The sequence below is a fragment of the Varanus komodoensis genome, unplaced genomic scaffold (genome assembly GCF_004798865.1).
Source record: "Varanus komodoensis strain SLA01 unplaced genomic scaffold, ASM479886v1 scaffold15, whole genome shotgun sequence".
Taxonomy (NCBI): Eukaryota; Metazoa; Chordata; class Lepidosauria; order Squamata; family Varanidae; genus Varanus; species Varanus komodoensis.
Genome location: NW_025335440.1, coordinates 9,322,261 through 9,393,157, shown reverse-complemented (window position 1 = coordinate 9,393,157; position 70,897 = coordinate 9,322,261). Strand labels below are relative to the sequence as shown.

Here is a 70,897-nt window from a genome sequence, read left to right as displayed (position 1 = left end):
TATTTCAGCAGGGCTAAAATAATGAGCAAGAGAGACTTCCAAAATCTGGAACCACTGCCTTTATGAACTTTACCTTTCAGAATGTTTAAACAATCAAGTTACATTCTACTGTTTTATCCTTCCTTAAATCACATCTACTTGGTGGACACCAACACTAATACTGTGGAATTCTGTCCCAAGAGTACCCCCTGATCCCATTTCTTAAATGCACCTGGAAAATGCACCTGGAGAGCCAGTGTGGTGTAGCGGTTAAGAGCATGGGACTGGGACTCAGAGGATCTGGGTTCGAGTCCCTGCTCGGCCATGGAGCCAGCTGGGTGACTCTGGGCCAGTCACAGACTCTCAGCCCAACCTACCTCACAGGGTTGTTGTTGTGGGGATAAGATGGAGGAGGAGATGTAAGCTGCCTTGAGCCCTTGGTAGGAAAAAGGCAGGATATAAATCCAAAAAAAATAAAAATAAAAATAACTGTATTCCCAGAAATTCCTTTATAACTCATCTGAGGGTAAACCCAGCATGTTTATTTTGATGTTTGCACTGTCCTGTTGTTGCCATTTGGATTTTATTCACTATACTTCATCATTTTAATTGTTGGCCATGTTGTGAAAGCATTACTGATTTAAAAATTAAAAAGCGAAAAGTTTAAATGTGAAAAATTAAAGTTTCCAACTATGGAAACAGAGAAGCCCAGTGAATCAGTCAGTGAGAAATCTTTTGTAAAGTTGCTTGGCATGTTTGGGTGACCAATAACTCTAATACGAGAGTTCATTTGGCACGATCAGTTTTTCTGCTGTGGGGACAAAAGGGCTGCATCCCTCCAGTCCAGTATGATATGATTAATGATCTCGGTAAAAGAAGGTAGATTCTGATCTTTTAATTGAAGTGAGTTTCTTCTTTATCCCCCACCCAGGATCTCCTTGCAGAAGGGCTATCAAGATGGAGACACCAGCCTAACACACGCTCAGATGCTCGAAATTAATGAGGGCAAAGTCACGGTGCTCCTCTAATTCGCAGAAGTGACACTGAAGCTGTGAATAATGAGCTTCCGTCTGACGAGGACCCTCTCCAAGGATCCCCGTGTAGACACATCCCATTAAGAACTCACTCCATCAAAGTTCCCTAGAGAAGCCACTCCGGTGCATCTTTCAGAAGGATGCCGTTGCAGGGGCGGAAGGTAGCTTATGATAGATGCTTGATGTGGTGTGCAAAGCTAACCGCGGAGGGACTGATTGGAAAAACACACTGCCAGCCATGGAAGCTACTCACTTCGGATCCAAGCAAGTGCTCAAAAGAGACCCCGAAAACAGAGATTTGTGTGACTCGTTTATCAAACCTGCACCCCATTTTCCTCTGCACGGATCCCAGGGGGTTACCCATGTTCCTCACGAGATCTTTTTCCAGGCAACTTCTCCTTGCGTTTTCTGCAGGAGCAGAAATAAGCAGACTCATGGAGGCCACAGAACTCAACAGCAAACAAAGGAAATGGGATAGAACTAGTGTTGTTTCCCATCTGCTACAAACACAATTTGCTGGATTAATAGTACAGCTGCAACCATTTTGGGTTGCAATCCTGTACAATCCTTCCTTGGAATAAGCTCCATTGAATTCAGTGGTGCTTCCTTCTGAAAACACATGCATAGAATTGCATGGTTAGTTATACAGCCTAAGGCCGCAGTCCTGGACTCAGGTGCCTGGAAGTAACACCCATCACAGCTCAGTAGGGCTTATTCCTCCGTGGAGATCTATAGGACTGTCCTGGCCATTGCTCCAGCGGCCAATATTTTTAACCTTTGTGTCCAAATGGATCGCCCCACTTCGGTGTGAGTAAAAGAATAACACAAAAATGGTAAGTTTTTCATGGAAGAGTTGCAAATTCAGTCAAAGCAATTCATCCAGTTCTAGGCAGGATTGAACCAGTGGTGCCTTGTTTCGCACAGGGGTAAGAACAATTCTAACCCAAGAGGATGCAGGGGATCTCTCTCTCTCCCTCTCTCCCTCCCTCCCTCTCTCTCTCTCTCTCTCTGTTTGTCCTTTAATTCTATGGGAATGCAGATGTGGTCACATACTATCAAATGCCTGGGAGGATAAGGAGGGGGGACAAGGGATGAGATTTGAGGGTACAGGTAGCCAGGTGTCTTGCTTTGTGGACAGCAGTCCTCTGCTTGATCGTATCCTCTAGCTAAAAGTTCTTCCAGTCAAAGTCCCATTTAAATATAAAGATGGGGGCCTTTCATCACGTTCGCATTTACTGAGCGCACACACACTCCAGGCTGGTCTTCCCAGCTACGGCACGATGTCATGTTTTGCTGTTTAAATTGCAGTTATTATTTCTCAATTTGCAGCTCTACATAGCAATACATTTGCATCTATGCATATAATCACTTAGATATTTTTAACACACGATAAGTGAGATAGGGTTCCATAAAAACGAATGAATAAATTAGCATATATAAATTGCAGTCCTCTGCAAATTGGGATCCTTGTTTGTCGTCTTTTTTGGTGTTTTATTTCCTCTTACTTTTTTAATGTTTTGGCAACATGTAAGTGATCACCCTAGGCAAGATATGGTAGGCCTTGCTGAAAGAAAGAAAGAAAGAAAGAAAGAAAGAAAGAAAGAAAGAAAGAAAGAAAGAGGGAAGGAAGGAAGGAAGGAAGGAAGGAAGGAAGGAAGGAAGGAAGGAAGGAAGGAAGGAAGGCAGGCAGGCAGGCAGGCAGGCAGGCAGGCAGGCAGGCAGGCAGAGAGAACAAAGTCCACTTCTTTATGGAAAATGATGCCTTAAAAACTGGCCAGTTTTCCAAATGCTGCTGTTTTTCAAGGAGGACTTCCATGGAAACTCCAAAAGTAAACAGACGCACACAGTATGAAATCGCTGCCTTCTGCAGCAAGGGTATTGTCCCTGTCACTCGGCCAGAGTGGTGCGTTACGGCCAAGTGCAAACAGCCACGGCACTCTTGGCACTCTCCGATTTTGCAAGCAGCTGGAAGTGCTTAAAAGGAGTGGCCCGCCCAGAAGGTGGCGCCTCACCCCGGTGCAGGCGCAGGGGTGCAGGTAGCGCTTGGGAGGGTGGAGGGCACCTCGGGGGAAGCAAGCCTTTCACCTCTCAGGCTCCCTCCCAGTCTGCCTCCAAACCAGGAATCCACCCAGCTGCGGCCCGGCACAGATTGCTAAATGCCAGCACCTCTCTCTGGAGGGCACATCCCCACAGGGCCGACACAGAGCGGAGTGAAAGCGGCGCCACCAGAAAGCAAGGGAAGAACACCGACTTCACTGGGTACCAGTACAGCCCTCTCCTTCTCCATCACCATCTTTAGGGAGAAGAATTAACCTGGCTTGGCGGGGACAGAAGAATCACCTTAATCATCCCCAACCCAACAGGCCAGTGAGGACTAGCCATCATCAGCCACACCGATTTAGAAAGCAAAACTGGAAGCCTGGGGAGGGGGATGGAATGGCCTCATGCAGGGGGGGCATAGCTGATGGGCTGGCATCCAAAGTGGAGCAGTTTTTAAAGTGAGCTTTGCAGGAAAACATGTACTCATCTTTGCACACATTTCTCCTAATACAAGCCTTCTGGAACACACAGTTTTGCCCAATACATAGATTTCATGAAAGCAATTTTCTGAATAGACTACATTAAAAATATTATCACAAATAAACACAGGTAATGAAGCTGCAGCTGATAAAACCAGAGTGGGGACCCTGGCCGTGGAAACGTCCCCTCCTGTCCAGGAGGGCCCTGTAGAAGTTAGAGAAGTCCCTGTGCCTCTCCTGGCTGGCTCTCCTGCAGGGAAATGTGTCCATGCTCTTACCTGCATCTCCAGTCACCTCTCTCCCACCAAACAACCTTTCTCAGGTTAGAAGAGATGGCTATTAAACCTTCCAATCTGATCAGAAACCAGTCAGGCCCATGAATGTGCAACCTGCATCTGGGAGATTCCAACTTTTTACCTGACTTCAGCATCCCTCAACCAGGCACGCTCCAGCTGTGCTTGGCTACAACTCCCATCATCCCCAGCCAACATGGCAAAAGAGCCCCTCTGCTCCCTGGGGGTGGTAAGAGCTGTGGCCCAAGCATATCTTGAGCATCCCGTTTGGAGAAGGCTGCGCAACTTCCATCGACCCTCAGCATCCATCACTGTGTGGCCAGCCAGGTGCCTTTCAGACAAGGCCCAAAGGGGAAGTATTTCCTCTGTGGCTTGGCCAAACTGCTCTGCACCCCTGAAGTTCAAATTAGTTAAATTAGTTGATATGCATTCAAAGGCAGTCTGGTGTAGCGGTTAGGCTGCTGGACTGGGACTCAGCATTGCAGGCTCCAGTCCCCATTCATTCCTGAAGCTCACTGGGAGACTTTGGACCAGTCGCTGACCCCCTCCCCAGAGAACATGGTTCCTCCATGGAGGCAGCAATTCAATTGCCGGTACTGATCCAATACAGAAGCCGGAGAATCGCACTAGGTCTGAGCCAAGAAACCCGGAAAGAAAAAGGCTGGAGAAAAAATCCTAAATGGGCCCACAAGCCATGCCCAAGCTGTGACCTGGGAATGGTAGAGAGGACAGAATCCACATTCCTCACACCTTTTCTGCAGGAGGAGCTACTGAGGAACTAATAGTGAAACAGCTGGAGGAACGTAAGCATGTAGTCCCATTGCAGGGAAAGGCTTGCAGCTCCGAGGATGCCCAGCCAGAATGGCTTGCTGGACCGTCCTGCGGGTTGTAGGCCCCCTTCCTTACGTAAGCATGCAAAAGTCGACATCTCAAGGGGGAGATGGGCCAGCCGGAACGGGGCAGCCACACGGAGCTGCCTCTCGCCCCAGAGGTGCTCCCTGCTGCAGCGGGTGGGGGCGCCCGATCCGCTCCCCCATCCTCCCTGCCGCGTTGCAAGACGTGAGCCTCGTTTGTGCGGGGGGCACTCCGTGACAGCCATCCCAGCGGTCCAGGAGAGGAGCCCCATTCCTCCCGTGGTGCCTCCTGGGACACGGCCAGCAGCCACGAGCCGGGGCATGGAGGAAGCACAACAGCCTCATCATCTTCACAGCGATCCGCCGTGGTGATTGTCCACGACTGGTTGACGCGGCATGCAAACTTTGACCCATGCCCACCAGTTTCAGAGCGGGCTTCCTCTTCCCCATGCCACCACACATAACAAATGCGCTTATTTATTTGTTTGGTGTATTTTTAGTCTGCCTAATACCTGGGGTCCTCCGGCTGTTGTGCATTCTTCTCTGAACATCTCTCGAGAACGATGTCGATTGGAAGGCACGCAAGTAGCCTTGGTGCACTGCACAGAAGGGGGGTGCAGCAGAAACTGTTGTGAATTTCCACGCTCACCCATATGGCAGGCAGTCCCTGCCAAAATCCCCTCTCCTGTGCAACTGCTAGAAATGCACCAGCCCTATCCTCTTGTCAATCTGATCTGCCTGAGGAGAGACGAGGGAAGAGATGTGTGGAGCAAGAACAAGCAGAAACCCCTCTCCAGCCCTCCAGGGATTCAACCAGGGCTGTGACAAGGCTGGGGAGACGCCTCCCCCTGTGGCAAAAAGGTCAAGGTTGGAGAACTTTGGAAGGAAGTCCTCGTTGTTGTCTGCTCCCCAGTGAGCGCTCCATGAGCAGTGAGAATATCCGGGGGGACGAAGACTAGCTGGGATGGATTTCTTTCCAAGAATGGAGCTGCTGTTCAGGCCAGGGTTGGCCCAATGTATTTTGCTGCCTGGGGCAAGAAGCAAGATGGTTTGTAGCATAATGCGCATGCATTGGCTGGGGCAGCATCTTCTCATGCACGTGGAAGCAAGAGGGCACCCAGTCCAATGCCCTTCAGCACTGGATGCTTCACCAGGGCTGGCGCCAGGAGTAGGCATGGCCGGGTGCATGCCAAGGGCCCACATCCCAGCAGGGTCCTCCTGACAAAAGTTCCTCACCGCAGACTGGCCCCACCTCTCCATCCCTGCAACCTGCTTCTGCTGCTGCTCCTCAGTGGCAGTGAGGAAGAGGAGGCACGGTCGGTGTCCACTTGCCTACCGGATCTGTGCCCATCTAGCAGAAGCAATGGGAAAACAGGTCGAGGAGCAGTGACAGCTGGTGACAATGGCGGAGAGATCATAGACTCACTAAGAGAGGGGGGCGCACTGCAAGTCCTCAACATCCTGGATCCAACATCACCCCTCGTGCTGCCTTTTGCTCTGCCGCCTGCAGGGTCCTCCACCTCTGGCCAGCCCCCAACATCTCCCTACTTCTGCCCACCTGAAAACAGCTGCTCCTCCACGGACAAGCACCTTCCCCGCAACACCTCCCTTAACAGGAGGCAGGTCCCCTTTCCAAGCTCACAGAGGGGTCACCAGCTCAGCTGATCCTTCTGGGCTATTAACCAACAACCTGCCCGAGAAAGGAAGCATCCTTCTGCTGCAGCAACATTGTGATGTAGGCGTTATCCCAGTGCACAGTTGCCTGAAGCCACCGGCAGTTGGGTGAGGGAAAAGGTCAGGAGTTGCTACGGTGAGAACTTAGATGCTGGCTGGGTGCCTCGTGTGCCTGTAATAGACACGGTTCTGGAATCGACTTCCCTGCACTTCTGGCAACAGGCGTTCCCAAGAGTGGTGCTGGATTGCGGACCAGAAGCCAAACTGCAAGCGAAGAACTCCGAGATGCAGGTAACAGGCATGGATCGGGTTCTTTGGGCCCCCGGCTGCATCAGCCATCCTGGGGGAGGAGGGCTCTGCTTTTAGCAGCAAGGGAACCAGCATGGGGGGGGGGGGCGCTGAACTCCCCCCTGCTGAATTGTGTCCCAACAGACCAGAGGTGCAGAGCCCCTTTCAGTCTGAGGGCCAAATCGGATTTCAGAAAAGATCTCAAGGGCCACATCCCAATGGCAGGCAGGCAGGCAGGGCCAAAAACACATTAAAAAGCATGTTTTTGTTTGAAACCTTTGCTACTGCTAATTAGACCTTAGGAGGGGCATTTTGACCCTACAGTAAAGTCAGGTGGGAATTCAGAAAAGCCTGGAAACCGCGGAGGGATTCCTGCCCATAGGAAAGGGGGTCCAGCCAGGAAGAGGAGCTGCTCCTTATGGGGACCTCCAACGGGCCAAATCTGGCCCCTGAACCTGAGGTTGTGCATCCCTGTTGTAGGTGCTTCTGCGGGGGCATTTCCCCCAATATCAGTGTGACATCAAGCACCAGGATCCTGACTGCAAGAAGGGAAAATGCAAGAGGTCAGGGTCTGTTGTGCTTTATGCCTTCTTGGGGCAAGCTTGGATGTTGAATAGACCACTCCTCCGAGATCCCACGAGAGCCAAACCCTCTTGCAGTCAGCATTCCTTATCTATTGTCCCAGTCTTATAATCTCCCTCGGAAGAGAGGAAGCAGGCTGAAAAATGAGAGGGCAGCTCCTTCTCGTGGCCTTTCTCAAGAATGCAGCCGCCTCCTCCAGTCGTTTAAGCCCCCACAAATCAGGGCTTGTGATCCATGCACCAGCGAAGCTTGTAGTCCCTGCGCCGGTGTGTGTTAACACAAATGCAGGCCAGGGACTAACAGGAGCAGCTTTGTGACTTGGCAACTGTAATGCAACGCACACCAAATACCAGCACTGCCTCTCCAATGGGCAGGTTTTCCCTCTCCTCCTGGGTTGCACCCAGTTTCCATGGAGGAAGAAAAATATGCATGCTTATTTGAAGAAAGCCCCTGGACCTGGTGGAATTTCTCCTGAGTCAACTTGCACTGGAGAAAAATGTAAATGCTTAGCTGTGTGTGCCAGTCCTGTTTTGATGTGGCCAGGAAGTGACTCTTTGCTTAATTTGCTCCCGAAATTCGCACAAGGAGCACGTTTCCTGGATCACATGGCCTCTCATTATCCATCCTCATTAGTGGCTTCCTGATGTGACATGGGCACTGAATCTTTCTGTGATTCTGCTGGATAAATTGTCCTTTTCTTCCTGGGCATTGTCTCAGCGCCTCTTCCTTTTATTGTGATTGCCTGTTCCCCATTCCCCCTTTTATGCTGACCGTGCACATGCTGAAAGCTATTCACCCTCGACATCCTATTAATTTTGTCCGCTAATTTCTTTGAGCAGAAATAATGGCACAGTTTCCTCCACACACGGTTTCCTCCTTGACTGCATGCATGGGCATCGTGATCCCAGAATTAACCCATGAAACAGCAAAATCTAAATATTTTGATTCCACCCAGAAGAATCTCCACCAGTATCACAGGACCTACTTCCAGGTGAGTATGTGCAAGATTGCAGCCGTAATCGTACAAAAGAGAGAGAGGTGAAAATTCAGAAACATCCAGTAGCAAAAATGCAGAAAAGGTTATGCTGGGGGAAATAATATTCACACACTAGGAGAACTGCTTGCAAAAACGGTTTCAAGAAAAGTTGCCTGATGCAAAAGCCTGGCCCTCTTCTTGAGGTCCGAGAATCAGAGGTGGGCTAGGGATGCAAGAATGCCTGTCCAGCTCAGTTTCCGTTTACCAAAATTTACAGATTTCTTCCAAGGCTGAATGGAAAGAATTTCACATTTTGAGAACTGAACAGGTTGTGAACATAAGCATTCCATTGGCCAACATGGCTAAGAGCACAGCTTGGTGGGGCTGCCCATAGACTTCCAAACTTCAGTCTTTGAACCCTCGGCTGGTACAGAAAGTAGCACACCAGCTGCAAGGGTGTCAGGAGGACACAAAGCTTCAAAGGCCTTTCTGAGCTCGCAGGATAGGCTCCATCTTTTCCTCTAGTTCACCAGACAGTTTCCACTGGCTGACGGATTGTGCCGAAGTGTCAGGATCTGAGGTGGCTTCAGGGCTCCATCTTCTGGCCAAAGGCCAGAATAACAGCCCTAGTAGTTGCAGGATTGGACCCGCAGCCTACTGCAGCAACCAGGGCCCTTACGAGCATCACCCAGGAGCCCTGAGGAAAGAGCTATATAGGACCCAGTTCTTCCCTCAGCAATGAGGGTCTCCTGGCTTGTTTTGGTGCTTCCTGCTGCTACAGGAAACCTTGGCCGTGGACTTGCACTCTGTCCCTACTCTTGTTCCTGACCCTGCTGCAAGTCTTTGGCTGCTGTCCCTACTCTGAGCCTTGCTTCTCCTCCCGCTTGGGCTGCAAATGTACCCTCTCCTTCAGGGGACCTTCTGGCTCTTGACTCCTTGTTTGTGCTTATCTGCTACTGGCTTGGAATCCAGATTGGACTTTGGTTAGTACTGGGGATTAAGGTGTCTGGATCCTGGTGATCAGAAGTTTAACTGGTCACCACGGCTTGGACTCTGACACTAAGAACCATTAATAGAAGTGTCGCCATCAGAGGGTGGCCTTCTAATTGAGGACATCCTGGCCTGGCCCACGGACCGTCCATAAAGGAACTGTCATAAAGGGGGTCATCCGCACTGAGCACCTGCAAGCTAGGCAAGCACAGTCACAGTCTTCTTGGGCACCACTCAATCATCCCTTTATTGCCATGATTTATATACCACTCTTAATCCAATGAAATATCCAAGAAGGGACCGATAAAAAGGGGAGAGAGAAAATAAGCACATATCATTGACAAACGGAATCAAAACCTCGCAACAATAAAGCTGCAGCTAGTTAGACAGGGAAAGCTTGTTTCAATTAAAAAATAAATATTCATGCTGGTCCCTGCCTCACAGCAAGAGGCAGGGAGTTCCACAGGGGAGTGGGAGCTGTGCAGAGTGTGATGTAAAGCAGGGCTGTTGAACTTCCTTCAGCTTGTAGGCTGAATTTCTTGTCTCCAGGGGTGCATTCCGGAAGTGGGCAGGTAAAAGGAGCATGGCCGTAATACCAAAGAAACCAGCATGTTTCAGTCTACATTTCTAATTGCTAATCCAGAGACATTTCAGCTGTTTTGAATGGGGGACAATTCTACCAGAATTGGGAATCCATCAAATGTTCAGTGCTCAAGCAAAAGAGGAATGTTCCCCAGGTTAAAAGACAGCAGTTATGCATAGCTTTCAATCCAAAAATAAAAATGCATGTGTGCAAATGTTATGCAAATTTATGTCTTCTTTTTTTGGTAACACAATTCCCCTTGTTAAGCATAAGCATCTTGCTCTGTCTGATCCAAACTGTGGGGAATGCAGAGAGAGAGAGAGAGAGAGAGAGAGAAAGGTGGGGGAGGAGAAATCCAACAGCAAGGCCAAAAGAGAAGGAAAGGGGCCGGACATGGATATGCCCGTGTGGCTACACGGATCAGCCTTTCCATTCTGCACCTGCCAATTGGCTTAAAAAAACCGGATCACTCTCCCGGCGGGGGAGAGAAGAGGCAAAGGAAATGCCCCCAGCAGCCATCTCTCAGCCACGCCAGCAGGTTGCAAAGCCAAACGCAGCAGCCAGTCAAGGCCCCCCCACGCTGCCTCAGCCCTTCCCCGGATGTTTGGTCCCGGGAGGGAGAAACGGAGGCTTCACACCTGGTCCTCTGTGCAGCGCTGGGAGGCACCAATCTACGCGTGGCTGAGTCAAGCGGCGCTTCCCCCGAAGGCAGCCAGCCTGTTCCCCTGCACCCCACTGTGCACACCCCCTGCTATGCTGAGGAACCTGCTTGCCCAGGGAAGGAAGCAGCAACCTGTGGGATGGAGATGCACCTGCAAAGGTGAGGAGCACTTGGAGATGAGGGGGGCTTCTTGTGGGAAGAGGGATGCGGGAAAGCCCAGAGTCCGGCCTCGCCACCACAAGTCCAGTGGGAGCCTGAGGCAAGCGCTCGTCTCCAGAAATGTAGCTCAGCCTGAAGGCAACATGTCTCAGCACGCTGGAGAAGACCCACCAAGCGGGACCTCTGTGTCTCCTCCGACTGCTATCTAGAGCACCTTCAGGGCCTCTCCCTCCTTCTGGCTCTTTGATGTTGAGCCAAACATGGACTGGACACCTCTTCAAATAGAGAACATTTCACTGCCAGCTCTCTGGAGTACGGACCTGTGGAACAGAGCCCCTGAGCAGGGGACCTATTGCAGGTATCTTGCTGAGCAGCCGACTCGCTCACGAGGCTTCCCAGATCAAGGAAGTGATTGTCAAAGGACAAAGTTAAGGTTCAGCATTCAACTTCACGCTCACTAGTACAACCTGGACACCAAAGGCCTTCCTTCTTCTTTTTCCCAAACAAAGGATATTTCTGGGTGATGAATCTTCAATCAGAGGATTCTTGCCCTTGGTCTAGGCTGCCCTTGGTTGACATATTAACTTTGCCCATTTGTGCTGAGAAGCATTCAGAATCACAGAAAGCATAGACTGGAAAGTTACACACACCACTGAAGCATGGCTCTCTCCCCTTCCAAGGCACCGTGCCCTCTTCCCAAGCTCTAACTTTTAAATTTTAATACGCCAGCTGCCAGACTTTGCCCACTGGTTTCCCACACACGAAGCAGGCAGAAAAGTGTGCCGTCTCTGCATTCAGGAGCCTTTAGGAAATTTATTTTTTGGCTGAGAAATAAACTTGATAAATAAGTACTGTGGCTTGTTAAACAATATTATTTTTATTAAAAACATCACTGTGTATGTTTACTTGCTTCTTCTTTATATTTCCACTCCACCTTTTAGGGAAAAGCCGCCCCAAGGTAGTTCTGGGTCATATTTGCATGCCAGCTTCCTCCAAGGAACTCTGTGACATCCTGAAGTTTGTTCCATGTTAACTTTGCAAGAGCCCACAAGGGAGGGAAGCTAGGCAGAGAAAGTGACTTGGCCTGTCGTGCCCAAAGGGATTTGTCTCCAACCTTCTGAAGTCAGCCTCCACCAGAGCCAAAGGGAAGGAAAGTACAGGAAACCGTCAGTTGTCATTTGCTTTCCCAGATCTTTAGCAGGTAATATGCAAATATCTACACATGCCTGCTGCTTATCACTAGGCAGAAACGGCAGCTTTAACTTTTTCTTGCTCTCACTTTAGCCTACTGAAAAGCAACCTGGAAGGATTCCCTGGCCTGACATTTAGCCTTGAGCATTAGGAATAGCATCAGAGACGGTTGACATCCTGATCCAGTCCAGGAGCCAAATTGAATGTTGAATTTTGTCCTCCTCCAGTCCTTATATCTGAGACTCGCGACTGATTTCCACATGCACGAAGAGCACTGCAAAGGCTCCTCACTTGGTACCATTCAGAGGAGCACCTGAATTGTTTTCACTGAAAAGCGCTGCAGTTCTGTGGGAGCAGCCAAATGCACTAGGCACGGCTCTTCCCAGAATCAAGACAACAACGCTGCACCTACCTGCCAGGTTGCAGGTACAGGTGTGGCTCCTCTCAGAAAAATAACAATGGAAGCTCTCATGCAGCACCAAGCTGGTTGAATACACCGATATTCAATCCCAGACTTTAAGAGCAAAGAACCTCTCTGTTCATTTTCTCCCACCTTCAAGTAGTTTTAACCTCCAGTTCTTCTGGTCCCCAATATGCAAAACCTGGCGAATGGGGGTAAATTCTTATCAATGCCAAAGTGAAGCAAAATTCTCACCTCTCCCTGAGAGCAATCCAGAACTGCATGAGGTTTTCCAAATGGGTCTGTCGTACAATGTTTTGCATTACCACATGTTTTGTTTTCAGCCCTTTTCGTCATAATCCCTAGCAAAGGGCTTGCTGCCAGTCCTCACTCCCAGTTCCAAGCTCTTTTCTTTGGGAATCCAGAATCTGGGACCAAATTCATAGAATCATGTAGTTGGAAGAGGACTAGAAGGTCATCGGTCCAACCCCCTGCTCAGTGCTGGACTCAAGAACTTGGAAGTCTAGTTGATACCCTTCATGCTACAGCCTTGGTCCCAAATTTGGAAACTCAACATGCACAGGCAGTTTTATACATGCCTGGATCACATATAATCCCCAGGCAGGCGGTGATGGTGGGGGGTCATTCATGTGCAAAAGCCCATTTGCCTGGAGAGTGAAGTTCAAAGTGAGACATGGTTAAACATTGTAGGACTGGCATGTGTTTAGCTTTGCTTTTTGGAAGTAGAGCAAGTCCTCTTGTTTGTCCTCTGATGCCTTTTCAGTTCCCAGAGAAAACGGTCTTACCCAAGATGGACAGAGATGGGTCAGGCCCCAAAGCGGTTCTTTCTCGAAGCAATATGAGCAGAATTTCCCAGCGCAGATCTATGGAGAATCCTGTCTTCTTCCAAGCATGCCTACCTCCAGAGAAGGATATGCATTTTCTCCCAGCCAGCTTTGACTCTGGAAGAGCCTGCCCCTCACCAAGCTTGGTGGAATTCCTTCCCCAGACTTCTGCCTCTGGTCTTTGCAGGAAGAGCCAAGACAAGCCCTGCACGGTGGAAGCCCTCCATCACGCAAACCCTAGGCCCAGGGCTCCAACACATCCCCCTGTTTCGTCGTTCACACGTAACAGGAAGAGAGAACAAAGGCCAGGGGACACCTGTTTGCTCAAGAATGGTCCCAGCAAGAAGGTGAGTGTCGTTTTCCATTCCAAAGTCCCTGGACAGCAAGAAGAGCTCTGGGTGGGCAGGACAGAGAGCTCAAAACGTTTTGGTCTTCAGATCGCAGGAGTCCCCACCAGCATGTCCAGTAATCAGGACCAGAACAACTGGCAATCTGCTTTCTGCAAGAAAAGTTCCGCACACAGAAGGTCCCTGGTTTGATCCTTTGGCTGGAGGGTGCCAGGCTGGGGAAAGACGGTCAGTAAGGTGGGTTCCTACAGACCTGGTGGGCAGAGGTAGCAGAGGTGGAGAGAACGAGGCCGTTGCCCCGATGGGCAACCAGCACCTTCCCTTGAACGTCAGCGGTAGCATCCAGAAAAAAATAGGGGGCCTAGAGTGTGGCAACTTGCATTCTGGGAGGGCAACCTTGTTTCATGTGTTACTTTTCCAAAAGGGATAACGGCATATTATTTCTCAGGCAAGCCCTGTTCACTTCGACAGGGTTCGATTTCAAAAGAGCATGCAGAGGCGGACTGCAGACCCGCTTGAGTCTCAGTCTGAGATTCAGCTAATCCTGGGAACGCCATGCTAATCCTGGGAACGCCATGGGCAACACTCTCCGTGTTGGTTGTTCTCCGATCCTCATTTTTCCAGCCCAGTCCACCCTTCCCTCAGAGGCTGTTTGCTTGCTTGCTTGTTCCCGTGTTTGTTTTAGCTTTCACATATAAATTCTTTGGCACTCTCCTGCCCATTTCTCACAATGCCATCATCCTTGCGTTAGGAAGCAAGCTTCCTCATGTAATTCGTTTTTAACATTATTTGCGGCAATACAGGCACTTCTTGCATGCATTTCTCCCTAGTAAGTTTTTGCCAGCGATGCAAACAATTCCTTTGTATGCATTGTTTCTTCTGTTTTTAATTGGAGATCTACACTGAAAAATTTGGGAAACTATCAGTTTTGAAGGATAACTGAGTTCCAGCTCATGTGCTGGTTCACAAGTGTGGCTGCTGGTCTGTTGGCACCAAGATGCAACCCAAATAAATTCTCCGCAGGCAGCTCTGCCGCAGCAGGGAGTCGAGGCTCAGCCAGCCTTGAGATGTGCAGATAAACTCTCTCCTAGGCAGTGCAATTCTTGTGTGCAAGGAGCACTAACACGGCTCAGCCGGCCCCAGCCGTGACCCAAATCACTCTTTCCCACAAGCAAGGGAGCTGCGAAGATTCCCAACGGCTGTTCTTAATCATTCTGCAGCTCTTCCCGATGGCCTAGAAATGACAATTAGCTGCATTTGCTCAGTTTCCTCTATAATATTTCAGCAACTGAGCTGGATCGCTGTGCATGCATCTCTCCCCCTCTCCCCATCTCAAGTGCGAACAACTGAAAAAGAGAGAGCCGTCTGGTCTGGAGAGCATCCTATGAGCTTTATCTTGACAACAGATAACAGGGAAGAAATGGGCTTTCTAAAGCCACAGGGCCTGGGGGAAAGCAGTTAAGAGACATAAAGCGGGAGACAGGAGGGAACTGCAAACCAAACAGGATGTTCTGCACAGGAAAGCTCTCTGGAAGCAAAGTGGGGCCACTCACACGTAACCTCAAAAGAAGAAATGCCCCATGCCCCCCCCCCGCCCGCAACCTCTGGATTGGCCCCAGTCCTGGCTGGGGATAAGGGGAGCTGCCATCAAAAACATCTCGGGGAGGACCAAGGTGTGGGGAGATTGCTCTCACCACTCCCTCACACTGCCTCTTTACATACTCCCATAAGCAGAGAGCAAGTCCCTGCCCCTGTGTGACTACAGTTCAAGGGCCAAAACATAGATGAGAGAGAGAGAAGAAAGGTGCTGGATAGGGGACATGCCGGGTTTGGGCAGGGCTGGTTTTCTGCAACAAAATGGCGACTCGGGGTGTGGATGTTACCACACATCCGCGCTCTCCCACACAAGGTCCTGGTGGCCCTTTCGGCGGTGCTCCCCTGCTGCGAAAGTGCGCAGAGCCCGGAGGTGCATGGAGGCATCTCCGTTGTCGGGGCAGTTCCGGCACTTAAGTCAGAGTGCTCTGCAACGAGCAAACCAGGCCAGATGTTTGAAAGGCTGCCCAGAAAGAGGTGTTGTCCTGTGAAAACCAGGGTCCCAAATCACAAACTGTCCCATTTTAATCCCGTTTTGGCCTGTCCAAAGTGCTTTCGACACATTCACAGCCTAATCCTATTCCTGTCCTATCCTTTCAGCCGTGCTACAATTATCCTCCCCACTCAGGTGGGCAGGGGGTGTCATACCTGACTCCGCAGTGCCTTGCAAGGTGGTGGCCCCACCATGAGGCAAAGTGACACAGCCAGTCCAACTCTCTCACCACTAGGCCATGTTGCTGCTTTTGTGGCTAATCTAGGCTGCCTCATCTGGTCTCCTCCTTCCAAAGTGCTGTTGCAAAAAGCCCCCCCCCCCCCCGGGGTAGGGAATGGCTGCCAGGCCAGGCTGTGCTCACGAGGAGGCGCTGTGGCCGCACTGGGGCCTTTGTTTGAGCAGAGCGCCAGGAAGAGCCGAGCGGAACGTGGAGGCGGGCGGTGTGGGGCTGGGGGAAGGCCCTGGGCGTGCCATGGGACCCGAGCCCACCCTCTGCAGTTGCCACAGGGGCAGTCGCTTGACCCCTGTGGGGGTAAGAGATGGCAGCCCACCTACTCATCTTGGGCATGTGGAACGGAGCAGGGTGGAGGCGCTGCCATCTGGGGGTGTCCCTTGCCCTGCTCCCCAGACAGGAAAAGGCCTCAGGTCAGCGCTCGCCCTCTTCACTGCCTCTGTGGCTCAAGCTTACCCCTCTGGTGGTGGTGTCCTTTCGTCACCTGCAGGAGGCCCAGCTCGCAAGGAGACACGCCGCAGCTCCTTCTGGCACGTTCGGTTCAGGGTGCGCTGCAAGGAAGGTCGACAACCGTGAGTCCCCCTTTCTGTTTTGGCCCCGTGGGTGGCCTGTCCCGCCGCCCCCCCCCGATCAAGCCAGAATGTGCCCTGGAAGCAAAACTGGAGACATTCAGACTTTCATCATGAGAAGAAAGACTTGCCGGAGAAGACCATCATGCTGGGGAAGTCAAAGGCAGAAGGCGAAGAGGAAGACCAAATGAGAGATGGATGGACTCCATACAGGAAGAGATGGATGGACTCCCAGCCTTGACTTTGGAAGGCCTGAGCAGGGCTGTCGTGGGTATGACATTTCGGAGGGCTTCCAGTTGGAGGGTCGCCATAACCTGGAGACAACATGATGGCACAAGGCAACCACAAACAGATCCGTAGTTAGCCTCCCCTTTCTTCCTGCCCTTGACGTTTACCAGCACGATTGTCTTCTCCAGAGTCCTGCTTCTCATGATGCATCTGAAGCACAACAGCCACAGCTTCAGCTCCTGCTGCTGGCCAGCAGCTGCCCTTCGGGAGTTTCTCTGTTGCCATGAGAGATCTCCTTTCTCTTCTGCCGATGTGACCTGAGAAGGGAGGATGCCGCTTACTCTGGTGACCCTCGTGACTCCACTTTGCCCATCCCCCCTCGGATGACCTTGGTAGGTTGTTGAAAACAACCACAAAATGCCCACCGGACTTTCAATGCCAGAGTCAAATTTCACACTCAGTATGCAAAATTTGTATTTCAGATGTGGAATTTCTCTTTCAGCAATGGGGCTTCTGAAACAATCCTACACTCTCAGCTGTGTTTTGCATGACACACAGAGCGGGGTAAAAGTATTCAGACATGCTTGTGGCATTTTCTAAAAGATTTCTACACTTCCCAGATGCCAAAGCCGCCTGGGCATTTTGCAATATTCCTATGCAATTGTATTCTTCTGTGCTATTCTCCTTCCTTTTCATTTCTCTTCTGTTACATTGTTCAGAGCTTTCAAACTCAACGTAAGTATAGTGTGTGAAGAGTATGGCAGTTATGCATACTTGCTAGGCCAGATAACAGGACTTCCAGAATAACCCCAAGTTCTAGGACTCTTAATATATATTATTAGAGGATATTAGAAGAGTCATCACTAACAGAAAGTCTTAGGATGCCCTCTGGTGGTTAAAAAGCGCCACTTCCATTTTCCACTCTTCGATAATTGTTTAGCTGTATCAGACTAAAAATGCTGGGCACACATGACCAACGTAAACTCAAACTGGAACACACTTGGATATTAAAATCCGTACTTTCCCCTGAAAACCTGAAATCCCAGATGGGGGTGGTAGCAGTTCTCTTCACTATGTCTAAAAATATCATCCTTATTATCTTTTCATGGGGGCTCCAAAGCCCTGGTGACCCAGACTCTAATTAAGCTTGATTGGATTGCTTGGTTGCATTTATCCAGAGCTTCACATCACTTCCAATCAATTGGTCACAGTTATCAGGGCTGACTGAATGTTGAAATTATAAGCAAGCATGGAAAACCTGAGGGATTTGCATTGGCTGGGGGAATTGCATCGTTCGCTTTTTAAAAAGCAAATCCTTTGCTTGCACTTAACTGTGCGGTGACATCCAAGTGCACTTAGTTAAGTGTGTCTCGCACCTGAGCACTATGCCTGGACTGAAGCAGCCCGTACCAGAGGATGCAAATTAAATCTGGAAGTCCTCTTGGGGCACAATCCTGTGAGCTCCTGGTGTTATTGGGAGAGCCAGAGGTTTATTCCGCAACCTCAGCGCTGGGGTTCCAAGGGCACCCACCCCACCCACCCCAACACCTGCCTCTGCAAGGATACAACTGGCCCCAGAAGGTGGAAAGGGGGGTTTGGGGCTGTGGGAGGAGGGGAGGCTGCGGCATCTCCCTGCACTGAGGTTGGGGGCTTACATGGGCCAGGACTGGGCAGCACTCTCAGCTCTACTTACTGGCTTCCCCATTTTACATGGAATCCTCCCACCCACCCCAAAATAACCAATGTCCCCATGATTATGACTGCATTGCAATTATACACTGCATTCCTATCCTGTGTTTTTGTTTTTCTTCTTGAGAGGACACCAAGATAGCTTACATGGCTCCCTTTGATCCTCACAACAACAACTCTGCAAGGTAGGTTGGGCTGAGGGTGGGCAACTGGCCCAAAGTCACCCAGTGAGCTCCAAGGCCCAGTGGGGACTAGAAGCCTGATCCGCTAGTTTAACCCTCGAATCCCTATGTCACACTGACTCTCTGTGAAGTTAGTTGGTGAAGCCAGTCTCCAGGTTCTTTCTCTGTGGTTCAACCAAAGCGGGGCCTCCTCGGTGGTGGTACCACTGCTCTGGAAACTTGTCCAGGGAAGTCCATCTGTGATGCAGATCAGGCAAGAGGCAAACTTTTTTTTCTATTTTCAGGCACCATTTTCTTGGCTATTCAAGTAACATTTAGCTATTTTGAGTTATTTGGGGACCATTTACGCAGAAACATGATGCACAAATTGAGATATTGACCACACATATTGCCATGGCATTCCCTTCAGACCTTCCCCTATCGTTGCTTCGTGTCTGAAGCAAGAGGAAATGAGCACAGAGGCATCACTAATCCATCACCAATCCATTCAGTTTATATTTCCCATGCATATTATTAATAATTATATTTTTACACTGCCCAGTAACTGAAACTCTCTGGGCAGTTCACAACAGAGGATAAATACAATACAAAAAAAAAACAATAAAATCATCATAAAATAAAGTGCAGATTTTTAATGCCAAATTTAAAAAGCTACAATAGCTTTCACAAATGGAGTTGCAAGACCTCTTCAGCAATGCCCCAGGAATGCCCAGTTATAATGTAAAACTAATCAAATGCCCTGTAATGGAGGACAGTCTTAATGTGCAACCAAAAAGATATCAAAATTGGCTCCATGTTGGCTTTAAAGTGGGGTGCCACTGAAAAGCCCCTTCTCTTTGATGCCCCAACTAAGCCTCCCTTGGAGGTGCCACTCAGAGGAAGGCCAAGATCTTCATTGTCACGTCCAGGTGGTTCGGAGCTGGGGGAGGCATCCTGTCAGGTGTTGTGGTTGCAAGCCATGCGTGACTTTATAGGTTACAATCAGCACCATGACGTGGCCTTGGAAGCACATGGGCGGGCAGTGCAAGTGAGCCAGAACAGGGGTGGTATGTGCAGGACTTCTGGTCCCTGTTAATAGTCTGGCTGCCGCATTCGGCAAAAGCTGCCGCTTCCAAACAGTCTTCAAGGGCTGCCCCATGTACCATGCATTGCAGTAGTCTAGTTCAGGAATCGCCAGAGCATAGAGTGCTGAAAGCAGGCTAGCTCTGTCCCGAAAGGGGCACAGTTGAGTGATCAGCCACACTCAAAGGCACTCTGAGTCACTGAGGCCAGTTGGGCCTCAAGTGACGAAGATGGATCAAGGAGCACTCCCAGGCTACAAACCTGCTCCTTCGAGGGGCATGTGACCCCAGAACAGGTGGAATTCCCTCAGTGCAGTCAGAAGACCCACCACTAACAGCATCTTGGGCTTGTCTGGCTTAAGCGTGCTTGCTAGCCATTAACGAGCCCATTATCCAGCCAGACACCAGCTTAGCCCATCTGCAGCCTCACCTGCCTGAAGACGAAAAAGAGATACCGCTGGTGTCATCCGCACACTGATGGGAATGCATTCCAAAGCACTGATGACCCGCTGTTGAGAAAGCAGCATTTCCCAGACCACTGGATCCTGTTCCGGATGACGCCCGTCAACGGAAGCAGTGATTCCTGGCCCAGAGATGCTCCAGAGAAGTTGGTCACCCCTGTGTCACAAGCACTGTAGTGTCATTATTCTGTGTTACCTGGCAAAGTGCCTGTGACATACTTTCTGCCTTATTCTGTAGAGAGGAGAATGTTTTTTTCCATTCCCATTTTATGCACCAAATTTATACCACCCCCACCCATTCCAAAGCACAGTTAAAAGTTAATGTCCATACAGTTCAAAGCTTTGCATGTGCACACACCCAAAATGTATAGACAAATGTATGTATTACAGAAAAGTGTATGCAGGAAGACTTTATCAGGGAAAATTGCCTGGAGAAATGCATAAAATTTGAAAAATACTTACAACATGAGTAGGGATGCGAAGATCAGTCTGGAATCTGCCTTTTGAGAAAGGTGCATAGAAACTTAGAAACAGGGCGAGTCAGAAGGGGTCTCCAGGGCCATCTAGTATGACCCCTGGCTCCAGCCAGCTCCACTCACGACATGCCTACCACGTGTATGAAATATGTATGAATTTTAAGATGAGTTTTAAGAAAAAAATAAAGTAGAAACAGGACTGTAAATGTAGGAAAAATGAGAAACTTGGCAGAATTGAGCTGGACAGATTTCGCCCTCCCTATGATTTTGAATGACCTACATTACCAACCCTGCCCTCTTCCATTGGATTTCTTTGCATTTTGTTTTATTTTATTTTATTTTATTTTATTTTATTTTATAACTCTTCAGAGGCACTGCACTGCCTATTTCCAGCAATATGACATGACTTTCCCTCATGGGAAAGTACCTGCCTCAACCTCTTCCATTTGCAGGTTAAGATGCTCCTATTTATTTGCTTTTCGGCGCCAGGATAAGACCTTTTTATTTAAAACTTATTTCAATGGTTAATTTATTTATTTAACTAGGTTTTTTTTTTTTTAGCTGAGAATGCACTGAGGTTTTATTGAGGTTTTATGGTATTGGGGGGTTTATTGTATTGGGGGTTTTAATGTATGGTTGACTTTTTTGATGTTGTGAGCCGCCCCGAGGCTTATTGTGATGGGGCGGCATAGAAATGTTTTAAATAAATAAATCTTGAAACTCCGGGATTCCCGGGCCGTGTGGCAGCCCTTGCGAAATTAAACAGGGCTCATGGTCAGCAGTGCTAGAACCTTGAATGAAGAAGGGAACCACTAAAATTCACCCCTTCTGTTTGCTTGTTCCTTTTCCAAAGCTAAAGTGTTGCTTTCTTCCCCATTCACTTTTTTATGTCAATGGGCTGAAATTTGGCTTCGGCTCGCTCGAGCCGTAGGCAGGGATCTTTTTCAAAATACGTATTCGGCCTCCTGCAAGGCAGATGACGTGCCGTCAGCGGATGACGGCGGTGTCATCATGACACAACAACTCTTGAGTGTGACTCAGGGGAGCGTTCCCAATCCCTGAATGGTTTTTTGGAAATCGAGCACCTTCCCTTCCAGAGAGAGGTCACTGACTGAGCACGTCTTCTTGGCATGGCAAGCTTGCTCTGCGTCTCAGAAATTCCCTCTCCCAGTCAAGGTTACGAGGAATTGTGATTGACTCAGCCTGATGGAATAGCAAGTTGCCTGCCCCCTAAAAATAGACCACCCTTTTCATCTTCCCAACATAGCTCGCAAGCCCCTGATATAATCGGCCGCGAGGGGCCAGGGAGAGAGACAGATCTAGGAGCGAGGAGTGGAGTGGAGCCAGTCTCCGCCGTTGAACACTCTAAAACGTGGACCCCCCGAGATACAACCCCGGGATCTGATACGAAGAAAAGGCCATTCCGGATTGGGAACGTTCTGTAAGTCGTGGCTTGGGGTGCTGTGACGGGGCGGGAGGGCTTCATAGAGGCAGCACTGAATGCGGACGGGGCTGTGATATTTCTAGGCTGCTCCGAAGAGCAAAAGCCCTCTCAGCACGGAGCGAGGGGGGCTCTCATCCCGTGGGAGCTGAGGATCGCTAAAGAAACACGCCCAGCTTCTCTAGGAGGATCTGAACCTTCCACTGGTTCCTTTTGCTTCTTGTTTTTCATACAATGAGGCGTGTGCCTTTGATGCGAGGGTTTGATGTCATGTCCGGGTTATGGGCCCAGTGGTCGACCCACGTTGTGCTTCTTCGGGGGCACCGTCCAGCGCTCTCCACTGCAGATGCTCAAACTGCTCCAAACACTGGAAGCTTCCGCACATCCAGTTCGCGAAGCAAGTCACGCCAGCTGCCGTGCGCTGGGCGCTGTGCTTCCACCCAGACAGCCGTTTCCGGCCATTTCCGCTTGGGTGCAGTGCCGAGGAGGGTGACGGAAGGCGGTCCGAGCACCAGTGCAAGCTGGTGCAATCCAACTTCCTCTCCCCCAGGCACAGCCCTTTCCCACCTCTTTGTGGCCCAGTGGTGTCCTCAGAGCTGCACCACGCGCCCCCGCCCCCAATGCTCCATGGAGCCACGTGCTTCCTTCTCTTACCTGCTGCCAAAAGGAGGAATTGGGGAGGCGAGGGACAGGCCTCTCTGTGCTCACTGCAAGGAGGGCAGGTCAGGCTCCTGGTCCCTCAGAGCCCCAGGGTTTCTGAATAATCCGACACTTCCTGGCAAACAGGGCCAGAAGCCCATAGAATCTTGACTTGGATAGAACGCAAAACATCCCAGAGGGCAAGGGATGGATCCAAATTCAGAACCTTGCATGTAAGTTGCGCTTCAAAGCCCCTGCAAAATGGATGAACCTGCTTTCGTCAAAGGTCCTGCCCTTGCCCCTACCTCCCACCCTCCCATAGTTTGCCTTTCCTGAGACCTGGGAAGGCCGGTCCCCCTTTTCATATCACCAATAGATCACAGACCCATATGTGGTTTTCGGAGTTTGAGAAAGCAACTGCACAGGTCGTCTTGGTACAAATGTTGGGCCTAGAGAAAAACCAGACAGAATCGCATTTGTCAGCACTGTCTCCAACTTTTCTCATCATATATGGACATCCACTCGGTGAGGCGATCCACTGCCGTGGGTGAGAGTTTCATCCCTGTTTGTTTCTGATAGGAATTTACCAGATTTCATGCATTCCTCCATGTTTAGATGGTCTTTAGACTTTCAAAAATGGGACTTTGAGCTCTTAGCACCTGAGGTTGCATCTCGGTGTATTCAACCATATTAGTGCATTGCTGAGACGGAGCCCTCAATGTGGAGAAATGCAAAGCAGGCAGGCACGATCTAAATGAAATTATCTAGGATTGTGGGATTTGGCCAAAGCAGATGGGTGGGAAATGTGGTTTCACTTTATTTTTATAAGAATTTTGGACCATCGCAATAGGGAGGGGCAGGGAAAGGGAAGCAAAGCACCAGTAGGAACCAGGGTGAGCCCTCAGCCCTGGCCTCCCCCACGTCCCACCCTGGGACACCCCTCTTTCTCACTTCTAAGGCACAGCAGGGATCAGGGGGAGACAGCCAGTATGGCTCCTTCCACACCAGCTGCAAAGAGGGTGGAGAGGGGGCTTGGTCTTTGGAGCCCCTGCCCTGAGCTGCAGGACCTGAAAGCTGAGACCCCAAGTAATTCCAGTGTTGCGGGGGGGGGGGCATACAATAGCAGCCTTAGAAACTGGAATGTCGAACTTCTGCCTTCAAAGCAGAGGGTTTTGAGATGCAAATTGCCTGCACGGACGTTTTCTCATTTGGGCATGTGATCTCCAGTTGCCGTTGTGTACGCGGTCGCTTTTCTGGCTACCAATTAATTCATCTGCAGGTGCCGTGGCGGAGGGACGGGATCACAACATAGTTCAAACAGCATAAGGAAAAAGATCAGGCTAGTTTTGACAACTCCCGCTCACTTCGGTTTTGAACATTGGCTTTGGGAGCTGCAGCTCCTGTTGTCGTAGGCTGAGCTGCCCGCAGTTGCGGTGTTGGTGGAAGGCATCACACAATCGCATGTCAGGCCCAGAAGAGGGAGGGAGGCAGGCAGGCATGCTTTGGGCATCACACGGTTGTTCTCTGCCACACACAGCATGTGGCTGACTTCAAATGAATGCTAAATAGGAAGAGGATTGAGTTCTGCGGTCACGTTTTCTCTCTAGAATTCTGTAGAGCTGTGCTGATTAAAACAATGGGCTCTTAGTTTCTCTCAGGCTGCTGATGCTGAATTGCAGGGGGTGGCGGGTGGGGGGTCGGTCCTGGGGCCTTCTGGCAAGTGCGGCAGGTCAGGCCACGCAGCTTCAGCAGAGCCGCCCTGCTACAATCCTCTTTTCTGCACGGCTCTTGGTGGTGCAGGAGTGTAGGATCTCAGGTCTGTGGTGCAAATCTGTCCAGCCTGGAGTCCCCTCCACTCCTGGGGTGTTCTTCTCCTGCCCCACCCATAATCCCCGGGAATAAATGGCCAGTGCAATCCTATACACGGCTTCCGACAAGTAGGTGCCAGTAGGTGTAGGTGCTTCGAGTTGGCTGAGTTTGCCAAGGAGATTGTGGCTTCCCTGTCTCTAAACATTATTACCAATGGGAACTGCAACAGAATGTTGCAGTGCATCCTTACCTTCTAGCAGGAGTGCTCCTGCTCAAGTTTCTAGCCCCTAAGCATGTGTTCTTCCAGGATACTCCATTCCATCCCACTTCCATTTGTATTTCGAATGGACTGTCAGCATTTCATCACTACTGAAGCTGCTCAGTTCCACTGTACTCTTTTAGGGGAGCCTGTTTCTTCTTTGGATGCAATCCTTTTTGTATCCAAACAGAACACAGCCCTGTGGGAAGGAAGGAAGCCATGCTGGAAGCTGTAAGACTAAACATCCTGTTTGAACATGCAAAGGTTTGCACCTTTTAAAGAGTTTTCTGCTACTCTTACAAGCATGTTAACATTTCTCTTTTATTTCTCAGTGGTCCCTCTTTGGCACCAATCCTGGTAGCCCAGGGACACTGAATTTGCTATTTTGAAACCCTTCTTGTGCCAAGGATCTCCTACTTCTGCATGTCACACTGAGTTTCGGTTTCTTTTTTCTTTTCACTAAGGTGGAAAGGTTGGAAAATGAAACTGGTTTACATTAATGTGATCCTGTTTGTTGCTCTCATTTTTATGCCTCCTGGGTCACAGGAATTTGGCTGTATCACTTTACCTCCCTGCTAGGAAAAACATCATGTGATAAACTACCGTAAATGCGGTTGCTGAGAAGGACGCAAGGCAGGACTGATTTAAAACAGAGCAGATATCAGGCCTACTTTGCATCCCACGGGGGCCACGATGCCTTACCCAGAAGTTCTCCTGTGCTTTTAAATTCACACTGGTGGAGCCAAGAGATGAACAGCAAGAGCCTTTCCCACGCGTGGCATCCCACCCCCCATTCGCTTCCTGCCGTCGCCTCAATTTGGTCATGACACAGGTGGGCACAGTGAATGGTGCAGCAAATTCCAGACTTTCCACTCACGGTTAATGCGGTGGTGCATTTGCAGCGTTACATGAACAATGGCAAAGCACCTCTTCGCATGCACAGGGTTCCACACGGAAATGCTGGCTAGAACAGACCGCAAGTGATGTGAAAGACCCTTCCCTGCCCACAGTTAGGATGTCGGAGAAATCCTTTCCCCATTTTGCCCTTTTGAACCAATACGTGAAATGAAATAGCCTTGGAAATGCAAACCTCTTCCGGAGTACTTTCAGTGCCTACTTTGTGCAGTTTCTATTGGTTTAAATCTGTTGCCATATTTTAGTCTTTGCATTGTTGCTACAGGTTGACTTTGGTTTGGACTTCTATTTTATACTATAGTTTAAACTGCTGTAGTGTTTCTCAAATCAAATTTATCATTTTAATCGTTAGGAACAACTGAGGGAGCTTTGGTAGTTGGGTAATGTTGTCCCTGGGGTCGTGATAGGTCAGACATGACTTCGCAACTAACAACAACAACATAGAAATGTAAAAAAAAAAATAAATGGAATTTGCACCTCTCTAATTGGAAATGCATTTAGAATTGCACACAGTGAAAATATCATTCAGCAATGCATTGCATTACGAAAATTCTTGTTATATCTACCTAGCTAGCTATAATTTGGCAGAATTGCATGCAAAAAGGCAAGGCTTTGGAGTGATGTGCATGAATCTCGATGCAGAGGTATAAAAACCAGTTTTGGAACTTGTTTGGGGCAGAGAAAAACAGAGCAGAACCAAAACTACAGATATGCCTGTTCCCATCTGAAGCCCTGCAGAGTCCTTGTCAATCAAACACACAATACTGGACAAGATGGACCAGGGGGACTTAGCCTCAGGCTTCCTGCTGAAGGCTTAGTCAGCAGAGGCATAAGAGATTAGTGGAACACAGGCCTTTGGGTAAGAATTTCATTTCAATACGAGATTGATGCATTTTCCAAAATTTGCAACGTTCTCCAATGTCAGACAAAAAGAAATTGCCATTTTAAGAAAACCTAAATGTGGGAGAAACGACAGGGACTAACCCTCCCATCCAGGCCTTAAGGTTCTTAGCGTGAGTGCTTAGTTCCGACAAGTGCGCGTTTGCTTGCCTGGGTGTTGGTGCTCACTCTGAGTTGCCGGCTCTTTTTTTCTGGAGAGGGTCCTCTTTTTAAGAGCGACATGGCAGGCAGGCAGCCCGTGGTCCTCCCCGTGCCGCGAATAGCTTCACGTGCTGAACTCCACAGGGGCAGATGAGTGAAGTCACTGTTTTCAATCAGGACATTTGCAAAGTCCTTCATGTTTCTTCAAGAACTTGACAGCAGGAGAAAGCAAAGCTCACATATTTGGCTGGAGCTGCTTCCTAATCTCTTGGCTGGATTCCAGGAGTCCAGTTCTTTCATTTCCTTCCCATGTTTACATCACCTCTGATGAAAATAGGGCATGGCAAGCTGGGTGACATGGACACAAAGAAGGAAAAGAAATGAATCTGGCCCAGATTGGGTCAAAAACAGGATACCTTTTTTTCCAGAGCAGAATTAAAACCTCACTCCTCTTGCCATCCAGGTGAATACCTTCCTAATAACTATTTAGCTGCCTCTAAACGTATGGAAGCAACCCTACATACACCCAATTTCCCTGCATACACCCAATGCCTCCTCCAAGCTGCTTTTGACACCGAGAGTCCTATCAGAAGCCATCTGTGTTTTGTATGGGCCTGCTATTTAAGGCAAGCACATCTGACATTCCACAGTCTTCCTCCCTTGGGCCTCCCAAGTAGTCTAAAAGAGTCTTGATTAGGTTGCTTCCCAGATTTTCCCTAGCAGAAAAATTTGCTAGGTTCACACTGCAACTTTCCAGATCTTGCGATACATAAGGCAAATGTCGATTAACCCTCAAAATGTGCATTTCTCCAAATTTTGCATTAGAGTTCTCTAATCAAAAAAGGCTTGCAGATTGAGTATATTGGTGCAAATAACAGACATAAAATGGATTATAATGAGCAAGCAGTTTGCCAAAATGCAAACTTGCATACAAACACACATGTATTTGGGGAGATGTGTACAAAATGCCCAAGTATGTTCGTGCAAACATTTCGCTATTTCGGTTGAGCTGAATTTCAGAGTGGAAAATTCTCAGCTGAATCGAGAAACTGAGCAGGATGCCAATTGACAGATATGGGTATCCTGAAATGAGTCTTAAAATGTTTCAGGAAGGCTGCCTCTTTGCCATTCCCCTGTAGAAGGCACAGCCCTCGCTAAAGCCGCAAGCAGGCAGCGCTTGGGAGTATGTGGGTTTGCCCTTTCCATGTGGCAAAGACGCCGAGCCTTCTCATGTGTCCCGGCAAAGACAGAGAAACCCGCTTCGGCTGCCTTCTCGCCTTTCCAAGCATTGTCGTGGGAGGGGGAGAGTCACTTCAGGGATTAGAATAGGCCTGCCTTAAAAGGCTTGGTATTCACAGCACTGGAACCTTCTCTCTGCCCCTCTGAATGGGAGGAGGGGCACAATCCACCCAGTCTTTCTTTTGAGCATATTGCACCACAAAGAGGAGGAGAAGTCCTGCCCAGTTCCCATTCTCTTCCTAGGAACTCTGCAACTCCCCCTGTCTAAAGATGGAGCCCTGGATTCTTATGAAACTTCAGGAAAGCCTCCCCCGCCCCCCCACACACCCCTTGTGTCTCCATGCCAGAAGAGAAAGGCAGAGGAAACACTTCAGAAAACAAGAGAGTGTTCCCCAGATGGCTGGGAGTAGCTTTGCACGGTAGTCATCACTGCTATTTTGGAAGGGCTTCATCAGTGCACTGGCCTGCATCCCTCGGTATTCTCAAAGAGCCCATTCCAGGTGGAGCGGTGCAGCACAGGGCACCCGTTCCTGGTGACGTCACGCCCACTGTCTGGTGAAGATGTGCAAGCAAGCACATGCACGGGCATCTTCATTTCTGTGAACAGACCAGCAAAAAGCAAGCTCGTGGCGTGTTCGGAGGATTTACCTGCAAAAGCCAATAGACTATTTTTCCTTGCTGGAAAGCGGCAAGACCCCCCACACACCTGTCTCCAAATTGCCCCTTTGCAGGCCCAACCAGAAGAGCACAATTAAAAGACTGGTTTAAGGTGCTTTAAGAGCAGTCCTGTGCCTCTTTAGGCAGGGGGAACAGCCTGTGCTCTCAGCATGACCTGGCCAGCGTAGGACTTTACCCTTAAAGGCGTAGCAGCTTGCTTCCTTAGTAACCCCTGTGCAGCTTGCCAAGATTAGCAGACTGTGTTTAAACTTTCCTTGGCTTAAAGCAGACTCCTGTGGACTCGCAACTCGATAGATGGCAGATGCCAAGGCTGGAGCCCTTCATTTCTATCCCAACCAAGCCTGGGACCTCTGAACCGGTCCAGCTGATGGGGGTGGGCTGAGGTTGGCATCCAGAGCTTGTGGATTCTCTGCCTCCCCCTTTTTCTACCTCCCTTAGAAAATCGAAGCTGCAGAAGATGCTCTGGCACGGAGCTTCCTGGGGCACCTGGGAGGGGAGAACTCCTTGCACCCCCAAAATAGTGGTTTCTACCACCTTGAAGGGGAAATCTGCCATAATTAGCTTCTTCTGACACCCTTCTAGGGACCATCTGGGCAGCCATCCTACATGTACTGACCTGGGAGTAAATCCCATTGAACTCAATGGGTCCTGATTCTGAGTAGAACTGCACAGAATCACCCTGTTCATTGCGGATGCCCGTACTCATACAAAGTTGCCTTTCTTCTTCTTTACCATGTTTTGATTGTGGGTTTTTTTTAAATAATTGGAACCCTGTTGCAATTTGCAGGTCATTTCCCAAGATACAAGTTTTTGATTGTTCTGGCTATAGGAACCAAAAATAATCAATACTGTTTACTGCAATCTTACTGGGCAATATTTCCCCATGTAGCCATCCTGCAAAATAGAGTCAACCAAAAAGCACGATGGGACGGGGGGGGGGGGGGGCGGCAGAAGAATGAACATTGTCGCTGGGAACAACTATGCCATTGAATTTCCTCTTTTGGATATGCAGAGCCTAGTCATTCCTCCTCGCTCCTTTAAAGCCACGTTACTCTCATTTCCCCTCCATTTTAGCTCCCCCTGTTTCCATCCCCCCCATTCATATTCACAGCATTCCCCCTCTTGTTTCTTTTTACACTGCTGCTCATGGAGACCCATTCTGAGTTTCCTGCTGCCTGTAACTTAGGTGTTTTCCAGCTGCACCCTGGGGGCTTCTCTACCGGCCCAGAAAGCTTCCGATTTGCCAAGTACGCAGCAGATTGCGCAAACGTTTCCCATGAAAATAACGGGGGAAACAAATGAAAGCAACATTTTCACTGTCCACAGTGGTCTTCGAGGTTTAATGTCCATTTAAATGCCAAAGAAACGTAACACAAAGGGAGGTGCACCGGTTTCATTTTTAGATTTCTGCCAAAAGGGACATGCTCGCACCCTCCACCTCTTTCTCCACCTCCCTATACAGCCCTACTCTGGCCATCCCCAAATATTATATGGCCCCTGAATACAATCCTGGCCCAGCTACCATCATCCATTGTATTCAGGGCGACTCTTTAACATTCCAGACAGTTGCCAGATACGATTATTTTTTCTCCTTCAGCCAGAATGACCCTCCCAAGCCTGGTTCTTCTCACCAGCTGCCTACTAAAAAGACAGACCCCCTCCCAGTGGCAGTTGTCATTCAGGGAACCATCTTGGCATTTTTGTACCAGGAATAGAATCCTTGCATTCCTTCAGGCATGACTCTCTCTCTCTCCCCCCCCCCCCCCCCCCTTCATCCCTGACCAAATGTAGCAAGTACAATGACTTTGCCTCAAACAAGTGCTTTTTAATAAGGTGAGGATGGCACCATGCCCCCTCCTTTGCTTTGAAAAAGACTTGTTGTCTGCATCAGCAGCATACGCCTTTCTTCTGGGATGGTCATTCTAGATCAGGGCTGACCCCGTTCACACGTTCTGGACTGCACGAGGAGCTAGACGCAATCTGCAGTTGGGGTCCAGGGATTTCCAAATTTGCAATATGATTGGTGGACCGAAATGCATGTCTGCAGTGGCAAGCATTCATGTGAAAACCACGCATGAACAAAACGTATGTTTCAAAACCATGCGAAGTGTGGTTTAATCGATGGCAGAATGACTGTTTCAAAGCTGGGCACAGTGGCCACGGACTTTGGGGGAAATCTGCACAAAAACGTGCATGGATTTGCATGCAAAAAGCGGAGGGGGGGAAGCTTGCAGTCTGAAGTGGGCGTGAGCGTCAAGGTGGAATTTGGGGAATCTCAGCAAGCAACCAGGGGAGCAACACAATGGGCTTTTGCTGAACTTGTAGGATTAGGAACATCCTGTGTAGGACAGAAGTATCGAGGGATCGGTGGCCTCCCTGTTCCTCCCATTCTGCAACGCAATTAGACACCCAGTTTCCATTGGACTCTGTTGGATCCCTTGGGCCGGATCCCTGGGCTCTGGTCTTCTCCTGTCACAGCCTTCATGCTGAGTCCCCTGGTAAGCATGCCCAGTGTTCGTGCAGTGCTCTCCAGAAACTGAGCCCTGCGCAACCACTGTGCAAACATGGCCCTTCTTCCGCATCATGCTCATCAGCCTTTGTTTCGCTGCTGCATGTGATGCAGAAGGTTTCTGGTTGCGCAGCCAGACTTCCATGGGTGTCTGCAGACTTCCCTCAGCTCGGCTCGCTTTCAAAGACTGGGCTAAGCATGAGGAGATGTCTGCAAATGCAAGAGGGATGGATCCCACAGAGCGTTGTCTCAACAGTGGCCACAACTGTTCCAAAGGATGAAAAGCTAGACCTCCGGGCCTTTCCCGGCCTGTCTTTGCGGGTGCCTGCTCCTTTGCTGCTGGGCTCGCAACACACGCTCTCCCCCTGCTTCCCTTGAATGAAAGGGACCCGCACGGCACCTCTTCGCGACTGCGCCTGGCTCCCCCGATCAGGAATGTAGACAGAATCAGGGGGCTGAGCGCAGAACAATGGCTCAGCGGCTTGCTGGATGAGCCAAGGGAGAGCTGGCACGAAGGGGCGGCCACAGCAGCCACGGGTTGAATGGGCTGCATGCGGCCAGCTCCCCCTCCACTGCGCCGGCTCGATTAAGCTGCCACATCGGCTTCTCCTCCTGCTATTCTTGCTGCTTACCCATCTATGAGAATTCCACGGGTCCGAGCACATGAGTGGCGCCGGTGCTTAGCAAGCCTTTTTGCTGGGGCTGAATGATCTTGCAGCGAAGCAAAGGGGACGGGGAGGCCGTGAGCAAATGCCTGGACCTGAGCCGCTGCAAGGAGGGGCTGGTCTGGTCGCTGGCATCATTATCAAGGCTGACGTGCCTTTTACGAAGGGGAATGCGAAGCTTCCAAGGGCAAAGACAGATGTCAACAGGCAGACCGACAGCCAGCCAGGGAGGTGTCTTCCCCGTGGTCCGGGAGCTGCATGCCTCGCACTCTGCACATATGTAGCAGCCAAGCACAAGCCGATTCTGTCGTCAGCCTCGCCCTGAACTTCAGGCAGAACCCAAACCTCAAAGCTGCTCGAAGCACCTGCTCTACAGCCCCCAGCCCAGTAGATGTAAATGTATGCAGCTGTAGCTCCGTGCATTACAAATATGATTCAAGGCACCATCATCTGTATGCTCAGGCCCAATAAACTCCTGAGGACTACTTATTTATTGATTTTATGTATTTAGAGTACTTGTATGCCGCCCCGTTCGTATAAGCCTCGGGGTGGCTTCCAACACATAAATCAATATATATCTGTACAAATGCATAAAATACTGGAGACATCCTGGCATAAAATTTAAAATCAATAAATAAGATCAACAATTAAAATAACGTTTAAATAAAAAGGTCTTGGCCTGGCACCAAAAAACAAATAACGACGGCGCCAGGCAAACTTCTCTGGGGAGTGCGTTCCATAAGTTGGGCGCCACCACAGAGAAGGCCCTCCTCCGGGTACTCACCCTCCTAATATCTTTCACGGAGGGTTCCCGGTGGAGGGCCTCTGCCACTGATGCAGGCACTCCTTTAGGTAGCAAAACTTTCTTTGTTTTAAGTTGGTGACAGCTCCAAAGCAAAAAGCAAGATATATATCACAAGTCTAACTAATAAGAGAGCGTCCTTAAAAAGCTCATGTATCAGTGGAGAAGGGGGTGTCCCATGGATCACAATAGGATGGAATATGTTCAAACTTGTGCAGGATCTCAAACAATTTGGACTCTGCCTGGGGACCTGGAGGTTTGTGGTCAATCTAAAGTAGGCAAGATTGGACTAGATCAGGGCTGCAGAACCGCAAGCCAGGGGACCAATTATGTACCTTGGTCTTAATAACAGCCTATTTTCCTTCAAAAGTCTCAGGGTTCTTTTTAACTTCAGGATATACCTCTGGGGAAGGTGAGGCTGGAGGAAAAAAGATCACTGGCACCCAGAAACTTATTATTATTATTATTATTATTATTATTATTATTATTATTATAACATTTCTATGCCTCCCCTTGCCGAAACCTCGGGGCGGCTTACAAACTTATAGAAGAATAGAATCCAAACACATCTCTCTCCACTTCGGGTCCAAGAATCTACAACATTCTGCTTCTCAGACAATCCGAATCTGCATTAGGCAGCTAAACAAGTTCCACTCTAGAATTTTATTTAGTACATAGATTGTTCCAATGCTACGGGCTTAATGGATGGTCCCTAAGTCACAACATGCCATAAAAGAGGAACCACCTTTCTGCAGCTAGTGTCATGGTTGAGATAGATGCGAGGTGCTTATGTTTTCTTTTAAGCAAACGCTGAATAGCGATGAGTTCAGTACTAAATTCTCTTGCCCGACCTCTTGGGTGCCTCCCTACCAGGGGCAAAGTCGGGAAACAGTCACACAATTTGCGTCAAAAGATCCTCTGTGTGTCTTTGCGCCTTGTCGGCTACTAAGGTGTGCAGGGATGTGAATTCAGATTTAGTGCACCCTCTTGCCATGGACGTCAGCCAGCATCAGTCCTTCCTCCATTCTCGGTGCACAGGGGAGTCATACAGGCCGCAAGAAAAGATAAATATCGTCTGCTTTTTCTTGGACATTTGCTCCCACTTTTTATGCTTCTTTGCAAAAAGAATCAAACTTAAAGTGTTGAGCATGGTCTAATCCATCTGTTCCTCACATGGTCCCCTTGGGGGGAGGGGGGACTACAACTCCCATCACCCACAGCCATTGCCCACACTGGCTGGAGCTGGCAGGAGCTGGAGATCAAGAGCACCAGGGTGGGAAAGCTGGGCTCGGTGGTTGTTATGCCTGCCACAGAATTTCACTCTAAGGGAGGCATAACGGATTTCAAGGAGGCTGGTGCAGTTTCGGGGGGTGGCGGGGTGCCGCACTTGGCTCTGTCCGTAAAGGCCGCGATGAAGAGCAGCGATGCTGAGGAAGTGTGGCACGGTTGGGCCGGTGGCCAGATGGAAGCCCGCCTCGGCACCTTGTTCCCTTCTGCTCTTGGAAGCAAGGAGCGCCGAGAAGCCCTGCAAAGGAAGGGGCTGGCTGGGCACTGAGCTTCTCCACGCCCGGGAGAGAAATGCCGCCGGATCGCCCTTGGGGACAGCCGGAGCGGGGCTTGCGGATCCACACAATAGCGGCTTGCCTAGTGGCTCCGCCAGCTGGGAGCAGGTGGCTTCAGCAGCAGCGGAGCGGACCACGTGCTCCTGGCCACCTCTGGGGGAGAGGCCGGGCGAGCAGCTGAGCCGGCAGCTTCTGCTTTGAATCCGGGATTCTGTCTGTCGACAGCCCAGGGCTGAATGGTGGCTCGCGTTGGTCTGAGGAGGGAGAGGATGGATCCGGACAGGTAGGTGGTGCGGGCAGAGGACGGTCTGCCTGGATCACGCGGGAGCAGAGCAGAGTTGAGGGAGGAGGGGAAGAAGCGTGGAGCAGGTGAAAGCAGAGCTAGGGGGCCTGGGCTCGCCTCCCCTTGGCTTGAATTCCTACCGTCTCGTCTGATGTGTTCACTGATGCAGCATCCTTAGGAATGCAAACGGCAGGCGAGCCAAGCGTCCTCCAGAGGCAGATTAGCCTTCCCCAGCCCAATCCCCCCAGACGTGTTGGACTACAATTCCAGCATTCCAGGCCGCTGGCCAGACTGGCTGGGGCTGATGGCATGATGCACCTGGATAGGGCCAGGCTGCGGGGAAGGCAGGTGTAGAGGGGATTGTGGGAGGGGTCTCTGAACGTGTAGCAAGGCTGTTGACTGTAGGCACAATCCTGTTCTCATACGCGCGGCATCCTAAAATGTCTTTCTTATCTATTTGACGGGCAAGAGCATTCCTTCCACAGCAACTCCTGGGTAAGTGAGGAAATCTGGACTGACAAAAGGTTCAGTCCCATCCCTTGGCCCTGATCCTGGTGGAGGATCAGGAAAGGAGCCCAAGGCAATTTACAGAATCTGCCCCTCCTTTTTGATCCTCACCACAACAACCCTGTGAGGTAGGCTAGGCAGAAAGTCACGTGACTGACCCAAAGTCACCCCATGAGCTTCATGGCCCAGTGAGGACTAGAACCCAGATCTTCAAGCCCCAGTTCAATACTCTAACCACTGCACACTACTACCTCTGCTATGACGTTACAGCACAGTCCTCGGGCTACATTCCTGAACAGTGAAAATAACCAGGAGCAGGACTGTGCAGTTGGTTGACTCTAATGTATAAATGCAGTGCAGCATCGTAGTTGGTCACTTTTCAGATCTTTGATTTGCTTTGTCCTGAGCCTTGAAAACATTTTGAAAGCTTTGCATGAAAATTCACATGCATTTTTTGTGCCTATTTTGCCTAACATGTGTGTTTGTCTATGCAATTGTTCAGAATGTACCCACCGTCCAACATTTCTAATATGATGCATTCCTGTACAGTATTTTCCATTCTATTCACAATTTTGTGTACACTTTTCCCAAATCACTGCTTATTTGTATAATTCCTTGACTGGGGAATGCCTTTGCAAATTTTGAAGGGTTGCTGAGTTTTGGCTCATGTATTGGTGCAAACTTCTAGAACTAGATAAATGCACATTCAAAAGTGAATGGAACAGATCTCTCCCCCACGCCTCAAAATGTTGACAAAGTCAGCTAAACCCTCCAAGAGCATAAAGAAAACCCGTGATGTGGACGTGGCAGCAGAAACACGGGCTGTTTCTCAGCAAATGGCCAAAGCTGTGAGTTTTGTATGTTGGTCCCCCAAGCTCCAAATACCTAGACCCGCTGGGGCCTTGGTGGACTGGAGTATTGAATTCGTGATGTACATGATGTATATGCTGCACAGTAGAATAATACAGACAAGGAATTCCCACAGGGCAGCCTGGTATTTCCAGCTGTCTAAGAGTGTATAAATGTCAACACCCATCATAAATTGGACTTAGGGTAGTTTTTCATTCGGGGCCATCTCCCCAGGTATGGATCTCAGCGAAAAAAATATGTGTAGTGCGTCAGTCTGGAAAAGCTCAGGACTGAATTCCTCCCAGCTTCTCCTTTATAGAAGAATCACAGACGCGAAAAGCACTGGCCCCATTTCCATGAATTTAAAAGAAACAAGGGGAGAAAAACACACGAACATGCGTTCTGTGGTACTGATGCTACCAATGTGCATTTTTGCACTCAGCAATATCTATATCTTTGTACAAAGCTTTGTGTGGAAGCGTCTCTTGATTTCCAAAGACCTGGATTATTCATTTGGACATTTTCCAAATGTTTGTGGCTGCTGTGGGTGAGGACCTGGGTGCCGAGGTGGAGATTCGCAACATTTTAAAGATATATTTGTGATGTTTATTTGATGTGTTTGGTGTAGAAAATACGACAAACGCTTTTGGTGACACCTTACTTCACTTGCTCAGGCAAGCGATTGTGTGTTGCTTTCAGATCTGTAGACCACTTTTGATAAATTTGGGGCACTGGAGCTAAGTTTTGTTGCCTGGAAGTAACAGTTCAGGGAAGTCTGTGAAAGCATTTTAGCCTCGAAAGCTCAGGCTGCTGTTTTTAGCAAATTAAAATTGCTTAATGAAAGCTGATAAGCAAACAAAAGGCTTACAGATGTCAAGCACTATCAAGGAGGGATGGGTAAACCTTGCAGTGGATTACCAGAGGCCAGCTTTTCACTGAAGACCAAGGCCAAGGTCATCCACAGGATCATCCGCCCAGTCATGATGAATGGGCGTGGACACCGGACGGGGTGTGCTGAAACCCTGGTGCTGGAGGAGAGCTTTGCAAATGCCCCGGAGCGACAGAAAGACGAGCAAGTCCCCAGTCTAATCAAGCCAGAACTTTCCCTGCAAGCAGCAATGAAGAAATGAGGCTGCCGCACTTCAGGCACATCATGGGAAGGCAAGATGTGCTGGAGAAGATGACCGTGCTAGGGGAAAGTCAAAGGGGGCAGCAGCAGAAGAGAAAGATCAGCTATGAGACGGATTGATTCCATACCGGAAGGCACAGCCTTGAGGTGGCCGCAGCTGAGCAGGGCTGTGGAGGAGAGGGCCTGCCTCTTGGAGGACGTTCCTCCATTCATTCCTTCATTCATTCATTCATTCATTCATTCATTCATAGGGTTGCCCTCAGTCAGAGACAACTTGACCTCATGGAACACCAGCTGTTCCCAATATAATGCTCCCCTGAGATGTGCTTGGCTAGGACCCCCACCATCCTGAACCTGCAGGTCCCTTGGGCTGCAGTCCTTGCTGGAGATGATGGGAGTTGTTGTTGAACACACCTGGGAGACATCACATCACCTTGGGGAAGGCCGAGCTACTCTTGAAAAGTGAACCTTTTTCTGTGTATCTCGACATGCCTAGAAGCCGTGGAACAGGCGGTCCCCACCACAACCAGGGCGTTGCCGCTCAGCATCTCTGATGCCCTGGGCTTGTGGGCTGTTCGGATCCTGTGGCGAGCAAGCTCTGCTGAGCCCCTTCCCAGTGCATGGGGAGTGTTTTGAATTCCGGAGCGGCCCTCTGCGGCCACAGGCAGGGTTGCACGGCCTACATGGTATGGCATGTCCAGACACACACACCCAGACTGATCACGCCAAGGGTGGCTGGAACAGGGATTCTCGTGCCTCTGCTGCCCCCAGAGAGATCGGCAAAAGCCACCTTGTGGCTGTCAGTCTGGGAGCAGCTTTGACCAGGAGGGGGCTTGGACGGCATCCTTGTTCTTCACTCCCAGAATAGGGCGGTGCCAGTCCTGTTTCCACATCTGCTGCCCTCTAACACTCAAGCGGGTGCCCACCCAGGGCCAGGTTGGGCAGAGCTGCTGCCCCTCACTAGAATCATATGCAGTATGGACCCTGAAATAGCCCGCTGTGTGGGGAGAGGGCAGGGATAACGCTTCCCTTCACATAGGTGCAAATATCATTGACTGATGCACAGATGTGTTTCTTAGCCTGCATGTCTCTCTCTGTTCCAGGTGAGAGGATACCGGGAGTTTTAAGCAACTCAGACAGAAGCCACATTCCTCAGCAAGGATATAGGATATCCTCTTTCCCCTCTGTGAAGGAACGGTCCTCTCCATATCAGGCCGAAGCAGCTGCTGCTTCTGATCAGACCAGCAGTCTGACCGAACGAGTAAGTTTCTCATGCTTGGCATTTCTCCCGTATTTCAGAGCCACCAGAAGTGTTTAAGCCATGCCGGCCTCCAACAAATGGACATACGGGATCAAAGGGGAATGGGGCCAGGGGGAGGGAGGGGTGTTAAAGCCCCGCTGCGGCTGCTATTTCTGCGCCTCCTTCCATGTGGAGAGTGCCACGAATGCAAGCGCATTCATCCGAACATCTGGGGAGCCCTGGAAAATGCTCCAACCATCAGAAGTTCTGGGTTCGTGCTGACTCCTAGGTGTACTGCAGGCCAGGCAGCTTATGGCTTCTGGGGGTTCAATCTAGAATGCCCCAAACCCCTACCCTATATGGCCAATGGTGAGAGATTACGGAACTTGCAGACCAGACCATCTGGAGGGACACAAGGCCCTCGATGGGGACGCTGCTGCCTAAACTTCTGAAAGGTGATGCTGGGCGAGGCTGTGGTCCACAATGCACCTGACTCCCTGTCCAGAGAACTACAGTTCCCAGGAGTCAAGGGCAAGACCGAGCAGCAGCCAATCTACTGTAGGCTGTGGTGCAACTCTGCTCACAATGAAACAGAAAGATCAGAACATTTAGGGGGCGAAGGCTTCAGGAGTTCTGTTTATACGCCTACATGTATGGGTCGAAGTCTACAAATATGCATTTAATTACATAGAAAAAACTTTCTGTCATTCTGTCTTTTATTCAGAGTTTCATACACGAGCTCCCTTTTAATTGTCTTGATAACCAGAAACCAAACAAGGTAGGAAATATTATGGACATATGGCGAGCTGTATGGTTCAGGCTGACAGTCCAATAACCTTGTGATTAAAACTCCACTAACGCCGAAGAATTTGTGTCTAAAACCCGCTGGAACTGGTGTAACTTGCTGTGTGGTTTGTAATAGAGTGTCTTTTTCTCATGGTTTTTTGCTGATTAATGTATTGGTCCACAATCTTGTTTGCTGGAAATGTTTGTAAAATACAACTCAGGAACTCTGGGTGTATTTTTTTAAAATAGTGGGATTTGCAAGTCTAATTTCATAGTTCTCTGAGGCAACACGTTGCATCCTCTGAGACGCACGAACGATGTCCGATGTCTCTTTGTGATGCCTTCCATGCATCACATCCAGCTAGGAAGAGAAGAGAAACATCCTGTACAAATCTGACCATTTTACCAGGTGCTGCAATAGCCACAATTTAACTAATTTATTTATTTCCATTTCTGTGCTGTCCCATTACCTGAAGGTTCTCCAGTGGCTTACAGTCCTAGAGCATAAAGACACATATGAATTACAATAAAACAGTTATTAATCAAATAAAAAGATAAAACAATAAAATAATAGATAGCACCTCAAATAAAATATACTCACACACACCGGCCAATAAATTAACCAAAATGAAATTACGATAAAAATCCGTAACAGAAGATAAAAGTATGAAATAAATTTAAATTTAATTTGGTGCCCAGAATTAAATGGGAAAGGACCCAGATCCTGGTAGACGGCTGTCCGGAGAGGCATTCCCTCAGGTTTTGTGATCCGAAGCCTTGTAGGGATTATAGGTTAAAACCAGCACCTTGAATTTGGCTTGGAAGCATATAGGCAGTTGGCGCAAGTGGGCCAGAATTGGCTCTAAGTGTTCAGATGGTCTAGTCCCAGATGTCTACCACTGCAGCTTCCAAACAGCCTTCAAGGGAAGCCCCAAGTACAGCGCATTGCAGTAATCTAGCTTCGAGACTATCAGAGCAACAACTCCTGATCGCAGGGGTATGTCCATCTGGACAGGGGAACCAATGAGCCACCAGCTCAAGGTGGTGGAAGGATCTCTGAGCTACTGAAGCCATCCACCAGGGTACCACTGGGCCCCTGTGCCGAAGCTGGCTCAAGGAGCACTCCCAAGCTATGAGCTTGCTGCTTCAAGGGAGGTGCAGCCACATCTAGAGCAGGTTCAGTTCTCTCTCTCTGGTCAGAAGAAGGACCCGCCAAAAGCCTCTCAGCCTTGTCTGGATTGGGCTTCAGTTTGTTAGCTCTTGTCCATCCTCTTACTGATTTAGTACATCCGCAGCCTCACTTGTTGAAGATGAGAGCTAGAATGACAGAGAAACAGACAGACAACTGTCTTGTACATGTGACTAGGAGTGTATCATGGGAACACGTGATTTGGAATTGCACCCACCGGCCTCACCCCAACCCCTGCAGCCACACCTCAGCAAATACCCAAAGAGAGCCGAATTTCAGTTCACACGCAGGTTGAAAAGTGCAAAACTGCCAAACGATTTTCCCCGTGTCTGTACTGAACAGCATAAATGATCGTGAGAGATACAGTTCATAACATTCCTTAGCCAAAATCTTCCAATTCACTAAGAGTCCCAGGTAGGCGTGTCCAGACTTTCTTGAATGGATTTCCGCTGCATTTTGCAGATGGCCAGATACCTTCTTCCCTGCTGTCATCCACTCCTTGACAGAATTGGATTTCATGCAAATAAGTCTGGCTTGAGTTTGTTTGGCTTGAGTTTGTTTTGCATTATCTTGCTGTGAGTAGTTAGTTCTTTTTTTTAATGTATGCCCATTTTTACTGTGCAATACAAACCCCCAAAACCATGCCATTAAAAAAAGCAGGGCGACCAAACTGCAATGTTACCATTTTTTAATTGACTGTAAAAAGATTCATAGCATCAATGACACATCTATTATATATCTCACTTTGTTACCATGTAACAGAACAATTATTAAAAGTGATTAATCCAGTTCTTAACACCATTAATCCTAAATCGGTGGCGGAGCGACGGCAGCAGGTTCTGCTGTGGGCTGGTGTTTTGTGTGCCTGGAGGTATGGAATGAACACGCGGAAATGTGTGCTAACCAATGCTAGTGCATGAGTTTGGTTTTTCCCACTAACCATGGGCACGCTGACGGAGCGATCGTGCTGATGTTTGCCACACTGTCTCCTTAAAGATGGCAGAAGCTCCAAACGAAAAGTCTTCTAGCCCCAACGTCAAGAAGGCAGAGGAAGCCTTGCCCTCCGGCCAGCACCCTTCTCCAGCCCCAGCTTCAGGCCCCGGGAGCCAGGATCCCAACCCACAGCCTCTCCCGCCTCCCAAGGAGTCCTTCTCCAAGTTCTATCAGCAGCGCCAGGTCAATGAGCTGAAGCGGCTGTACCGCCACATGCATCCGGAGCTCAGGAAAAACCTGGAGGAGGCTGTGACGGAGGATCTGGCGGAGATGCTCAGCACAGACGACCCTCATGCGCAAACCTCGGGGGCCGCGGAGGCGGTGCTCCCTGGGGAGGTTCAGTCCATGCGCTGGATCTTCGAGAACTGGACTCTGGACGCCATTGGCGATCACCAAGCCGCCAAGAAGCTTGCGGAGGAGGAAGACATCCCAAGCGGAGATGTGAAGAGCCGATCCATGAGGTTTGAAAGCCAGCTGACCAACGGGGAGGGAGCACCACCTGCGGGCAAGGCATCCGAGAGAGAGCGTGCCAAAGGGGACGTGCACACCGCTCGGTGGTTATTCGAAACGCAGCCCCTGGACTCTTTGAACAAAATATATTTAGATGAGACTGACGTGCAAGAGGCGGTCCTGAAAGAGCCTGTTCAGAGCGGGGATGTGAAAGGGGCTGCCCAGCTCTTCGAAACCCATTCCTTGGACGCTCTGGGTCGCTGCAGCTCGGTGGAGGAGCGGAACATCTTGCAACTCAAGTCAGAAATCCAAGAGCTCAAAGGCGATGTCAAGAAAACCATCAAGCTCTTCCAGACAGAGCCCCTCTGTGCCATCCGGGACGAAACGGGGAACATCCATGAGATCAAATCTGTCTGCAGGGAAGAAATACAGAGCAACGCCGTGAAGACGGCCCGCTGGCTCTTTGAGACGCAGCCTTTGGACACCATCAACAAGGACCCATCCAAGGTGCAAGTCATCCGAGGGATATCGCTGGAGGAGGCCGCGAGGGGGAATGTCAGTGGCACAAAGTGGCTGTTCGAAACTCAGCCCCTCGACGCCATCCGGGAGCTCACGGTGGAAGAGGCCGATTTCAAGGCCTCCCCAGATCTCATCCAGGGAGCTGATGTCAGTAAGCAGTGCCAGCTTTTTGAGACCCAGCCTCTTGACACGCTGAAAGGGGACGCTTCCGACAGTACCCCCGCCAGAGAGGAAGTGGTCAAAGGGGACGTGAAATCAACCCTCTGGCTGTTTGAAACCCAACCCATGGAAGTGCTGAAGGACAATTTCGAAGTGGGGCATTTAAAGAAAGTGGAGCTTTCTGACGAAGAGAAGGGTGCCGTGAAGCAGACAAAGCATGTCTTTGAGACCTGTCCTTTGGACAGCATCTCCAGATCTCCACCAGAAGGCTTCTCGGCCACTAATGGGCAACAGACAGAGAAAGGGGACGTGAAAGCCTTCAAGAGCCTCTTTGAGACCCTCCCTTTAGACTGCATCAGGCAGGTGAGCACCGAGGAGGCTGTCCAGCAAGGCGAGGAAATACCACCTGGGAACGTCAGAGCCAGCCAGGCCCTGTTTGAGACGACACCGTTGTACGCCATCAAGGACTGCCAGGGCAACTTCCACAAGGTCACTTCTGTGAGTAGAGAAGAGGAGGTTATGGGTGGAGACGTGAAGAACTACAAGTGGATGTTTGAAACCAAGCCTTTGGATCAGTTTGATGATGGGACCCAGAAAGTGGATGTGATCAGGGGCATCACAAAGCAGGAGGTGGTGGCTGGAGACGTCAAGACAGCCAGGTGGCTCTTTGAAACGCAGCCCATAGATGTCATCCACAGCCAAGTCAACCCAAAAGAGCAGGACGCATCGGAGCGCCGGGACGTTTCCCAAGGGGGCGCCGTGAGGACTTGCAGGTGGCTGTTTGAAACTCATCCGATTGATGCCCTGTATGAAAAGGATGAAAAGAAGCTGGACAGAGAGGAGCCTGTGCCACGCACGGATGTGAAATCCTGCACGTGGATGTTCGAAACGCAGCCCTTGGATTCCCTGAAAGGCCAGGAGGAGCAATACCTGCAGGTCAGCAAGGCATTCTGCCCAGCCGAATTTCAAGGTGTAGACGTGAAAACGGTCAGGCACCTGTTTGAGACGGAACCCCTGATCAATCATACCACAGGTGGCAAGGATTCCAAGGAAGTATGCAGGTACTCCAGTCGTGTGGAAATTCAGTCTGGAGAAGTGTCCAGGGTGAAGGAGTTTTTTGAAGCCAAGCCCTTGGATTCCACTGATAAAACAACTCAGGCTATGAAGGCAACCGATCTTCCTCCAGGTGGCAACATTGAACCAGGGGCGGTGCACAAATTCAGCTGGCTCTTTGAAAACTTCCCCATGGACACCTTGAAAAGCACCTTGGGGGGTATTCAAGAAATACCCCCCGAAAAGGACATCCAAGGTGGAGATGTTGGAGGCAAACGATTCATTTTTGAAACCTACTCCCTGGGTCAGATCCATGACGAGGAGAATGAGATGCAGATCAAGAAAATCCAGGAAGAGACAATGAACAAATCCAGTGTCAAATCCTGCACGATGCTGTTCGAAACCCAGCCCCTGTATGCCATCCAAGACAGAGATGGGGGCTATCATGAAGTCACCTCTGTGAAGAAGGATGAGATCATGAAAGGAGACGTGAAGGGCGCACGGTGGCAGTTCGAGACCAAACCCTTGGACCAGATCCAGAAGAATGAAGAGGTGTTTGTAATTAGGGCTGTCACCCAGGAGGATTTCAAGACAGGTGATGTCCAAGCAGCCAGGTGGAGGTTTGAAACAGAGCCTCTGGACTCCATTGCTGATGAGAAGAAGCCTATCTTGAGGACCGTTGATGACGTGCAGAAAGGAGATGTCCACTCTAATAAGCAACTCTTTGAGTCCGAGCAACTGAGCCAAAAGAAGTATGTGAGGATGGTCAGTGTTAGTGATGTTCAGCAAGGGGATGTGAGGACTTCTACCTGGCTTTTTGAGAACCAGCCGATTGACTCCTTGAAAGGAGACTCTGAAAGCGCCTCCGGCCTGAGCTTGGTACAAAGAGAGAATATCCATAAAGGGGACGTGAAACGCTGCACTTGGCTGTTTGAGACCCAACCCATGGACACCCTCAAGGACACAGACGTGTCTGCAAGTGCTGAGCCGCCAGAGGTGGTTCCTCAGGTCAATGTGAAAAGCACCACATGGTTGTTTGAAAGTACCCCTCTAGATAAGCTCAGCACTTCTCCATACTGCACAGAAACGGAAGCAAGACAGAGAGCATTGACATACACCCTGGAAGTTCTCTTTGCCCATCAAGCGATCCAACACGGGGGCATCCTTATCGAAGCCAATGATACTGAGAGCGTCAAGATGGCAAAATATCAACTTGGCTGCCAAGGAGCCCCAGAAATCCTAAAGGAAGAAGTCATGGGAGGCAACTTGCAAAGGATCCTGTTACAGCTACTTCAGAGGACCAATGTGGAAGCCCAGGGTGTGCTGGTGCAGGAAGAGGAGGATGGCAATCTAAAGATCAGTCCCGTTCAGCTGTTGGACCCTAGCAAAGCAGAGAAAAGCCAGCCGGTCTTGCAGGATGATGTGGCCAGGACTCTCCAAGACTTTCTTAGTCAAGCAGACGCCTCCCTCAAGAAAGGAATAATTATGCAGGAGACAGAGACTGGGTCTGTGAAGATGGCGGTCTACACTCTCCGTTGTGTTGCTCGGCAGGATGGACTCGTGAAGGGGGACGTGAAGTCCACAATTGGGAACCTGCTGGCTTCTTCACAGGAACATAGGCCAGCAGCAACCATCCGACGAGAGGACAATGAAAGAGGCAACGTCCAGTTGTACACCAGCTGCATCGAGAAAGGAGACCTCGACTACCTGAAGAACCTCCACAGGGAGATGGAGATAGAATCCCTCGTTTCCTCCCAAGCAAAAGAGGAACCGCTGAAAACCCCGCACGAGGGTGCTGCACCTGCCCAGGTGCAGCAGGAAAAGGTAGTCACGGCGGCAGATGTGATACGAGGGTCTAGCAGTGACGCTAAGCGAGTGTGCTTGTGTGCGAGCAAGGAAGGTTCGTTAGAAAGGGAGGCAGGGCACGCGAGCGACTCAGGGCCCACGACGCCCTGCCTGGTGCCGTCTCCACCCGCAGGGACAGCCGCAGGCCATGCAGTGGCTGGGAAAGCTCAGCCGGCCACCCAGGCAGTTCCGAAGGAACAGGAAGGTAGCAGGAGCCCGGTGAGAGAAGAGTCAATAACCCCGAGCTCCCGGGCAGGGGAAATGCCCCAGGGGGCAGCTCAGCCCCAGCCCCCTTCTCCCGGGAGCGAACTCCATGCGGCAATGCAGAGTCTCAGATTAGTCACGGCAGAGGCAAAAAGCCTTCAGCACCAAGTGCGGAGCAAGCTGCAGAAGTCTGCAGAAGACCCCCCGCTCACGGCCCCTGCGGCGCAGCCCCAGGCAGTGGCCTTGCAAGCCACCGCGCACAACAAGCGCCTTGCAGACCCCGGGCCGCCACAGGCCGGCAGCGGCACCGTCGTCCGAGTGCAGGAGGCCGGCCGGGAGTCCGGGGCAAGCGTTCCTTGGAAGAGTGCAGCCTCACACACACAGGCCGGCGCTCCCCCCGCAGCCTGCTGCGACGACTGCTTTGCACCCAGGGCAGGTGTTAGCATTAAAGACGGCCTTTATACTGCCAAGCCAGTGAAGCCCTATGTAAACCCGTTTCTTGAGTCTGAGTTCAAAGAGCACTCCGTTCCCGAAGAACGAGCGCAAGATCCCGTAGTTGGAGGGGATGTCCGAACAGCTCTCAGCGCCTTGCAGAATGCAGCAGCAGAACAGAGGCGAGCCGAGAAAGAGGATGTTGTCCGTGGCAACCTGAAAGCTGCGCTCGAGTCCCTGGAAAAGTCTAATGTCAATGTCTCCAAAGGAGATTTTAAAGCAGCCATGATATACAGGAACGCAGGGCAGTCCCAGTCCATGTGTAGAAAGAAAAGCGAGGCTCAGTCTGTTAGTGACCAGGCAGCTGCTGTCGTGGCTACAGGCTCGCGAGCTCTTAATGATTTTCCCCCTCCTTCTCCAGCTTCACTGGTGAGACCCGAAGGCCACACGCCCCCCGCCAAAGAGCGAGAAGAAGATGCTGTAGGGTGTCCCCCACCTGGGCCACCACACATTCCGAAGACTCTCCCACCTGCCCCAGCCAAACCAAGTGACCCGAGGCCCATGGAGAAGCCGCAGCATCCCCACAAGCCGGAGGCCCCACCCAGGAAGAAACCTGTCCCGCCCCCCAAGCCAGAGTTCCTCCTGAAGGAAGGGCTCTCCTGCCAGCCAGCTGGCTGCAGCAAAAGACCCCTGGGGAAGGCAGCGCCCCCTCCCCGCCCTTCCAAACCTCCCTCCGTGGTTGAGCAGAACAAGCCCAGGACGCCCCTTCAAGTGGCAGAAGAAAAGTACCGTGCAAAGAAGGAAGCGAGCAGTGCAGAAGGGGCAAGCCGCATGCCTTCCGCAGAGGCATCAGAAAATGGGTTGGCTGGCTGTGAAGGAGGGAACTGCCAGCCAAGTAAAGAAATCCAAAGATTCCCGTGCCAAGGAGAAAGCAGATGTATGTCGCCTGGGGGACAGCACTCCCTCTCGTCTCCCGGATGCCACGCAGATCCCGCTCCCCTGGGAGGCCAGAGGAAGCCCTATCTCTCTGCAAAGTGCCATGCCAATGTTCTGAAAAAAGGAACCGTCACAGTACAGGCCTCCTCATCAAAGAGAGAAAGCGCAGGCTTGCCCAGGGCCTCCGTCTTGAAGGATGAACAGAGAAGTCCAAAAGCACAGGAAGCGTTCTCAGAAGCTGCCCGTTCAGCATCTTCCTCTTTGCAATCAAAGCAGTTCCCCAAACAGCAGCAGTGTGTGCCCAATAAGGACTTCAGAGACCCAGAGACGAAGACTGAACAAAGCACAGAGAGGGACGAGCCGGTGGTCGTCATGCGGGAAAAAACTTGCCGGGAAACTGAAGACGAACGTCGTGAGAGACTGTCCGTCCACAAGGAGGAGATCATGAAAGGCAACGTCAAGGAGGCTATGGAGATATTTGAGAACCTGCGCAAGCAGGAGGCCCTCCAGGAAATTCTAACCCGCGTGAAGGAATTTGAGGAGGAGACCTCCAAGGTGGATGTGAAAGCGTTGAGAAGCTTGTTTGAGAATGTCCCTGACTGGGTGGTGCATCACAAGGTGCGCCAGCCCAAAGCACCCAGGGTGGAGAAGGCTGAGCAGATGAAGGACGTGAAGGAAGATGCAGACAGTGTTTCCTCGGTGGAGTTGGCCTTTGAGGACCTAGAGAGAGCGAGTGCCGAGATCCTCCATTTAAAGGAGCAGACGCTAAGCCGGCTTCTGGACATCGAAGAGGCCATCAGGAAAGCTCTGTGTTCCATTTCTAACCTGAAATCTGAGTCGGACATAGCCGGACTCTCAGGGCTGCTCAAGGAGTCTATAGGGGACTCTCAGAGCCTTGCAGCCGGGAACAACATTCGCAGAATCAGCATCGTCTCCAGCAAAGCCCAGCAAGAGGGAGGAACGCAGAACTCACCCTGGGAAGGCGAAAGGGGGCCAGAAAAGCAAGAGTTGCCCAGAGTGGAGCTGTCAGTTCCCCATATCATTCAGCCTAGAGTGAGCTCTCCGTCCTCTCCTTCCTACATCTCCATTCAATCCGCTGCACGGAAAACGTCAGAATCACCTAAAGCGGCAAATTCCTCCTCATCCAATTCCAGGGAAATTGCAACAGAAAGGGAACTAGTCGCTCAAGACATTTTTAGCGCGATGCCACATAAAACCATGAGGCCGGATGGCTGCAATGTGTCCTTCTGCACAGGCGAACAGGAGGTCATCCAGATGAAGAAAGGAGCGAGCTTAATTAAGCAGCAACACCTCAGCAGCCCTGAGCATCTCCAGCATCCCACTGGGAGCCACGGTGATAAAGAACGGGACGCACCGTTCACAGTGTCCTTGTGTGCTTTAAGCCCATCCAATCCAAGGAGGCAGAAAAGCATCCTTGAACTGCAGACAAGCCAAGATGGATCCAAGCTCTATGGAGCGACCAGGACCGTGACTGAGCAGTACGAGGAGGTAGATGAGTTTGGGAACAAAATCATCACATCATCCACCACTGTCACCAAACAGTCAGAGACTCAGACCTCCTCCACATGCGACATGGTTTCTTGCCCTACCAGGTACGAGGTGACAGCCTCTCCAGTCCTTCACAGGTACCTTAACAGCCCAGTCGACTTCCAATCCAACCATGAGCACCAGGATACTGGTGTGGTCTTTGTCACTTTCAGCAACTCCAAGCCGGCAAAGAAATAGGAAGATCTCAGCAGAGGATAAGAACTATGCAGCAATCTACAAACTAGTTAACGCCGTGCGCTCAGAGTTAAGCCAGTTCAATCTGAGTGAATTTTAAAGGACTAAAACTGATTGAAACTTGGTGCATTCAAGATTAAGTGTGGATTGACCTGTATATTAAACGAGCATGATAGTTGGGATGAACTGAAAGCCTTGCAGAACAGTTGGGAAGTAGTCGTACTGCTTGTGTACCAGTATAACCAGCATTCAGGACCGCTTCTTAAAGAAAGACGCCTCAGCTTGCCACTGCAGCTCAGACCTCGATTTTGGGTCTCATGGAAGAAAGAAGACAAACAGAAATGGTCAACAGAAGCGTGGCCTTTTGACCATTGCTTTGCTGCATCAGGCGGTACCACCCAGCATACAGGTTCCAACAATTCTGGACACGTCAAAGACAAAACAGACTGGCACTGAATGCAAGCCAAGAATCATAAGCCAATATTTGAGAAAATGGGTTCATTTACTGCACTTTTTCCACCCCTGGCATCAAACAGGAACTCTCCCTTCTTCCCATTCACCCTTACCAGGTGCCCAAAAAAGTCACAATGTGCCTTCTCTCCTATAGGTCTTTCCAGGGGCTCTGGATGGAATAGGTTTTTACTCATAGCTTCCAATGCCCGCAAGTTCAGTACATAGTCACCAGACAGAGGATGTTTAACACTGTCCATATTTAGCAAGGGAGTACAGGAACCAGGACTGTAAGAATGCCTTTCCTTGTCCTTCCCCTGATGAGAAAGTGGGGGAGATACCCTAGTTAAAATGGGGGTGTTTTTAGACATAAAGATGGATATTGCTTTCTTCTTTTTCTATTTTAGAACCATAATTTATTATTTATCCTCCACTTGTCTTTTCTCCTCAATCCCTTCCTTTCCCTCTTGCCTGTTCAGTGTTTAAGTCAATGACAAAATCATGTAAAGCAATTTTATTGTGATTTTTGTACATTCTCAAGTGAAGAGTTTAGATTTTCTGTGGTTGTTTTTTGTGTTTTGATGGTAAAGTTGACTTTCGAAAAGTAGCTTGCGTTGATTCATTTTTATTGCTGTTGTGTTTCCTTGAAGATTCATTTACCTTGAAATCATATTTAGAAGACTTTTCTCTTTGAGGTTGTTGAACCGGCCAGAACCTTTGTTTAACAGCGACAAAAACAAAAAAAAAAAAGCCAGGTGACCTGACTGTGCTTGACATTTCTGTGAAAACTCTGGAATTTTTTTGAGATGGGGGTGGGGGGTTATTTATTTATTTATTTATTTATTTATTTATTTGCTACAGTGGTTGTTTTACGAACAACACTCACCCGTTTTGCACACTCTGGCGCATGCTTCAGGAAGCCCTGACCCTCTCGACCATCCCAGAGTGCAGGACACGGAATAAGCGTCTCAAAGTTATAGCAAGCCAGGCTCTGGCTGAGCATCAGGAAGAATTTCCTGACTGTTGGAGCATTGCAAGAACAGGACCCATGACGTAGGGCGGCGGTGGGCTCTCCCACACTAGCGGCGTTCAAGGTGCAACTGGACAGCCATCTCAGAGGGTTGGTTGAACTGGGAGTCCTGCCCTGAGCCTTCTTGGCCCCTTCCAGCTCTACCTTTCTATGGCTCCCAGTGACGTTCTCTTGCAGGCACGTTCATGGTTGGGGTTCCCCAAAGCCCCCGATTTTGTATCCCACAGATTTCACACATGCAAGCGTTGTACTGGTCAGCAACATAGTAGCTTAGGAGAAACGACCCAGGAGGTTGGTTTGTGTGAAGCATGCTTTTCCAAATGCAATTTTACAAAGTCGCTGGGCAGAGCAAGGCAGGGCAACTTTTCCCATGGCTGCTTCAGCAGGACTAAATTGCAGAGTGGCTTTCCCCACCCACACATCCTGTAGACAGGTACGTGAGGGGGTGTCACACGGAGGTGGGTAGAGACCTGTTTTCCCCTGCAGAGGAAGGCAGGCCGCGCTCCAATGAAATAAAGCTCAGCGAACCAAGGTTCAGTTTGGATGCCAGGAAGTACTTCCTGATGGTTAGGGCCCCTGGAGTATGGGATGGGCTTCCACAGGAGGTGGTTGAAGCCCCCTTGGTGAGGGTGTCCAAGGACAGGCTGGACATGCACATGGTAGGAGCTGGGGGTCAGACTAGAGCTGGGGGTCAGACTAGATGGCCTGGGAGACCCCCTTCTGACTCGCTCTGTTTCCCTGTTTCTATGTTCCAAGATGCGCTAGACCACAACTCCCATCATCCCCATCCAACATGGCCAGTGGTCAGGAAGGGCTGTTAGAGAAAGAGAGAGAGAACATGGGAGAGAGAGAAGGCATCACACCCCACGGAAATAGGCAGAAATAGAAGGTGTTCCACTAGGTCTGGAGCCCAGGTTTTTCTGTTGGAGTCCCAAATTACTGGTTGTTGAAGACAGAAGCAAAACGGGGGATGGAGGCTCTTGTTCTGAGTTTAACTGTGCTCACTTTCCCCATAATGTCCTTTATTGCTTGACAAAGTCGAGCGGTCACTTGCCTGAAGTCTGTCACATCGCATCGACACGTTGATTGTTGATGGGCGCTGCCAAGTTATTGTGAGCAAAGGGAGGGAGGAATGTTGAGGATTAAAATTCTGCTCCCAGAGGAACTTTGCTGACTCGTCATCTCTCCATCGCGCCAACAATGACCTCACTGTTTGTGTCACGGGCATTTTCCTAGCGCCTCAAAGGACTGGCTATAGCAGGTGAAATAATAGCAAATGACGGGGAGAGCTCTGTTCAGGAAACAGTTGTGCTTCTCCACTCGGCCCCCTTCCTGAGGCTCTTTTCGTGTGAAAAACCGGCTGATCAGGAGAAATGACAAAGAAAAAGCCAGCCCCTGTGGACGGCTTTTGCTTGTGGATTTTCGTCATCGGGTTGCTATTTTAGGGGATATCGATTGAACCTTCTGTGCACCCACTGGGACCAGCCCACGATCTTTTGCGGCCTGGGCCAAAATGGTGGCCCACCTTGACTCCATGTTGAAAATCTAAATGGACAGGATTTAGATAAAGGGTAGGCACACGCTGCTGGTTAGGGTCGGGGTCTCATGGCATAAACAGACCCTGCTGACCTCTCCACTGAATCTGCTGCCCAATGTTCAGCTCTTTCTACCTAAGGGGAGGGCTGGCCCAGCTCTCACCAGCTCTTCACCATGGAGATTCTGTGTCTCTTCAGCCACCTAAAATACTCTCAGATTAAACATCAAAAACATCAAACACCTTTTTGCCACTCTCTGCCAGGAAAGTAGCTGTCAATTCCCGCCAACACTAAAGACACTTCTGTTCTATAATGTTTAAGATGCTTTTGGAACTCACATATCCCAAAGTCCTATTGAGTTATAAGGCCCCTGTTCTGAATATGATGAAGACTGCAATCCCATATAGACACTTATATAGGCTCCCTACCTGAAGTTCTCAAAGTAAGTTATTGGAAACAAAGCTTGCAAAAATTTCAAGTGTTGTTTCATAGCATGAAATGTTCAGGTCCTAATGGAGACTCTCATCCTGGCCTTGGCGATGATGGAATCACAGGAATGATCTCAAAATGCAGCAATTCTGTTCTTTGCTCTTCAAACTGTCATTCGGCCCATTTAGAGCAAGAAGGGATGGATTTCTACAGCGGCCAGAATTCCATTCAAAGGTTGCTGTGTGGAGAGTGCAGCAAAGGGGCCCGGCCTTTCCCTTGTACCTGATTAGGGAGGCCTCCCAATCCTTGAGGAACCTTCAACGACTCCAATCCGATGCCAAGGTCCACCCTGCATTCCTGCCTTTGATGCTTCGCCTGGTGCAAACTGTAGCAGTGGCATATGGATTGGAGAACTGACCTTCAAACCAGGGGCCAAGTCTAGTCTGCTTTCCGCTGGACGACTCTGGGGTGTTTGGTCTGCTACTTGGTCTCCGGCCCACTCTCACACCTGGAATGCACCTCCAGAGAGCTCCTCCAAAACTGGATCTGAAAAAAGGAGAAGGCCCTCACTACAGAAGAACTTCCCCCAAGTCGAGGGGACACAGATAAAACCTGGCCACTAGATGGGACAACTGTGGTGGTGTTGTCCTCTATGTGATGCTGTGGCAGAAGGAGAGGCAGGATTGCAGGGCCCCTACTTGGGTTGTGGCAAAGCTCCAAGGAATCTGTCCCTCGAACATGCATGGGCTTCCTCTCGGGCCTGGCCCGGGCTTAGAAAGTGAGCTGAGCCGAGAGCAAGTGCGCAAATGCTCTCAGAATGAACCTTGCACAACCAGCAAGAGCGCAAGCCAAGGCCGCTGCATGCGGTGTGGAAGAGAGACGCTTGGTGGCACAGGGCTCCGTTCTTGGCGAGACCTCGGACACAGCAGACTGGAGTCTGGGGAGCCCAGCCCAGGGAAGCCAACGGATTCCCACCCCGAAGACAGATTCCACACGTCACTAGCCCCTGCCATCACCTGTGTTAGCGGGTGAGCCCCACTGGCACCTTTTCCAGAAGTATTTCCATTCAGGTTGGTCATTATAAAATCATCATACCTCTAAGAACCTGCATTTGCATCCCACTCTCCCCCCCAACCCGCCCAGTGCCCTTTTATATGTTGGACCCGTTCACACAATACACAAGCCACCCTCTTGCACAGGAGGGTGTGTCAAGTCATTGCAGCCCTGTCATGGTATTTCAGCATGGTAGGTTTGGATTTGAGAAGCCACAGTAAGAAATCATGGTCTATTCTGTGGTTTCCATGCTTTTCCATGGTTTCTCTGATCGCTCAAACCCAACACAGCGTGGTTTCCACACTGCTACCAGAGTCCCCCGGAAAGAGTGACAGCTGCTTCAGGAGCTGCTCCAGCTATCCAACATGGAATTGAGCTTCAGGTGCAGAGGTTGATGGGATACATGTCAACAGTGGGAGGACTGAGTGAGGAGGGTGGAAACCACACTTGTGTGGAAACCACTTAATCGTTTTTCAAGCATATCCACGGCATATCCACGGAAACCATGCAGACTTGCTTGCCCTTTAATTTCTAAATCCAGACAATATTCGAGATCTCATGCAAGCTGCTCCAGGAAGCCCTTTTCCTGGAGTAAAAATGGTTTGGATAAAGGTTGGTAGGTACGAGATCAGAAACTTTCACTGGCTTGAAAAAGAATGGCTCAAATGGTCATGCTGACTGTCTCACCTCCTAAAAGATCTCTGCAGGCTACCTGCATAAATCAGGTTCTGCTTGTCTGAAAAATGCTCGCTTCCATTTCCCCTTCCAACCGCAAGCAACAATACAGGCCAATATTTTCTCTTCAACCAGTGCTCCCACCCTCCAAAGGAGAGAGGTGGCTTGTATGATCCTTTTGGGAGAGCAACCTGCCAGAACATCTTGGAACTCCTTTCTAAGACGAGCCTGCTTGGCAGCTTCCATTTTTGCCTTTTGATAACAAGTAAATATGTCTCAAGTTTTTACCCACGCTGATTTTAAACTGAGTTTGGCTGATTTAAGCCTGATAATACTCATATATTTATTTAAAACATTTGTATGCTGCACAATTGTGCCATAGCACCTCTGGGAGGCTCACAACCACCAGATAAAAGCACAATAAAAACATAATCATCTGGGGATTTTATTTTATTTATTTATTTATTAAAACATTTTTATGCCGCCCCATTCGCTGAAGGCTCGGGGCGGCTTACAACAAAAAATTAAAATAACATTTTAAAATATATACAATAAATACAAATATATAATATAAAATATAAAATTTTATAAAACATCCACTATAAAACAAGCCGCCCTGGCTGGTGAGCAGATAAGATTCGTGGGCGCTCTTACAAAATGGCTGCCATGCAAGTGGGGGCTGCCTGTGTATAAATTTACTATTATGAGAGGCACAGCTGATCACAAAACACTCATTTCCCATTAGACAAACTGGGGAGACCCAAAAAAGTAACTTTCCCAAGGACCTATGTACAAGACAGAAGTGGAGTTCATACCCCAAAACACAAAAAGGCCACTCTTTTTTTTTTAAAGATTTTATTAAGATTTTAAACTAATACAAACATCAATCATCAAATACATTGGACGTACTGGGTCAGCCCCCTACTACCTATCTTTTAACCTTCCATAGTCATATTCAAATCCATTTATAACAACTTAAAACAGCCTCTCTTTTGAGGCCAAATAAAAACAGGGGGCAGCCCTTCGCTTTACAGCATGCAGATTCCTAGTCTGAGAAGAAATAATTAAGATGTTGAAAAGAAAATGTTAAAAAGCAAAGCAAAGCAAAAAGCAATGCTTGCTGCACCAAAAGCAAAGTCCAACAAAGATGGAGCACGCTTCCTGACCCCCAGTTCGGCTGCTGCCTTGTCATTCCAGGGTGCAGCGAGGGAAGAGTGTGCCGTGTGCTCCGAGCCTCTCCATCCAACGAGGCGCATCAGCGTCCAGAATGCCTCTCTGCACCACGCGTGTTTCTGCTGCGTGCGCTGTGGGAAGATGCTAAGGTGAGCCGTGAGCCTCTGGTGGGAAACTGTGGAGCTGGTGTTCTACACAGACCTGATTTCTTCCAAAAAAGTTTAGGCCTCAACAGTTCTTCCTCAACAGTTTCCTCAGGGCAGAAATAATTGTATAGTTTCCTACAAGGCGACCCCTTGTACGGCGTCGGAGTTCATTATTCTTGTATCAGGGAATGGCTGCCATTCACTCCCATGGGGAAAGGCTGCATTTATCAAGCACCAGAGTGAGCTCTAAATTTGTTCCTGGTGATTCCAGTATTTAGGGTAGAAGTGGGATTTAGACACCTCTCAATCATGGGTCAGATTTAAGCTTGTGTATTTTGTCCCATAGAAGTAAATGGGGGGCTCTTGACAAGTCTAGGTATCCTTATCTGCTCAGGTCCAATCTTTCCTCTGCATTTTCCCAGCCAGAGTTCTCTTCCTGGGTGGGATGGAACCCTGGAAAGGAGTGATTGTCAAAGTTGTCAACTGAATGCAGTAACAGTATTCTTTCTGGTGTGTTGTTTTGCAGTTTGCTCGACTACGCAACCTTCTGTGGTGCATTTTATTGCAAAGCTCATTACAAACTGCTTGCTGTGGTTAAAGAAAGCAGCCAAGTTCCGCCAGTTCTGGTATTGGAGCCTAAGAATAGTAGCAATCAGATGGGAAGGATTCTGCTTCAAGAGAAAATACAACCAAGGCTTTCTGGTTTCCATCCACAGGATAGCCCCAAAACGCGCAAACAAGCAAGGCAGTTGAGCAGCGAGGAAACCTCGCAGAACCAGCTGGGCAGGACCAGTTGGCCACCTTTAAAGGAAGCTGTTGAAAATGACCCAGACGGAAAACATAACAGATCGAAACCAAATGAGACACTGAGAAATCGCCTATTGAGTCTGCAGAGACAAGGTAGAGCCGATGGGAAACCTTGCAGGGCCCTGGAAGACAAGTGGACAGCAGAAACCTTGCAACCAGAAAAGAAGCAGAACCAGATGGGCAGACTCACATTCCCGAAGGAAGGGAAATATGTTTCACACTGGATGGAAACAGTGGACGCAAATGGAGATCTGGGGGTGCTGGAAAAGAGACTGTCACTCATGGATAAAAGCATCTCAGGAGCTCTGAGGACCAAGAAAGGTCCCAGTATATCAGAAAAGGCCACAATATTCCAGCACAACTCAGTCAAAGGTAAGAGGCCTGGCCCCGTGGTCTCACCTTTAAGATCAATCCCCCACAAGCCTTCACCTGTTGCCTCAGGGCCATCCCACTCAGGAGCTTTTAGGAATGAGAAAGTGACTCATTTGGCCAGCACAGGTGTTCCTGTGTCTGACCCTTCCCATCTTGCCAGAGTCCCCTTTGCAGGTAAGAAGCTCAGCACATCTTTTTCCAACAAGGGTGCGTCTGATGAAAGGGGCACCTGGCAAAACCTGAGGACAACTCTACCCCTTCCTAGAGCCAGAGTGAAGTTACCTGCTTTGATACCCCCAGACAACACACATAGGAGGAAGCTTCCAGAAACTAGCAAGACTCACAAACTAATCACACTGGCACTCAAAGAGAGAAATCCGTTGAGTCGTGTTAGCCCTGAACAGACACGTGCTCCCAACCCCCCCAGAACTAAGCCTGAAGTTGTGGTATCTCTACCTGGGCAGAAAGAGGAGGAAAGCAGTGAAACAAACCCAGGTGGCACAACATCAGTGGAGCATCCTGGTTCAGTGGTGGCTTGCCTGACAATGAAGCAGGGGAGTGAGCAGCTTTGGGCAGACAGGAATGACTTATCACATCTATGGAGGCCCTCAGAAAACCAGCTTTATCCTGAAAGCCCCAGTGAGGAGATGAAAAAGAAGGAAGAAATGCAGGAAGGAAGCATCTCAGGCAGGTCTGTTGGTCTTGATTGTATTTCGGATCAGGCCTCCCAAGAAACCAACCCTGTAGAAGCAGAAATGGGAGGTCGACGCTCTGCATCTAGCTCACAAGCAGCTGAACCTGAAAATACGGACTTTCCACCCAGAAATAACCCACAAGATGCCATTTTGACTTGCAATGCAACAGTGTCTGTTCGCGAAGCCCCAGAAACTGGTGTCTCACATGTAAAAACAGCTTGCGCAATTGAAGAATTACCAAGAAATGCCAATGAAAATAATATTCAGTCGCAACTCCAGGATTATCCTTCTGGAACAATCATCCTTCAAGCTTCTTCTCCTCAGGTCAAAGATCCAGAAGCATCAAACTCCAGTGAGATTTCATGCTGGACTGAAAGCCAAGTGCTGGAAAACATAAATGTGCATACAAAACCTGGGCGTGATTGTGGGTTGATTGTGCAGGGAATCTGCCATAAAAATCTTGTGGATTCTTCTGCCAGCAAGCAGCCCTTTAAAAATGAAAAGAATCCCTTGGCACATTTCTTTGCTGTGGGCAGTGTTCCCAAACAAGAACCCACAGCAAGGACTAAGAAAGCACTTAAGACTCCATCAGCCTTAATGACGTTGTTTGGATACTCTCTGGATAAAGGCAAAAATTGGAAGGAAAGTTTGGGAACACCATCACCAAAGGCATCAGAAGAAGCAAAGAATAAAGACCATGTGGAAGCTGCATGTTCCTCAAAGTCTGGCACTTCCAGGAAAGAGAAGGCCTCAGAAGTTGTTCCTCAGACAAGAAGTTGAGATGCAAGTCTACAGGATCCAGAGGAGAATTATGGAAGCTGCCTATGCAGTGAGCAAGGAAATAGTTCTGCTTCCTTGGACGGTGCTGAAACCTTTGGTACCAACATGCGTCCCTCGGATCTGGGCCCAGATATCTCAGGCAGCACTGAGGCATTATTTGGAAGAGACAAACCTGACGTTCCCAAACAGACCGTTTGGAAGACGGAAGCTGTACTGAGGAGCCATGGCCAGCCTTCATCATTGGATGACTCCCACAATCCTCTACCAGCCACAAGGCAAATGTTACAATGTCCTGTGAACAATGTGCTGGAACCCAACTCTGAAATGAGCACTGCATCTGGAGGTGATCTTAATGAACAACGTCTGCCGAAGCTCCCTGGACGCGCCAAGCTGGATGGTCAACTGGTGACACCAAAGGCTCCAAATATTTCTTCATCAAGCCCTTCCAGAGATGATGAATCTCCATTATTAGACAGGGGCCGTTAGGTGCCAGATATGCTTTTATTTTCTGTGGGAGTAGAGAGATCAGCAAATATGTGGGATAGAGATCCGTGGTCCATTCCCAGTTCGGATACAGGAAGTACTCAAAGGAAAGAGGAGCTTTGCTCTGGTTTGAACTCATCAGAAACAATCACGCAGATAAACAACCTGCATCAGTTTTCAGAATCTGGGGTCCCTACGATGATCAAAGGTGGTAATCTGGACAACAAAGACCCACCAGGATCTGGAAATTTTGAGAAAGATCAGTGTGATGATCCAGTGTCCCAGCCTCAGTCCAGTGCAGATGCCTCCTTCGGACTAGATCTCCATGTTAAACAAGCCACTATAGTTAATTATCCCACTGGTGGAAAGGACTTCCCCCCGTCACTTGCATCCTGTCACCATATCCCAGAGCTCCTTAGAGATACCATCCGGAGCACAGCTGAAGATAAGTTCTGTGTTAGGGATAGAAAGCGGAAGACCATCTGCTTGGCCTCTGCTGGAAACCAAGCACTGGACCAGGGGGACTTTAGTGCTGAGCCAGAAAGGTCATTCAGGGGTCAGCTTTGATTGCTTGCATCCTGGACACAGGAGTTGGTTGGACTGCCCTTGAGCTGCAAGGTGAGGAGCTGGCAGCTTGAGCAGTTCCTTTCTTCCTCGCAGCATTTTAGCCTTCTAATCCATTCACAGCTGTGTGATTCTAGAAAACCACATAAAGGTGTAGCATCTTATTCTCTCCATGGTCTGTTTCCTTCGGTGCAGTTGTCCTTCTTACCCAATCCTGTCCTTTCATAAATGCTCCCAACTGATTCTCTTCTTGCTCTGGAGGAAAAAAAGCCGTAACTAGTATTACTCTGTCAAAAGATAATTACTCTCACTAACCCCAAGGGAAACCAAAAGCCTCCATTTCCTTCTTTTTCCCAGTGCCCAAAATAACACCTTATGAGCTGAAAAAAAAAGGATCCATTAAAATTCTCTTGGCAAGAATTGTTTCCCAAAGAGGCTGGAGATAACAAAAGGCAGCTGTGAGGCTCTTCCTCATACACTGAGGCCCAAATCACATGCTTAGCATCTGGTTTCTTTTCTGCAAAGAAGGAATTAGAGTGATTCCTTTCTGCTCCACTTCCCTAAGAAATGAGAAGTTCCAGACAGCACTTATAGGATACATTTCCTTTGGCAAGTTTCCTAAAGATTCGTGGTGTCACCAAAAGAGGCTGTCTCTTTGCAAACCAAAAATTTATTGAAGTGGCTGCTAAGAAAACACACGAGGCAGGGAGGGCAGGTGGCATCAGCACCCAGACATGGCTTCTCCCCAGGAGCCTCTCAGCAGCTCCGCCAGATCAAGCAGGGCTAAATTCAATCCTCTTTCTAGCAGGTGCATGTGACTCAGCAAAGAAAACATTTCAGGGCAGGGTTAGGGTCTCGGGGTGGGCAATGTGCAGCCCTTGGACTTTATTTCAGACAGCCTGTTCAAATCGCTGGCAAGAGGAGTCTTTCTCTCCACCAGCAGTTAGCTCAAGAACTTCACTTCCTGGGCAAGCACCAGAATACTGACCTTGGGGTTGCAGGATAGCCCCCAGACCCATCTGCCACTGCCAGGGCCTCGATGAGCCCCACTTGGGAGCTCTGAGGGAAGAGCTATGTTTTTGGAGGGCTGTGTCCTATCCCTGCACCCATATCTTGCCAGAGCTTCACACCACATGCCCCCGAACCCCGGCTTTGAGTGCCATCTTTGGGACGCACCCCAAAGTTGATTCACTTCATGCCGATGTTGGGAGGTGGGTTCCCCCATTCTCTCTTTCAAAAAACAGGAAGTTCTCTTAGGTAAAAACCCTTTATTTCTACCATATGGCCAGAAAACTACTAGCCAACAGAGGAAGGGTCTCTGAGCATGCAGAGTGGTTCACTGAACCCAAACTAGAAGCTGTTTCCGAGAACCTTCCTTTTCCGGGAGATGGGCAGGTGTCCTAAGCTCCATGCAGGCCATCTTCCTGGCCAGCCCTTCTCTCTTGACGCCACGTCACGGGGTCAAAGACCAGGCCGGGCTCCTCTGGGTCCGCCTGGCACTTCGTTGGTCCCCTGGTTTTCCCAGACCCCTGGAGATGGGGGGCCTTGAGGCAAACCCCCTCCTCTGCTACCCCTGTGTCTGCAGACCTCCTTTCCCAGGAGGACCCAGAGGAAAAGCATCCTCATCTGAAGAGTCGGCGCTTACCTGCCCCAAAATGCACCGCAGGAGCAGCTCCCTCTTGCATTCCCAATAGCAGACAAGTCAACAGCTGCCGTCACTTTAAGCACAACATGTGCTTGTGCACCCCCGAGATGACACCCAGAGCCCCACAGGTGCTCCAACGTGCACCCAGAGCTCCTGAACGAATCGGCTGCCACCTGTACCTCAAGGAGGGAAAGTCTGAGGGGTGGAGGTAGAACTCTGGTCTTCAACCGGAGGGCACAGGTGAAACTCACCTGAACCTTCGGCAAATCTCTCCCTTCCAGTCCCATCGATCCAGGGCCGGCCCTACCATGTGGCAAATGAGGCAGCTGCCTCAGGCGTCAGGCTCTGCCGGAGGGGTGGCAAGGGGCCGGCGGACGCAGCTGGATGGGTACCGCACTGCCTACCCCGTGTCCCCCAAGCATCCCTGCTGTGCGGCCACGGCGGTGGCGGCCGGCACGGGAGAGTCAGCTGCCAGTCTGGATGGCTTCTGTGCATGGAACAAGAGGAAAGGCCCAACCTGTCCTTCACTTTGGGGACAGAAGGCCTCGAAGTGGCCCTGAGTCCACTTCACAAGATTGTTGGAAGGATGAAACTGAGGGAACGCATGCCGCCTTTCAAGGGTGGGCACCAGCCGGCGTGCCACGGTGCTGGACTGCAACTCGCAGGAGCTGGCTTCTAGTCCCCATGCTGCCACGGAGCTCTCTGGGCCACTGGGGCCAGACACTCAGCCCAGCCTACCCCACAGGGTTGTTGTGGACATAAAATGGAGAGGAGGAAGAGGATTATGGAATCCCGTCAAGCAGCAGGTTGATCAGAAAGGCAGGAGACGAAGTTCCTGCAACTGCCACTGGAGAAACAGAAAGCTCATTGCCCTCCTGTCTACAGGGCTTCAGCCTGCTCAACTGGCAGGACCCATGGATGTGGCAGAAGAGCTTTCCAAAAAAAGAAGGAAGGAAGGAAAGAAGGAAGGAAGGAAAGAAAGAGTGAAAACCTAACTAAATAACTGACTGGATGGCTCAGCCAATAGGTGGGGAAGCTAATACCAGAATTTTGCCAGACAAAGGAGGGTGTTTTCAGTCTGTGTAGCTTCTAGGCATACTTCTTGAAAGTACATCTTCTTGAAAACTACAATTGTCACATCAAAACTCTGCTTTCAGATATGGGGTTGATTCTGATATCTGAGGGTTAGGAAGAATCCCCATTGTATCATTTAGAACTGTAATAGAATATTTTAAGGAGAAACAAGATCCTTTTTTAAAAAAATATTTAAATCAAGGGTAGCCGCTGCCTATCCGTTAACATTCCAGGCAGAAACTGCTGACTGGCGATATAACCCTCCTCCAACCTGCAACGAACGGCAGCTGGTTGCATATTGCTCCATCTTACTGCTTTTCATACCATTCTGTATGAAAAGCAGTTTACAGATTGCTTGAATCATGCAATTTGTTGTTGTGGCTGAAATGGTTTTCCATCATGTTTTAATACTGTATTTAAATATGATTTTTAAAAAACTGGCATGTGAACCTCTTGGAGATTTTTATTATTAAGTGGTCTATAAGTTTTATTAGTAAATAAATCCATCAAACTGCAAAGCCCAACCCGTTCCTCCTTTTGCTTCATCTTTATTTATTTTCGATTTATTTTATTTATTTTTCGATTTATATCCTGCCTTTTTCCTCAAAGAGCTCAAGGCAGCTTACATCCTTCTCCTCCATCTTATCCCCACAACAACAACCCTGTGAGGTAGGTTGGGCTGAGAGTCTGTGACTGGCCCAGAGTCACCCAGTTGGCTCCATGGCTGAGTGGGGACTAGAACGCAGATCCTCTGAGTTCCAGTCCCATGCTCTTAACCACTACGCCACACTGGCTCTCCTACACCACACGTCTCTCTTTAAACCAGACGTGGACCAGAAAGCCTTTCCAACTGAGGATGCCTTCAGACAGGAGAGTGTCTTCTGATAGGTCTTCAAACAGAGGACTCTCCTCTGTAAAGCAGTATGTGTGGTCACCCTCTGGGGAGGGGGTCCGAGGCATGGACCTTTCCTCCCCGAGAGCTCAGCACCTTCAACTTACCAGAGTTATCCACATAGCAAAACTGTTCACTTGTCCATTTTTGTAAGCAGTGGGATCTCTGATCAGCAGATCGCACGGTTCACAGATCCATGGTCAAAGAGAAATATGGGGACCAAAGCAGTGGCAGGGAGCTATTCTGAATATGCACGGTGACCCTTTCACTCAGGTTGAGAGGGAAGGAACAGCTTGCATGGGGTCTGAGCTCTGGGACAAGCATCCCATCGCTCTGCCAAGCTGGGGGAGCACATGCGGTGAGCGGCAGCCACGGGGTGACCTGGTTCAGGACTAAGCCTTTTCAGCTGATTCATAAATGATCCAGAATTCAAGGTGAGGTTGGTGCTGTCATCACATAACTTAAAGCACCTAAAACAGAAAAAATTGCGAAGTGCTCCTCCCAGCTGGGGGAGCAGGCATCCGAATGCCAAACCGGGTTCAGTACAAGCCAGTGCAAAATTGCAAGCTGGGTGCAAGCACATCTTATTCAATGGGGTCTGAGCAGCAGCGACTGACCAAGGCAGGAATTCTGGGTAGTGGCGGGTGTCTCGGTGAAAATATGGATGCGGCATGCAGCTCCTGTGGAAAAGGCCAACTCCGTGTTGGGCATAACTAGCAGAAGAATTGCGAATAAAATTGGCAATAGCACACCGTCTTACACAAATCTGTTGCGTGGCCACAATTGTGTATGGTTCTGGGACCGTCACCTAAAAAGGGATAGTGTAAAGTACTGTACAGAAGAGGGCAATGGAAATTGTCCATTGGGGTGGGGTGGCTCCCCGTGAGAAAAGGCTACAGTTAAAATACAGAATGCACCAACACAAGACGTTGCAAAGACCTCCAATCTGGAGGGCTTTAAAAGGGGATTGGGGGAATTCCTGGAGAAGGCTACTCGTCTCCACAGCTACTAGCCCTCATGGCCATATGCCGCCTCCCAGATCAGAGGCAGCATGCTTCTGTCCAGCCGTTGCTGAGGACTTGGGCAGGAGGGTGCTCTTGTATTCCTGGCCTTCTGGTGGGATCCCGCAGGCAGCGGGTTTGTCAGTGTGCAATCCCAAGGGCTGGATGAGGTGAACCTGAGACCCACTCAGCGTGGCTCTTGCGTCTCGTAAAATCTTCCCTAAAAAGTTGTATGCTCTGTGGTTCCTTCGCACTGCATGGAAATTTGCCGTTCCTGCTAGAGGTATGTGCTAATGGTGGATTCCGTAGCCTTCTGCTCATCTTCTTTCGGCTCCACCGGCCCATTTCCAAAGCCACTGTGGATGGCCTTGTTGGACCTAACAGAAAGGAAAATGGTTAAATGTGATGGAAGTAGCCCTGGGTCACTCACGGGCCTCACCCCCTACGTTGCCGTCTCTTCGGCATGGACTTTCTCAGCGCCACCCACCTCGCTGGGCTGCCTGGGGGCTTCCTGACTCCTGTGGGTGTTTCCCTAAAGGTCTCTCATGGAGGGCCAAGGCTGCCTCAGCAAACCCTGCGATTTCCCCCCTGGCATGCTGGCTCCTGCCCTGAGGGTGCCACTCTGGCTGTCTAAGGACTGGCACTTGCAGCGGCAGGATCCAGCGCGGCTGCAGCCCTAGGCACTCTTACTGGAGAGCAGAACCCATTCGCTCTGCAGACTTCCTCCTACCTTAAGAGCAACATTGGAGCAGTGTTTTACTGGGACCTCTCCCTGTAGAACAGGGAGGGAGCAAACCATGCCCAGTTCAGGGCACCAAGATTTAAGAAGGGTGCAGAAAAATGAGAAAGGGTCCAGCGGAGGGCAGCAAAAATGATCCAGGGTGTGGAGACACTGCCCTGTGAGGAGAGACTGAGGGAAGTGGGTATGTTCAGCCTTGGGAAGAGAAGGCTGAGGGGGGACATGAGATCCCTCTAGAAGTACCCCAAAGGCTGCCACAAAGAGGAAGGCGAAGATCTCTTCCTGCTGATGCCAGAGTGCAGGACACGGAATAATCAAGTGAAGTTGCGACAACCCAGATCCAGGCTGGACATCAGGAGAAGCTTCCTCACTGTCAGAGCAATGGGGCAGTGGGACCAGCTGCCTGGAGAGGTGGGGGGCTCCCCCACACTGGAGACACTCAAGAAGAAACTGGACAGCCATCTGAGTGGGATGGTGTACATGGGTGTCCTGCAACAGCAGGGGGGTGGACTGGATGGCCTTCATGGCCCCTTCCAGCTCTTCTCTGTTTCTAGGATACACCATGTGACAAGCATTTCCCGGACAGGGCAATTTCAGCACTCCAAGCCACTCACTTCTGACTCGATGAGGAGTTGGCCGTGTTGTCCTGGAGATCCTTGTTCCGGGTCTCGGGAAGCAGGAAGCAGAGGATTCCCCCCAGCACTGCGGTGCTTCCAAAGATGGACATGGGGATGGCAGGGTGGTATTTGTCCAGGAGACCAACCAACGGGGAGAGGATGCCCGCTGTTCGAGCCGACATGGAGCACAAGCCCAAGCCGGTTTGCCTGGTGGAAAGACAACACACGGGACGTCAGGCACAGGAGAATCACTCTGCCCGTAGAAGAATTTCAGGTGCATGCAAGCCTCCGAAGGGGCTGGTTTACAGGCGTCCAACGCACGGAGCAAGCTCTGCCTTTGCTCCAGCTCATGCCAAGTGTCTGATCTAGAGGGCCATCTTTGGCTGTCTGGGTTGCGTGACAGGGGGGAGAGGGAAGGAAGCAGAGCTGCCCAGAGGAGCATCGTCCCCTGCCTCTTCCCTTCCCCATCTCCCGATGCACCCTTTCCCACCTCTTCAAGGCCCAGTCGGGTGCTTGGAGAGGCAGCTGACATAGTTCTTCCTGTGCCAATTGGAGAGAGAGCTGGGCAGGCGTTCAGGGCCTGGAATCCCAGCTCCAAGTATGCAGGACCTCGGAACGAGGGCTCCAAGAGATCCAGTGTCCCTGTCCCAAGCCATGTCTGGCTGGGACTGTTTGTGGGCTCCAGCTTGCTTTGCCCCTTCACCTTCATTCAGCCATAGACTCTCCAGAGCCCAGCCCTGGAGGAACCCCAGGGGCAAGAGGTGGGGAATGGGTCAGCGGCTGCCCAGGGCCTTCTGAGGGTGGCACCACACAGACTGATCCATCCTTCCCTCCTATAGCCAACCTCCTTCTCTCCTTGAATGCATTTCATGCCCTGGGGGAATTCTTATCACCCCTGCGCAGGAGCAGATGGAAAGCTAAAGGCCCTTCCCACTTGGACATTTAAAGGGCAAGAAGATCCTCACCTGACAACCGTGGGAAATACCTCTGCAGAAAACACGTAAGTGGTGGAAAAAGAGGCAGCCAGAGCAGACTTGCCGATAACAGCCAGCACAGTGACAATGACGGGAAAACCTGGGAAAGATTGTGGGAAAGGTTGTGAGCGACCAGGAGAAGCCGTCACAGGCACACCGCGCCGGACTGGCAAAATTGTCCCACTGCTCCTGAACTGAGGTCCCACAGGAGGGATGGTGAGCCCGAAGCCCTTTGAATATTGTTAAACTTCACGCCCCATCCTCTGTGACCACTGGGCATGCTGGTTGGCTGGGGCTGAATAAGATACAAAAGTGGGAATGTACAAAGCATTCAGTGGGGCACACATGAACCCACCTGAAACCAGGGCTTGGGCAGGCAGCAGCCTCTGGATTAGGTCTGAGTTATTTAGGGTACATTTCTATACAGGTTTAGGCAGGAAAAGCCCCACAATTCCCAGCATGCCACAGCTGGAAACTGTGGGGCTTTTTCCTGCCTAAACCTGCATAGGATCACACTCTTGGTTAATTTAGAACCCATCTTTCCATTAAAGTTATTTAATACTGATAAACATAGCAAAATTACAACATAGCCCCGTCAATTAAACACAGTTTAAAAGAAATAAAAAATAAATGATGCCCATCAGGAAAATGCTAGTGCAGGGGGGAAAGCCACGTAGGGGCCAATAGCCTGCCTTTTTGTCTTTGGTGCCCAGAAACAACACAGAATTAGGCTGGCTCCCTAGACAGGACGTTCCAGAGTCTGGGGACAGGCCCTAAGAAGACCCTTTCCCATGTTCTGCCTGGAGACTTTGCAAATGATTGTGTACCTTTTGGAATAACAGGAATAAGCAAGCAAACTATTCCACCCAGCAGAAGCCAAACAGCCTGGCACCTCTTCCTGCCCAGCCACTGGAGCAGGAAAATGCAAGAGAAGCGGGATGGGATTTCCACTGCTCCAAAAATGAGCTGCGTCATGTAGATGTCCAAGCCAAAATCCCCAACGTGAAGGCTCACGCCGTAGTAAACCAAACTGTCAGCAAACCTGAGGACAAAATAAGGAGGTATCATCTCTCACGCTTTTACTGCTTCTCCTTTTTAATTCCAGGTCCACCCAAACCCGTCACGAAATGTCAAGCTATTTAGAAATAGAGCTCAATGTAGGCTGCAGTCTTGCAGGAGAGCAGAACATGGTCCTGGGTGCAGGACTCAGCTCCCTGAGAAGTTACACTTGAAACGAAAGAAAGAGTAAGTTCCTAGACCTCATGCTTTTTGCTTCTCTGTACCAGGAGCCTGTGTGGTGTTCTGGTGGGAGAGTTGGACAAGGAGTCCTGAGTCCTGTCTTTTAAACCCCACTCTGTCATGAAGCCTTCTGGGTGACTTTCGGCCAGTCACCAACACTTAGCCTAACCTACCTCACAAGGTTGTTATTGGAAGGATAAAATGGAGAGAAGGTGAATTATGTAAATAAATACTACAGAAAAGAAAGACAACTATAGAGTAAATAGTGTGAGCTTTGAGAAACTATGCAGATATGCTCAGTTCACAGAGTTCATCCAACTCACAAACTGAAAAAACATCAATTTTTTAAAAGCAAGCCGAGAACAACTGCTTGCTTTTAAAAAAAATACACAAAATGCTTCTTAATGATTTAGCCAATTTGGCAGACTTACCAGATCCAGGCCATGATAAAAGTCATAAGTCTAAGGTGTCGCTTCTTGAAAAGATCCAGTACATTTCCAGATTTTGCCTTCTCCTCTGGAGCGAGCTGCAAAATTTATAAAGCCAAAGAGAGTCGGAAGTCAACCAGAGTCCAAGGTCTCTTCAGCACCCTGGGCTCTGCATCACACCAGCAACAGGATGTTAGGGCACATTCCGCTTGAATTCGAAGTGCAGTGACAGCGAAACTTTTTAGAGACCGAATGCCCAAACTGCAAACCAAAACCAGCTTATTCATCACAAAGTGACAACACTTCAATAAAACCTGAAAATGGAGGTTTAAGTTAAGAAACAACAACTTTCAGACAGTCCAAGCAAAATTTATATATACATCCTTGAGAGCACATGGACCGGCTATGCAAAAGCTCGGATGAGTCACGGCAAATGAGTCACGGCACCTGAGGTCACTCACGGGCACTGCGACACCTTTCTGAGCATCTCCATGGCCCCTGTGTGTGCAGTTGTCTGAAGCTCAGCTGCTGGGGCAATGCTCGGGAGACTTTGATCTCATTCCAATAGAGAGAGTTCTGCATGCCCGCTGTGTCATTAAGGCCATAGGATCGCCACCACGGGCCTTACCCTACCCGGGTGCACACCCCTAACACGAACATACAGTTAAAGTTCTATAGAAAGGGACGGTTTTGAAAAAACCCTCCCATAGTAGCTTTTTCCGCACAACTCATCAGTACTGCCCATTCTATACACATTCCAACTGTCAAAACCTTGCATAGACATCTCGTTTTTCAAACACTAACCCTACCATGTTGAACACCCCTAACCGTAATATAAAGGGAAATTTCTATTGAAAATAATGGGATTTTGAAAAAGCCTTCCTTTAGTAATTTTTCGGCACATATCATTTCGAACCATTCTAAACACATTCCAACCTTCAAAACCTGGCCAGGACACCTCGTTTGTCTAACCCTAACCCTAACCTGCTGAACACCCCTAACCCTAATACATGGAAAAGTTCTATTGAAAATAATGTGATTTTGAAAAACCCTTCCGTGAGTAGCTTTTTTTGCACAGCTCATCATTTCTGCCCATTCTAAACACATTCCAACCATCAAAACCTTTCCAGGACACCTCGTTTTTCTAACCCTGACCCTACCCTGCTGCACACCCCTAAACCTAATATAGGGGAAAGTACTATTGAAAGTGGCAATTTCGAAAAATTCTACACTGAAATAGTTTTTCTGCACAGTTCATCATTTCTGCCCATTCCAAACACATTCCAACCATCAAAACCTTTCCAGGACACCTCGTTTTTCTAACCCTAACCCTACCCTGGTTCACATCCCTAATCATAATACAGGGGAAAGTTCTATTGCAAGTGGCAATTTTGAAAAGATATACATTTAATAGCTTTTTCTGCAGCGCTCATCATTTCTGCCCATTCTAAACACATTCCAACCATCAAAACCTTTCCAGGACACCTCATTTTTCCAACCCTAACCCTACCCTGGTGCACACCCCTATCCCTAATATACAGGTAAAGTTCTATTGAAAATAATGCAATTTTGAAAAAGCCTTCCTTGAGTAGCTTTTTTCACACTGCTCCTCACTTCTGCCCAATACAAACACCTTTCACCCATCAAAACCTTGCCAGGACACCTCGTTTTTCTAACCCTACCCTGGTGAACACCCCTAACCCTAATATACGGGTAAAGTTCTTTGGAAAATAATGCGATTTTGAAAAAGCCTTCCTTGAGTAGCTTTTTCTGCACCGCTCATCATTTCTGCCCATTCTAAACACATTCCAACCGTCAAAACCTTGCCAGGACACCTCGTTTTTCTAACCCTAACCCTAATCCTAACCTGGTGCACACCCCTAACCCTAATATAAGGTTGAAGTTTGTTTGAAAATAATGCGATTTTGAGAAACCCTTCCTTGAGTAGCTTTTTTTGCACAGCTCATCATTTCCCCTCATTCTAAATATATTCTGACCGTCAAAACCTTGCCCGGACACCTCCCTTTCCTTGCCCTAACCCTACTGTGGTACACGCCCCTAACCTTAATATAGGGTTTGTGTTCTATTCAAATTGGCGATTTTGAAAAAGCCTTCCTTGAGCACCTTTTTCTGTGCAGCTCATCATGACAGTCCCAGAAGTCACCTTTCCCATAATTCAAATTTCTTGTTGTCTGTCAGCAAACCTGTGCTCCTAGTTTTCATGGGGATCACAAGCAGGTCTTTGGCCTAGCTGCTGGGTCTTTAGTGGCCCTTCCGGGCCAGGCTGCCTTCAAACATGTTGCATTTCTGCAAGGAATTTTATACGGCTTCTGAGAAATTAGCTTTTTCCCAGCTACTGGGCAGGTTGCATTTTAGAAGAGAGGAGACAGGGAAGCCTGGAAGTTGAGGTGGGATTCCTATGTCTTCGGTGCTGATAATATATCTCTGCAAATGTGCACCGTATACACCCCAGACCTTTTCTGAAAACAAGGAACAGAAATCCCAGCCTTTTGACACCTGGTTGAGCAGTTCTTCCGGGATGGTTCGTTTGTTGATGGAGGCGGCCTTCTGGAGCACCTTTTTGGCTTCCTTGATCTTTCCTCTTGTGACAAGCCACCGGGCAGAGCTGGGAAGGACCCTGGGAAGAAGAAGAGTTCAAAAAGCATGGAAAAGGGCAGCGAGGGGTCAGGGCATGCCACGCTCTGATCCAGTAAAGCCGATAAGCTATTGCAACCTTTCATGGCCAGTGGCGCTGTCAAGGAAACATCGGTAAATGCTGAACTGGTCAGAACAAAGGCACGCTTATGCACAAAGGAAACCAAATTCCAAACTCCAGTTTCTGCCATTCCAGGGAAAAGACACAATAACTTTAATATGATTCTTCCTGCATCTATGGAAAGACTGTTTCCTACTTTACACTGATTTCTGTTAATTTGCAAACCAGCATAAAAGTCCAAGGTTGTAAGTTCTTATCCTTTAAAATATCACATTTTTATGCCACCTCCCCTAAAAAAAACCTTGAGTTTTGGCGTCTGAATACATTTTGCAAATTAACAAAATATACTGGTTTTGAAAAAATTGTCTAGCTATTTCTGCTAATCATAGAAAAGTTTAAAAACCCCACATGTCAAGCACTGAAATCCCAGAAATGTCCTCTTCTATAAAGTACTTCCTGAATGTGGCTTCTGAGATTTCCCAGTGCGTTTTCCACATTCTTCTTTCAGCGTATTCTGGCAACCATAGGAACTAGAAACTTGCTGATTAAAAGAGGCAGAGGGGACTTCGATTTTGTAAACCACTTGGGGAATGGCATTAAATGGCCGGGTACTCTAAAACGACCTGAATAATAATAAATGTTAAATCCTTCACCCTGTATCAAATTCTGTGATGGTGCACAGGGCATACAATGCCATGGTCATTTCAAATTTGCACCATTGTGCAGTGGACTCAAGCCAGGCGGCCTCCTCTGCCCTCAACTTCACACGGCACATGAGGAAACTGTGGCATCCACGATGGACGATGTGGTGATGGCCAGAACACTGGGTGGCTTTCAAAGGGGATTAGACAAATTCGTGGAAGAGAAGGCTATTAATGCTACTAGTCCTGATGGTTCTAGCCTACCTCCAGTAGGTGTAAGTTCTCCAGTCGGTGCCAGGGGGCTATCGCACTCACAGCATTGTTTTAGTCCTCCATCAGCAAGAGCTTCTGTTTCAAAGGCCCAGCCAAAAGGAGAAATTACGCATTCCCCATGACCGGAGTATATGTCCTGGAGAAAACTTCGACTGAGGCCAGCAACAGAAAAGGCCCTGTTTCAGACAGATGGTGGCCTCACACCCAGTCCCTGCCAGATCTTAAAACTAG

General features: G+C 49.5%; 2 protein-coding genes across 2 annotated transcripts in view; one reads left to right on the top strand and one right to left on the bottom strand.

Moving 5' to 3' along the window:
* The first annotated feature begins 21,462 nt into the window (after nt 1-21,462).
* XIRP1 (xin actin binding repeat containing 1) lies at nt 21,463-49,292 on the top strand. Its single transcript, XM_044424691.1, has 4 exons — nt 21,463-21,800; nt 37,790-37,947; nt 38,651-38,704; nt 40,898-49,292. Exon 4 carries the CDS (start codon nt 40,898-40,900, stop codon nt 48,236-48,238), a length of 7,341 nt encoding a protein of 2,446 aa, XP_044280626.1. The 5' UTR covers nt 21,463-21,800; nt 37,790-37,947; nt 38,651-38,704; the 3' UTR covers nt 48,239-49,292.
* Nucleotides 49,293-63,316: 14,024 nt separating this feature from the next.
* LOC123020810 (solute carrier family 22 member 13-like) overlaps nt 63,317-70,897 on the bottom strand; it is a 15,029-nt gene continuing 7,448 nt past the window's right edge. The window contains exons 5-10 of the mRNA XM_044424994.1: nt 69,554-69,674; nt 67,040-67,134; nt 66,197-66,411; nt 65,361-65,469; nt 64,393-64,602; nt 63,317-63,416 (exon numbers count right to left, since the gene is read on the bottom strand). Coding sequence (XP_044280929.1) covers nt 63,317-63,416; nt 64,393-64,602; nt 65,361-65,469; nt 66,197-66,411; nt 67,040-67,134; nt 69,554-69,674 — 850 coding nt within the window. The remainder of the gene's footprint in view (nt 63,417-64,392; nt 64,603-65,360; nt 65,470-66,196; nt 66,412-67,039; nt 67,135-69,553; nt 69,675-70,897) is intronic.

What these genes read in the sequence shown, in the direction of transcription:
- XIRP1 (XM_044424691.1), top strand. Translation starts at nt 40,898, where the DNA reads ATGGCAGAAGCTCCAAACGAAAAGTCTTCTAGCCCCAACGTCAAGAAG.